The sequence below is a fragment of the Quercus suber genome, unplaced genomic scaffold (genome assembly GCF_002906115.3).
Source record: "Quercus suber isolate HL8 unplaced genomic scaffold, Cork oak 2.0 scaffold_222, whole genome shotgun sequence".
In the NCBI taxonomy this organism is placed as follows: Eukaryota; Viridiplantae; Streptophyta; class Magnoliopsida; order Fagales; family Fagaceae; genus Quercus; species Quercus suber.
In genome coordinates, this window is record NW_027069680.1 from 646,043 (window position 1) to 705,717 (window position 59,675).

A 59,675-nucleotide genomic window follows, 5' to 3' on the forward strand; every position below is an offset into this window, starting at 1 on the left:
AGACAGGTAAATTGCATAAGAAAATAAGTAAAACTTACTTCACAGATAGCATAACATAGCATATGCCAAATGCAATTTTTGCAAATTCTTTTTGCAAACTATTTTATCTCACGCAAAAAGACAAAGAAAAAATGAACACAATGATTTAATTTCTAGAAAAAATGAAAACAATGTCATTTGACAAATTATTGATATTGAAGAAATATTTTTATTTTGGCAAAACAAGGAAAAAAAACATTTTGGTGACCTCAAGGGCCTTTGTGCAATTTTGGAAGTTTTATGGGCCATTTTGTAATTTCATGAAAGTGGAGGGCTCAAAATGTAATTTGATAAAGTTTTGAGGTCACTTTGTAATTAATTAATTAATTTTTTGTGTGTGTGTGCGCGCACACGCCTGTTGGCAGGTCCAAGGTTTGGGCTTATTATAGTCAGAGTGAGTGGGTCTTTGTTTGAATGTGAGTGGGCTGCGTGGAAGGAGTTATTGGGCCAAAGAAATTCAGATTGGGCTTGTTGATTATTGGTGGTGTGGGCTGATCTTGAATTTTCATATTGGGCTTAAGCTAAGTATAAATTGTTAGGGCTTGAGGTTTCGGATGAGGCTATTGGAATCGATGGGCCTGGCTGGGTTTGACCTAGCCCAAGATTTCCTAATAAGCCAACCGGTAGGTCGGCAAACAAATGGCTAGAGCAGAGTATTCTCTCTCTCTCTCAGCCAAGCTTACATGGCTTCACCGCAAGCCACCACCTGACACCACCATGAGATTGTTCTCACTCTCGGTCTCGCTTAAATCTTTCTTTCTCCTAAGCTCGCTCAAACCCAAACCCAAAACACCATGGCCGAGCTCCAAGAGCTCAAACCCCAAGCCCAACCCTATCTCACTCTAAAGGCAAAATCTCAGCCAAGGTCGAGACTTTCGTTGGAACCACCACTGATAGTGCCAATTTACGATGACACCACCACCAACGATAGCTGCCGCTCCTCTCCCCTCTCTCCTCTTTTTGTTTTTGTTTTTGTTTTTTTTTTTTTTTTTCTAGTTTCTGTTTTCTTTTTTTCTTTCTTTTATTTTTATTTTTAGTTTGGGGATTTGGATTTAGGGATTGAGTCTCCTTTTGGTTTGAAAGAAAATGGACTTTTGTTAGGTATGGCCGAAAGTCCATCATCTAGAAACAAGATGTGATTGTTTGGAGAGATGAAAATTAGTTGAAGATCTACTAAAAAATTATTGTGTTGTCAAATTTGTGGCAAACCGTTCACGTGCATTAACTTCTCGTAAGCGCATTTTCCTTAAATCTCAAAGGACCATTGCTCTTGCTCAAGCTATTGAAGCTGAATTAATGGATAGTTCTGGAATTGCACCAAAAGCAACTATAGGTCTAATGGCTAGACGGGTAGGAGGAATTGACAATCTTAGCTTCATTCCTGCGAATTATAACAATTATTTGCATATAAGACAAATAGAAGATATGAAAATTGGAGATACAAGTGGCCTACTTGAATATCTACAAAAAATGCAATCTAAAGCCCTTAATTTTTCTTATGCAATTCAAGTTGACCTTGATGATCTTATAACAAACATTTTTTGGGCAGATGGTAGGATGAAATTGGATTATGAATATTTATTTGCATTGTAATTTTGATTTTTTTTTTTTTGGAATACAATATAAAACCATTAAATAGTTTTGTGTATAAAAGTATCCCTGACAACAAATTTTTTTTTTGGGCCTGGTACATGAAACTAGAAAGCCCTTACCAATAATCTTCCTTCAACTTAATCAAACAACTATCCCTTGAACCCTTGTGTAAATATCTGGTGCACACATAGCAGCCTTGATGTAATCTCATAGCAATAGATCGGCCATATTCATTATCTAGTTTGGGTGAAGTTGTTCTCCTCAAAGTAAATTTAACATATTGATAACCCGGTCTTAGCTTGACATATATCTACAACAAATGTGAAAGAAAGCAAGATTTGATTATTGGGGAAGAAAAAATATTTTATACCAAAAGTTTTCCAACGAAGCATCTTAGTTTCTAAAGGGAAATATACTACGCTAAAACATAGCTAGAAGCAAAGTTTGTAGAGAAGAATGAATGCTTAACATTGAAAAGAAAAGCTTAAAACTTAAGTACCAATGCCGTGTATAACAGATTTGAGAATTGCAGCATAGAAATATATGATCATGACCAGGCAAATAATTAGCAACTTCATCGTTTTTACCTAACCTCATTCAAGAATTTCAACAAACATATAAAACACAATCTAGCAACCACACTAATTGAGCAAAACATAACCACCTGACTTGTTCCTTAGTTAAGTTTTTGTTAAATTCTTTTTAGATTTCATTCTTGTTGCCCACCATATCATAACAACCAAAACAGTGAGTAAATGTTAGTTCTCTATCGTTGTGAAGAACACAACAAGGCAGTGATAATGTAATGAGGGATCATACTTCACACTAAGATAATCGTGATGATTCTTCTCACACACACAAAAAGAAAAGAAAAGAAGAGATGATCGTGATGGTGTTGGACCAATAATAATGAAAACAATTAATAAGAATGAAAACGAAATAAAAGGGAATTGATAAAGACGAGGTTGGTGTCAATGCAAAAAAGAACCAAAAGATTATATAGGATCAGGATAACAACCAACTAAAGCTTTATTAATCATTGTCAGTTTCAAAAATGAAACAAATTAGGATCTGAGTAATAAAATATCATTAAAAAAGAAAAGAAAAGCAGAAGACACAATCTACCTCCAAAAAGATCCAAGCATTGTAAAAAAAATTGTCAACACCCACATGGCCGAACCCCAACGGAGAGGAAGTTATTAATGTGTTACATAAGGCAATCCCCAAAATCTACAAAAGAGAAGAAATTGGGACATTAACCACATCAAATCTTCAAAATCCTGGGAAGACAAAGGATTACCTTTACCCGAGACTTCATTCATCGGGGTACGCACATTAATTAAATCGGAGAGGGCGTCCTTCGTGGTGGAGCAGCGATTGAGAGAAAGAGAGAGACGGAGAGTTCAGAGTTTGTAGAGACGGGTGGAGGAGGGTGCCTCATTTTCAGAATTGTAACCGTGAGGCATTAAAGTAACGCCCCTTTCAAATAAAGATAAATATCAAAAAATTTAGTTGTTGTCACTTTTCAAAACAATGCTAAAAAATAACATTTTAAGTGTTTAAAACTTGAGTTTCAAGATAAAATTTGAGTTTTTAAGTCTCGATTTGTAAGCGGATGAGAAAAAAATCTACGTGAAAATCGAGTTTTAAAAACTCGAGTTCCATAAATTGCAAAAAAACATCGTTATAGGGCTTTAAAACGTCACCATAGGAATTAAAAAGACCACTATAGGGCTCCCTGAAGTATGAGGTGATCATATAATTTTTTTTTAGTAGGAAAATGCCGCTATAGGGTCTTAAAACGTCACTATAGGACTTAAAAACACCACTATAGGAACTTGAGTTTCTAAAACTTGAGATCTATGTGGCATTTTCAGTCCAACTCATCCAGCAAAACACTCGCAAAGTGAGTCTTGGGGACTCGAGTTTTAATATGGATCTCGAGTTTCTAAAACTCAAGATTCTGCTTTCCATTATTCTTTCAAACCTTACCTAACTTACTACATAGTTGCCCCTCACAATGCTAGTCTGCCTATTCCCTCCATTAAAGTTAGTTACGTTTGCCCTATTAGTTGAGAAGAGAAAAAGACAAAGATAAAAACAAAGCAGCTAGGTGTCAATTTTTTATTAGTGGTACAAAGAGTGGTACATGAGTACATCTATCTATGCTATTATTTAAGAGATTTCTCCTATCTGGATTCCTTATTATTATTTTTTTGTTAAAAAATGCCTTTACACCCCTATGTTTAAGTAGAGAAAAAACTAAAGGACAATCTGGTAAAAATACAACTCTAACTTCCACTAAAACATTACCTAAAAAATAGGATCACTCTCCTGTTATTTATCTATTTATTTTTTGAAAGTTCTCCTATTAATTTTCAAAATTGTTTTATTCACTTACAAATTAGATTCTCAAAATAAAAAATATATATATAAAATAAAAACACAAAGTTTTATTTTGTTACAAAATACTAAATAGAACCACTAAAATAAAATAATAAAAAAAAGTCTCATCGCACGCGCGAAGCGTGTGTGATGAGGCTAGTATCATTGTAAAAATATTGTGAAAATGTTGTGGACATATCATTTCTCATTTATTTTAGGGCTCCTTGATGAGGAGAAAATATACAGTCTTTTGGTAGACCACGTCACTTGTCCATCATTCTACTAAAAGATTCCAATTTGTTTAAAATTGCTGAGTCAGTAATCAGTTTCTGTTTAAAAAAATTTTCTAACTCAGCAATTTTAAATAGGTGAGAGTCTTTTAGTGGAATGGTGGACCATGTCATTTGTCCACCATGAGAACTTTATAATTTCTCCATGAGAGATGATTGTTGTTGAATATGAGAAAAATATCTATTTATTTAGGACTCTCTTAGGGTTTTTGGTAACACACTAACACACCACATGAGTGACTTGTGCAAAGGATTAGAACATGGACTGCAATGTGCTTAAAGAACCGTGGACTTTAAAGTTTAAATCAACAATTAATAATTTACATAAAACATTGACATGCTCATTAATTAAAAGTAATTAGTGACTTCTAAGTAAATTACATGTATGACTTGATAAAAATAAAGAGACCAAAAATACAAAGTAATTGGATTTGGATAAAAACAGGACATGTAATTTATAAACCAAATAAATTTCTTAATCAATTTGATACTCAAACCTTAATAGCATGTTGTTGGATAAATACATGTTTGTATTGCATACAAAATATATGCAGCGAAAAATTAACGGATTTACTTCATTTGTAATTGATAACATGTACTATGTAAATTTCAGAATATAAGAATAAGAGAGTGTACCTTGGTGTGGTGAATTTCAAAACAATAATTAGAAGTACTTGGGAACACTTTTCATCTTCACTCCAATTCCACTAATATCCAAGATGTGTGGTCTCTCAATTAGTTATATGAATTTGTTCAAAAGAGAATTAGAGAATGTTCAACACTCACATACAAACCATTTCATGTACTTAAAAAAATTATGTATGTTTTTCTCCTTATAACTGATTATCTAATTGGGCTAACCTTTTGGGCCTTTCCAATTGGGTTTAGTATGTGACTTGGAGTGGGACTAAAAGGGAACAAATAAGGCTTTACCTCCAATGGGCCTTGGGCTTTACTATTAATTCTTGACAAGTTTAAAATTTCCATTAATTATATTTAATAACACTATATAAATATAATTGCACTCTAGGTCTTATTAATAAATTATATTTTAAGGCTTTATTGTATATGCAACTCATTTATAAAATATTTGTAGTAATACAAAATTATTAATGTAGACTGTCACTTTGTGAATTATTACATTTTAATCTTTGAATACCCGGTTTAATCCTTTTAAGTTATTCATCATATATTTATGAAATCCAATTTCATAAATATATACTTTAGTAATTTCTTACTAAAGTGGTTAGGTATAACTCTCTAAATAACCGAACCTATTAAATTTATCTCAAGGGAATATTTTATATTTCCATTAAGAGTTTATGAATTCTATCTTGAGAATATATGTTCTATCAATACTAAATGTGGCTGCCCAACATACTGAAGTTTTGATCGTGTCTTTAGATCTCACTCTTGATATATCAAAGTAATCTACACTTCATGATCAAGTCTATTATCCTCTTAGGATTAAGAGTTCATGTAAATAGAAGTTATGGGATTTATTATTCATTTGACAGTTGTTAGGAGAATAATAAATCTCACAGCGGTCCAGTTCAATATGTCTTAACTCTTAAAACATATCTGATGAGTCCTTGGAAATCAGTGGGCTGAAAAGTCTTCGGGTGTTGATGATCTTGAAGGGTACGTCCTGAAAAACCAAAGAAGATCAGAGAAGACCGGTGGAGGCTGGTCTTGAATCCTCCGATGGTAAAGTTAGTGGATTGAAGTAGAAAAGAAAGTACTTCAAAGACTTCACCAATTTTTCTCAAGAATCAAAAAAAGTGTCCATACCTCTGCGTAGAAGGATCTTTATATAGTGTTAGCCTGACAGTTATTTTTCCTATCGTCGTAGAGTTTGGAGGATTTAGAGGTAACTTCCATAACTGTCATGGAAGCTACCTCATCGAGACTTGTGTTCAACAGTTAACAGAAGGCTTGGTTCGCAACAACGTGACTCTTGGCTTTTGGAAGAGTGCCATGACTCTTGGTAAACCCCGTCCGTCCATCATTAAGGACGAACGAGGTTCGCTGCTAGTACGTCCCCCATTGGATGAGTGAATGAAGGACGAGTGGAAAAGGACGGTAAGAGAGGGACGAGCTTAAGAGCCACTCATTCTCTACTTTGTACCTTGTCATGGACGGCCATATGGATGAGAAATCAGCTAAGCACTTTCCTTACACCATCAGTTGCCCCGTCGTCCATGGGTCGTCTAAGAAAATATAGTAATTTAATTCTCTGGACGGACGAGCTTCTTTCAACAATCAGAGATGCCACGTGTTACAACTTAAATGGTGGTTCATTTCGTTGATTCAATTTTTCAAGACGAAGACCACGTGTCATCATCTGGTTGGTTGCGTCGTTTCATGTGCTTAGGTCAGCCATCTATAAATAGTAGAATGCCTCCACTACCCTCCACACTTCTAAGATTTTCCTTCCCTGACATTCATTGTCTAGAGCCTCGTCTAAGAGTTTTCTCGCGTCCATAGTTTTAGTTCGTCCTAGAGCCAGGTATTCCTGCTCTTCTCGTCTTTTAGGTTTTCAAAATTTTCTTTTCAGAAAATGTCAGAAATAACCATCTCCTCGTCTAGCGATAGTACAGAAAAACCTATAGACGAGTATTACGACGAAAGTAGTGATAACTCTAGTGATACCAGTAGTAGTAGTAGGGGAAACACCACTGACGAGGAGTATGTCTCAAGGGTCCCTGGGCTTCCCTTAGAAGTAGTACAGAAACAACTTAGAAAAACTTTAGGGTCCCAGGTAGGCACCTCGTCTTCCATCCCTCCATCTAGTCCTTTGGATGAGACGGAGATAACTGTATATAGTTGTGCTGTAGATATTCCTTCCAAGACGGACGAGGAAAGATTAAATAACCTTAGGGAATGGTACCAAATTCCAGACAAGTTTAATCCTAGATTACCCGTCTGTGGAGAGTGGTGTTGTAATCCCTATTTTGGGATAGGTGTATATGAAGCCTACCTTCTTGGAGGTCTTAGGTTTCCTTTAAATGCTTTTACCAGAGAGTTATTAGTTAGGTTTGGTTTAGGAGTGTGTCAATTCAACCTAAATGCATGGAGATTAATTATCTCTATGCAAATTTTGTGGAGGGAAGTGTTTGGAGGGGACTGTTCTATTACTGTGGACGAGTTCCTCTACTGCTATAAACCCTCAGAGATTTATCAATCTCCTGGCTTTTATCAATTTACAGGCAGAGGTAAAGATTGTAGATTAGTGAAATCCTTGGCCTCGTCTGACAGAAAATGGAAGACGGAGTTTTTCTTTGTCTTTGGATTTTGGGCTAAAAATCCTGTAGACGTTGGCCAGGATACCTTTGGTCGTTTTACCGAGGACCTAGGGAACCTTCGTCCTGAGGGTAAGTCCCTTAGCTTTCCCCCTCTTCTCTCTCTTTCCTTTTATTTATTATTATCATCATGTAACTTCAATTTATTCCATTACAGCCGTTGGACGACCTGCTTTGAGCAAGTTGCATCGTGACCGCATCCACAGGGCTCATCTACACACAGACAGGGATTTCCATTCCTTGGTCAATCTCAGATGACTAGCCAAGTGGGGGTTAGGCCCTAATCCATCTGACATAGCACTTGCACACGAGATTACTGTAAGAAAAAGTAAGTTTTAAATTTCAACATTCCTTGTATCTTTTATTTTCATTTTCATGTGTGTCGAAGTGAATTCTCTTCGTCTCCTTATAGGAATGGCAACCATGAGAGGCAATAAGGGAAAGGAGGTAAGTGCTGAGGGGACTCGTCTTGAGCCTGATCGTCAAGCTCGTCCTGTAGCTGGAGATAAAAGGAAGACCATACCCAAAAACTTGGATTTGGAAAACTTCCCTAGTAGATGTGGGAAGAAGGTCAAGCATGGCTTTTCTCAAGTAGTCAAGCCTACTCCGTCGTCCCATCAGCCAGCCAAAGTCTTTGATATTGACTCGTCTACTCCTGTTAAGTCCACCCTGTCCAAGACCCCACTGTCCAAAACTGTGTCAACCTCGTCTCAACCATCCCAAAAGGCCCCTTCAAATATTATTGAAAACGAAGACCTGGCCTGGGAACGTTTCAAGAACGCTGTTTCGGATGAGGATATAAACTTCTGTTACGACATGTCCCTCAAGGACTTTGAACACTCTGGTGTCCATGGCCTTTTCTAGGTAACATTTATCTTCGTCTTGACCAAATGTTCATTTCCTTTTTTTTTTTCTTTTACTTTTTTTTTTCTTTTTTTAACTTTTATTTGTTGTTGACTTTTATAGGGCATGTCCAAGTTTATAGCAGCGTCCAGACAAGCCACATGGTTGGACAAGATGAGGATCTTGTTAGAGACGAGGATATAGGAGTTGAAGGAAGAAGCTAAACAATGGGCTGAGGTGGTTGCTAAGATGACGGACGAGGTGAAAGATCTGAAAGCTTTGGTTGATGATTTGAAGGCTAGTGCTGTGGAAAAAGATGCTTGTCTTGAAGACTTGCAGAAAAAGAGCGACGAGCACAGCATTCTCCTTTCCAAGGCTAAGGAAGATGCAGTGGCTGAATTCAAAGCATCTAAACAATATACTGATGCTTTGGATACTAACTATGCAGCAGGGTTTGAAGATTTTAGGATGGATGCTGTTGAAAAGTTTCCTGATGTGGACTTCAGCTCCATTGTACTCAATCTGAATGCTGCCACCATTAGCTCTCTCCTTCACCTCGACTCTGAGGATGCCAATATAGAGGACGATACCACGACCCAACCTCAGGACGACCCCAACATAGATGCCTCAGCTTAAAAAATATCTTGATAACTTAGTTTTTATTTTTTATTTTTTATATGTAATTCAAGTACATTTAGGTCGTCCATGTTTAAGGACGAGTTTTGATAAAATAGTTTAATTTTGTAAGGGTGTTTGGACGTTTCTCGTTCGCCCTTAAAACAATCAAATGAATGCTGTTTCTTTTATATATGCATGGACGAGAGTGTTTATTTTCATATACAGGATTTCTTGGTTTGCTCGTCTACATTTCATATATATATATATATACTTAAACCATTTTTATTGGAATTCCACTTGAGTTTGATTTGTCCATGTGAAATTGTAAGTATAAGCATTACTCATCCTTAGACTTGTCTATGTATTTTTCTCGTCCTTAGACTTGTCTTTGCATTTTGCTCGTCCTTAGACTTGTCTCTGCATTTTGCTTGTCTGTGGACAGTTTTTCAACAGGTGACTTAAACAAGTTCAAAACGCCCATGCTTTTCCTCGTCCATGGTATAGTTAGGTATTATATTTTACCTTGCCCATTTTATGGACGAGCATGCCTTGGACTTGTTTGTAATTTGATCTTAGGCATGGGCTTCATTCCATGTTTTTTATGTAAATAGACAGCCTCCAGACTCGTCCAAAGTTATGTTCATCTAGGCTGGCATTTTTACTGGTAGTACCTCCTCAGGTGCTCAACATTTCAAGGATGCTCCAACTTCCTCCCGTCTAAGACCTCCAAGTAATAGGATCCTTGTCTCTTGCAGTTGACAACTCTGTAGGGGCCTACCCAATTAGGTCCTAACTTTCCATGAGCTGGGTTCTTTGTGGCTAAGGAGACCATTTTCAGGACAAGGTCGCCTATGTCAAACTGCCTTGGTTTTACCATTGCATCATATTGCCTAGCTATAAGGTTTTTGTATCTTGCCATCCTCTGTTCAGCGTCCATCCTCACCTCGTCTATTAGATCGAGGTTCAAATGGAGTTGCTCCTCGTTATCTTTGTCCTGATAGGCTGCCACCCTATGATTGTCCATATGCACTTCTGTAGGTATGACTGCTTCAGTCCCATAGGCTAGCTTGAAAGGAGTTTCTCCTGTAGGAGTTCTCAGTGTCATCCTATATGCCCACAGAACACCTGGTACTTCATCTGGCCATACTATCTTTGCTCCCTTAAGCCGAGTCTTGATTATTTTTAACAAGGATCGGTTTGCAACTTCAGCTTGTCCATTTGCTTGTGGGTGGGCGGGTGAGGTGTAGTGATTCTGAATCCCAAAGTGTATGCAAAAATTTCTGAAAAGTGCATTGTCAAATTGTCATCCGTTATCAGATACCAGCACCCTGGGCACGCCAAACCTGCACACAATGTTCTTCCACACAAAGTTCTTGACATTTTGTTGTGTGATATTAGTTAAAAGTTTTGCTTCTACCCACTTGGTGAAATAATCGATACCAACCACAAGAAACTTCATTTGCCTTACACCTATTGGAAAAGGACCCAGGATGTCTAGTCCCCATTGCGCGAAAGGCCATGGGGCCGTCATTGTGGTTAGGTACTCTGATAGTTGGTTGGGGACGTTACTGAACTATTGGTATTGATCGCAGACCTTGACATAGGCCTTAGCATCAACTTGCATGTTTGGCCAGTAATATCCTACACGGACGACCTTGTGGATGAGTGATCTGGCTCCTGAGTGATTGCCACACGCTCCCTCATGAATTTCTCTGAGTATATAGTTCGCTTCGTCCGGAGCCAGACACCGGAGATAGGGCTAGGAAAAGCCTCTTTTGTACAGAACCTCGTCCATAAGAACGTACCTGGCTGACCTTACCCTTAGCTTTCTTGCTTTGTCTTTTTCTTCTGGAAGTCGTCCCTCTTTCAAGTATGATACAATGGGAGCCATCCAATTTCCTTCGCTCTGCACTTGTTGCACTTCTGGGATGTCTATACTCGGCATGTACTGAATTTCATCAAACTTATCGACGGCTTCACTCGTTGAAGCTTCTTTCGCTAATGTATCTGCTTCCATGTTCTCCTCCCTTGGGATTTGAACGAAGTTAGTTTCCTCAAATTTTTTCATAAATTGCATAACCTTGCTAAGATACTTCCTCATTCGTTCTTCCTTAGCCTCGTACACCCCATTCACCTGGCCTATGATTAGCTGAGAATCTCCCAAGACGAGTATTGACTTATCTTCCACGGATTTGGCCAATTCCAGCCCTTTGAGAAGAGCTTCATACTCAACTTCATTATTGGTTGCTTGGTACTGCAAGCGAACTTTGTGTTTCAGTTTATCCCCTTCTGGAGATTGCAAAACCACACCTATTCCTCCGGCGTGCTGCGTAGACGATCCATCTACATGGACGATCCATTTCTGGTTGCCTTCCATCTTACTTACATTATCATAACTTGGGGTGAACTCTGCAATGAAGTCTGCCAGTGCTTGAGCTTTTATAGAATGTCTGGGTTGGTACTTTATGTCGAATTCACTGAGCTCGACGGCCCATTGAATCAATTGTCCTGCAACCTCCAATTTGTTCATTGCTTTCTTGAGTGGGTGGTCCGTCATGACGTTGATGACATGAGCCTGGAAGTAATGTCTTAGTTTTCTGGAGGCCGTTATTAGTGCGAAAGCCAACTTCTCCATTAGGGGATATCGTCCTTCTGCTCCCCTCAGTGCTCTGCTTGTATAATACACTGGCTTTTGTACTTTCCCTTCCTCTCTTATCAATGCTGAACTCACGACATGCGGGGTTACTGCCAGGTATAAAAATAGTTCTTCTCCTATCACGGACGGACTCAGCAATGGGGCCGTAACAAGGTACATTTTTAAGTCTTGGAAGGCTCTCTGGCACTCGTCCGTCCACTCAAATGCTTTCTTTAGAACCTTGAAAAATGGTAAGCACTTGTCAGTAGCTTTAGAAACAAACCTGTTAAGGGCAGTAACTTGTCCGGTAAGAGACTGGACTTCTTTGATACTCTGTGGAGGCTTCATATCTAGAATTGCTTTTATTTTTTCCGGGTTTGCCTCAATCCCTCTGTGCGAAACCATGAAACCAAGGAATTTTCCTAACGACACTCTAAAAGCGCATTTGCTAGGGTTCAACTTCATATGGTACCGCCTTAGTGTGTCAAACGTCTCCTGTAGGTCATCTAGATGCCTTCCCTCATCTTGAGTTTTCACCAACATGTCATCCACATAAACTTCGACATTCCGCCCGATCTGTGGACGAAACATATGGTTAACTAGTCGTTGGTATGTCGCTTCAGCATTTTTCAAACCGAAGGGCATTACTTCATAACAGAATAATCCTTGACTAGTGACGAAGGATGTCTTCTCTTGGTCGGCCTCATTCATCCTTATTTGGTTGTATCCTGAAAAAGCATCCATAAAGCTGAGTAATTTGTGGCCTGCGGTAGAATCCACCAGTTGGTCAATGTGCGGCAATGGATAACTATCCTTGGGGTAGGCTTTGTTAAGATCAGTAAAATCTACACACATCCTCCATTTGCCATTCGCCTTTTTGACCATTACCACATTGGCCAACCAATCTGGATAGTATACTTCCCTTATAAATTTTGCCGTCATCAACTTCTAAACCACGTCTCTAATAGCATCATCACTTTCCGGGGCAAACACCCTTTTCTTTTGTCGAACTAGCTTTGAGGAAGGACATATGTTTAGACAGTGAGTGATGACACTAGGATCTATACCCAGCATATCCTCATGAGTCCAAGCAAATACATCAGTGTTTTTCCTTAAAAACTGAACGAGGTCCTCCTTAATTTTTCCTTCTAGATTTGCCCCAATTCTGGTGCACCTCTCCGGGTTTGTCTCGTCTAAAGAAACATTTTTAAAAACTTCAGCAGGTTCTGCCACAACTCTCTTTTCTTCAATATTCATGGCTTGGACTTGTTCGTCCATGGCCAACATTGCCAAGTAACACTCTCTTGCTGCTAGTTGGTCTCCATGCACTTGTCCTACTCCTTGCTCTGTTGGAAACTTAATCAACAAGTGATAAGTGGATGTTACAGCCTTCCAATTATAGCATTGTAGGAGGATGAACAATCTACCACAAGGAAGTTCACCTCCTTGGTAACTTGTTGTGGGTATGTCCCCACTGTCACTGGTAATGAAATACTGCCCACAGGTTGTACCTTCATTCCACCAAAACCTACTAGGGGGGAGCTCGCTTGGAGCCGATCTCGTCCTAACCTCATCTGCTGAAAAGCTGGATAATACAAAATATCAGCCGAGCTTCCGTTATCTATCAACACCCTTTTAGTCTTGTAGTCAGCAATAAGGAGGGTGATGACAATGGCATCGTCATGACGGTGATGGATTCTCTCTGCATCCTCGTTCGTGAAGGTGATCGCTTGCTCGTCCGTAGTCTTCTCGCTCGGTGATCATCCAGAGAGTTGAACGTTCTGCACTACTTTCAAGTATGCTTTCTTTGACTTGGACGACTTTCTTGTAGAACTTCCCCCTAGGATGATCCTTATTTCTCCGAGTGGTGGTCGTGATGATTCCTCTACCTTCCCTTTCAATTTCTCGTCCTTGTGGTCTCGTCCAAGGAAATTTCTCAGCTTCCTTTGTCTGATAAGATTCTCAATCTGCTGCTTCAAATCAAAGCATTCGTCCGTATCATGCCCATGATCTCTATGGAAGCGATAATACTTATTCCTATTGCGCTTGTTGGGATCTCCCTTCATCTTCTCTGGCCACTTCAAAGAAGGCTCGTCCTTGATTTGCATAAGGACTTACTCGAGTGGCACGTTCAAAGGGGTGTACTGTTGATTCCGCGTTGAAGGACCTGCTTTCTTCTCTCGATCCTTCTTATCTTTTGTTCATCCCTTCTTAGGACGAAGGCCTTGTTTCGACTGGTTGGCTTTGACTTTCTTAACTCTCTTCCTCTTCTTGGCTATGATAGCATCCTTCGCATTCATAAAGTTTTGGGCTGAATAAACTAGTTCAGCCATGGTTTGAGGCGCCTGTTTATATAACTTGTGGATAAACAAATTAGAATGAACCCCATTATAGAATGCCATCAGAAGGAGCTTATCATCCACCTCGTCCACCGCCAAGGCATCCCTGTTGAACTACGTGATGAAGGATCGCAAACTTTAATTCTCCCCTTGCTTTATGGTTAGCAAGCTAGACGAAGAACGTTTGTGTCTCTGCCCCCCAATAAAATTATTAACGAACAACTTGCTTAACTCTTCAAAGGATGTCACAGTGTTAGGAGGTATTTTGCTGAACCACACTCATGCAGGTCCTTTGAGGGTAGTAGGAAAAGCTCTGCACATTATTTCATCTGGAACTCCTTGAAGGTGCATAGTAGTTTTGAAGGTGGCAATATGGTCAAAAGGATCTCGCGTCCTATCATACGAATCTAACGGAGGCATCTTGAACTTAGGTGGCAAAGGGTGAGCATTGATGGAAGTCACAAAAGGGGAATCAGTCCTGTGAGCTAAGTCTTCTACAGGGTTCGTTTTCCTTATATTCTCCCTCATCTCGTCCATGACTCTTCTCATTTGATCCATTTCCCTTTCCAAATGAGGTACCCTCCGTGAAGCGGTACCCTTTGACTGGTTTTTAGGTTCAACATTCCTTTCCTCTTCTTGATTTTGGGCCCGTTCTTCGGTGTTCCATTCATGACACTGCTTCCTTAACTCAAGTTGTCTGACCAACTCCTGGTTCTGACGAGTTAACTCTGCCATAGCAGCGGCCATGGATTGCATGCGTTGGAATGAAGATGGTTGCATGGTGGGTGCTGATTGACGGTCGCGATGAGGGTTACTGGAAGCGTCCCTACTTTGTTAAGGGCCTGGACTAGTAGCCCTAGATCTTATCCGAACCATTTCAACCCTTTATTGGAGAAAGAAATCACAGAACTTAACAAACTAAGTTCAAAGGGCAACAAATTTCTTACTTCCCACAGACGGTGCCAACTGATGAGTCCTTGGAAATCAGTGGGCTGAAAGGTCTTCGGGTGTTGATGATCTTGAAGGGTGAGTCCTGAAAAACCAAAGAAGATCAGAGAAGACAAGTGAAGGCCGATCTTGAATCCTCTGATGGTAAAGTTAGTGGATTGAAGTAGAAAAGAAAGCACTTCAAAGACTTCACCAATTTTTCTCAAGAATAAAAAAAAGTGTCCATACCTCTGCGTAGAAGGGTCTTTATATAGTGTTAGCCTGACAGTTCTTTTCCTATTGTCGTAGAGTTTGGAGGATTCAGAGGTAACTTCCATAACTGTCATGGAAGTTACCTTATTGGGACTTGTGTTCAACAGTTAACAGAAGGCTTGGTTCGCAACAACGTGACTCTTGGCTTTTGGAAGAGTGCCATGACTCTTGGTAAACCCTGTCCGTCCATCATTAAGGACGGACGAGGTTCGCTGTTAGTATGTCTCCCATTGGATGAGTGAATGAAGGACGAGTGGAAAAGGACGGTAAGAGAGGGACGAGCATAAGAACCACTCATTCTCTACTTTGTACGTTGTCATGGACGGCCATATGGACAAGAAATCAGCTAAGCACTTTCCTTACACCATCAATATCAACTAGAAGTTTCCACTTCCATAATTAAGACAAATCATCTTAGTTGATATGTTATAGTTTTTGCAGACGAAATGTCCAATTTCATCACCGACTACGAACTAGAATTTTGAGTTTACAAAGAACTTGTGATTTATATTTATTGTGACTTTTCACATAAATCACATACTATGTATCTCATGGATTATATGATAATGTCCAAATATTCATGTTACTATCATTTTAGATAATAATAAAACAACTTTATTAATCACAATATTAAGCCACACATAATGTCATACATAATAACGTATATAACATCATACAATAGGATTTAAGTACACTAATCATAACAAATCTCCCACTTGCCCTAAAGACTATTGTGCACTAATCTAACTCTCATTCCTTCCAAATGTGACTCGAAAGTCCTTTATGGCAAAGCTTTGGTAAAGGGATTAGCTAGATTATTTGCACTTTCTATCTTTGCTACTATTACATCTCCACGAGCAACAATGTCTCGAATGATGTGGTACTTTCTCTCAATGTGCTTTCCTTTCTTATGATTCATTAGATCTTTGGATTGTGCAACCGCTCCACTATTATCGCAAAACAATGTGATGGGAACTTGCTCCATCCTCATAACACCAAGATCAGAAAGGAATTTCTTGAGCCAAATAGCTTCCTTTGTCACCTCACAAACAGCAACATATTCAGCTTCCATGGTGGAGTCCGCAATACAAGATTGCTTAACACTCCTCCAACTTATGGCTCCACCTCCTAAGGTAAACACACAACCTGAAGTGGACTTTCTAAAATTAAGATCTGATTGAAAATTTGAATCTATATAGCCAATGGGAATCAAATCCTCACACTGGTAAACAAGCATATAATTTCTCGTTCCTCGTCGATACTTGAGAATGTGCTTTACAGCTTGCCAATGTTTTGGTCTTGGATTTGATTGATATCGGCTAACCATGCCAATTGAATAACAGATATCTGGTCTAGTACAAAGCATGACATACATAAGACTTCCTACTGTAGAAGTATAAGGAACTTGTCTCATCATATTTTCTTCCTCTTGTGTCTTGGGCCTTTGGTCATTAGACAGAGGAACTCCATGTCTGAAAGGAAGTAATCCTTTCTTGGGGTTTTGCATGCTAAACCGCTCTAGAACGTTATCTATATATCTAGCTTATGATAAGCCTAATATCTTATTCTTGCAATCTTGTCAAAGCTTGATCCCTACAATAAAGTTAGCCTCATCCAAGTCCTTCATATCAAATTGGCTTGACAAACAAACCTTTACTGATGACATTACCCTTACATTATTTCCAATGAGTAGAATATCATAACATAAAGAACTAGGAACATTACTACTTTATCTCGATTTAGGAACATTACTACTTTATCTTGATGTCTTTTGTACACACATGGTTCATCAAGATTTTGTTCAAAACCAAATGATTTGATTGCTTGATCAAATCCGATATTCCATGACCTAGATGCTTGCTTAAGTCCATAAATGGACCTTTTCAACTTGCATACCATATGCTCTTGGTTCTTTGCTATTAAACCTTTCGGTTGCATTATATAGATTTCCTTTTCAAGATTGCCATTAAGAAATACAGTCTTGACATCCATTTGTTAAATCTCATAATCATAATAAGCAGCAATGGATAAGAGAATTCTGATAGATTTAAGCATTACTATTGGTGAAAAGGTTTCTTCATAATCAATACCTTCTTTTTGTGTATATCCTTTCGCTATTAGCCTTGCTTTAAAGGTTTCAACCTTTCCATCTATCCATCTCTTCCTCTTGTAAATCCATTTGCAACCAACAAGTTTAATGCCATTAAGCGCCTTTACAAGATCCCAAACATGATTGGAATACATAGAATCTAATTCAGATTTCATAACTTTGACCCAATGATGTGCATCTATATCATTCATTGTCTCTTCATAAGTGTAGGGATCTAATTCATCATCTTCTGAAATAACTTCATAAGTTTCTCCCAAACCTATAAATCTTATAAGAGGCCAAACAATTCTCCCATTATGATGAGGCACCTGTGTACTAGACATCTCATGAGTAGTATTTTGTGGTGTATCCAATACAGCTACATCATCCCTAGTTTCATTTATTGGTTGTTCAACTACAGGTTCATTTATTTCAGCCAAAACAACTTATTTCTAGGATTAAAATTATTCACATAATCATCTTCCAAAAATTTGGCATGTGTGCTAACAAACACTTTATTATCTTTATGATTATAGAATAAATAACCCTTCGTTTCCTTTGAATACCCAAAAAACATGCATACTTCTGTTTTAGCTTCTAACTTATCAAACTTCCCTTTCAACACATGTGCTGGACATCCTTAAATGTGGAGATAAATCATACAGGCTTACGCCCACTCCACAATTCCTTAGGTGTGTTGTGAACAGATTTTGATGGAACTAAATTCAAAATATGCATTGCATTTTTTAGTACATATCCCTAAAAAGAAATTGGTAAAGTTGAGTAACTCATCATGGACGTAACCATTTTCAAAAGAGTCCTATTTCTTCTCTTTGCTACACCATTTTGTTGGGAAGTTTTAGGTGCAGTCAATTGGGATACAATCTCATTTTGAGTAAAGTAGTCCTTGAAATCCCCAAGAAGGTATTCGCTATCATGATTAGATCGAATGGCCTTTATGTGTTTACCTAATTGATTTTCAACTTCAGTCCTAAACTCTTTGAACTTTTCAAAGGCTTCGGACTTCCATCTCATTAGGTAGACATAACCATATCTTAAGTAATTATCAGTAAAAGTGATGAAATACTTATAAGCTCCTTTTGCTCAGGTTGACATAGGACCATATACTTATGTATGGACTAATTCAAGCAATTCTTGGGTTCTTCTACATTTTGCATTAAAAGGTCATTTGATCATTTTGCCCTTCAAACAAGATTCACAAACTGGAAATTCATCAAAATCCATTGGCTCTAAGAGACCATCTTTGATCAGTCTTTGAATTCTGTTTGAATTAATATGACTTAGATGTAAGTGCCAAAGATATGCTTCATTAGTAGAAGAAAACTTTATCTTTAATAATTTTACATGAGAGTTATTATCTAATTCAGAATTATATAATTCATGCTTATCAGAAGTTAAAATATAAAGACCATCAATAATATTGCCAGAACATATAAACATTTAACCATTCTTTATCACAACATTGTCTTTCAAGATAACACAATATTCATGTTTACCTAAATATGTTGTAGAAATTAAATTCTTACGAACATTAGGTACATGCAAACAGTCTTCCAATATTAAAATCCTAGACTCAAAGCATAAATTAAAAACTCCAACAGCTACATCGGAATCCTGCTTACATCAGCCAAAGTAAGAAACAATTCCCCTTTATTAAGCCTTTTGGTCTCCTGGAAGCCTTGCAAAGAATTGCGGATATGATTAGTATAGCCTAAATCCACACACTAGGAATCTATAAGATTTTGTACTAAACATATTTCAAGGAGGAATGAACTTTTCATACCCTTATTATTGGTAGCCTTGAATTTTGGACAATTCCTTTTCCAATGTCCTTTCTCACCACAATGGAAACACTTTCCTTTGATTTTCTTTCCTTTGTCAGTAACCCCTAAGGCAATTTGTTTACCATCTTACTTGGTAAAGTCCTTCTTCTTCTTCTTCTTCTTACCCTTGCCTTTCGACTTAAGTTGAGAAGTAGAAACTTCAATCATATTGGCATCAACACTAGATGTACCAAGAATGCCTTCTGCCACTACCAATTCATTAATTAATTCAGACAATGAATAAATCTTTTTGTTTATATTATAATTAAGTCTGAATTCCTTGAATGACTCTGGTAGTGACTGGGGGATCATATCCACTTAGGATTCTCCATCAATATCGGCATCTAAAACTTCTAGTGTATTCAAATTAGAAATCATTGTAAGACAATGCTCCCTCATTGAAGTGCCTTCACCATTTTGGTATTATAAATTTGCCCCATGGTTTCTTGCCTTGCTGAACGACCTTGCTCACTAAACATCTCCTTCAGACTTAGCATAATGTCTAAAACTAGTTCTACATCCTATATTTGATACTGTAGAACATTTGAGATAGATGCTAGTATATAGCACTTGGCTATTTCATTAGATTTTTGCCAACGATCATATCGTTGTTTTTCCTTAGAAGGAGCATCTAATGAATGAAAGTTAGGACATGGTTGAGTAAGCACATATTTGTGCTAGCTGTAAGAATAATGTCTAAATTTCTTTTCCAGTCAACATAGTTGGATCCAGTTAGTTTGTTTTGATTAAGAATAGTAACAAGTGGACTAAATAATGCCATGTTCAAATCTGAAAATAATAAACATGAATATAATAAGTGAACTGGACATTATCAATTTATCATATAAACATATAATATGTTGTATTACATTTGACCTCTAAATAATAATAGTAAGAACTTAGCATAGAGAATAATATAATATTTAGTCTAGTGTATGCCATTGTCTAGAATCATGTGTAACCACATTTTATTTTCTTAACAGGCGTATTTTGTAGTACCATGATACAAAACACCCTCCTCATAGAATGCAAAGATCGAAGCTAAGACAAGGTGTTTAATCAAACCACTATAAACTAGGAAATTCAATCTTGTAGGACCATGAAATAAATACTCTCCACATGGAATGCTAAGCTCGAAGCAAAGACAAAGTATATATATTTCACACTACTATGAACCGACAATGGAGGCCGTGAGATGCAACTCTTGTATCTTTCTCCCACTAGATGTTTTAAAGGAAAGGTTTTTATTTTGTAAACATGTGTAATCTAATCATACACAACCTTGCAATTTATACATTTGAAAACACTTAAAAGCATTTTCGCGAGAATCTCGCGACTAAGCTCTTCCCGCAAAAATGGGTTAAGACAAAATAGTGAAAACACAAAAATTCAAACAGAAACTTTCGTGACTGTTTCGCGAGTAAAGCTTACCTGCGAAAAATTTTCTACTACAGAGGCATTTTTTGCAAGTAACATCGTGAGAAGATAATCTGCGAAAAATGTGTGTTTTTAGTTTTTAAAGAGTAGATGTAGACAGTTTTCAACGGTTTTCATGAACAAACAACCACCATATGAGCATAATAGATAGAATTTGATATCAAAATTGAATTCCATTAATGTTATAGCCTTAAAGTTCAATTCAACATACTTAAATTCAAATTTAAACAACATCATAACATCAATATCAGTTTTCATCAAACCATAGTTTCAACAACCATGCAGAAAATTAAATATATAATCTTCTAACATCATGAAACTATTATCCCTAATTCCAAAACTCACAAAACATGTTATACATATTCGAAATTGAAGACCACTTTGATACCAATTGTTAGATAAATACATGTTTGTATCATATACAAAATATACTCAACAAAAAATTAACGGATCTACTTCATTCGCAATTGATAACATGTACTATGTAAATTTCAGAATATAAGAATAAGAGAGTGTATCTTGGTGTGGTGAATTTCAAAACAAAGATTAGAAGTACTTGAGAACACTTTTAATTTTTACTCTAATTCCACTAATACCCAAGAAGTGTGGTATTTCAATCAGTTATATGAATTTATTCAAGAGAGAATTAGAGAGTGTCCAACACTAACATACAAATCATTTCATGTACTTACAAAAATTCTGTATGTTTCTCTTCTTATAACTGATTATCTAATTGGGCCAGCCTTTTAAACCTTTCCAATTGAGATTTAGTATGTGACTTGGAGTGGGACCAAAAGGGAACAAATAATACTCTAGCTCAAATGGGCTTTTGGCTTTTCTATCAACTCTTGACAAGTCTAAAGTTATCATTAATTATATTTAATACCACTATATAAATATAATTTCACTCTAGACCTTATTAGTAAATTATATTCCAAGACTTTTGAAAGTTCAAAATGGGTATGAAACACCCTTGAACGTTTAGACCCCAAATAATAAAAATACCAATTCAAGCTTTATATCAAACAATTAATGTGCGGAACATGATAACAAGCTCATAACAGAATTGATAAACAATCTAAGCCAAATATAAACACATCCACAGCAGTAAATATAAGGCAAAGATAAAGGAAAGAGAGATGCAAACACACGGACAACACACGATATGTTATCGAAGAGGAAACCGAAGTCCTCGGCGTAAAACCTCTCCGCCGCCCTCCAAGCGGTCAAATAATCCACTAAAGAATATAGTTGGGATACATGAACAGCAGAAGACCCTCCAAGCCTAATCTACCCAAGTACCTAAGCCCTCCAAGCTTCTTGCTCCAATGAGGTTACGCCGAACCTATTTCTTCTTTAGCTTCCCGGATTCCGCTACTTGATCATAGCATCAACCAATGTATATTGGTTCCTTTCCAAACTGTTTCCCAAAGCACCAAATGGACCTTCTCACAGACGTGGGTGTGGTGAGACAAGGGTTTGGTAAATGACCTCTCAAGGGTATGACAATGGAGAGGAAGAGAGTAGAGAAATTTGTTTAGTCATGAAGATTGGGGATGAATCAATCTTGTATTTCTTTAGGGTTTTCTCTCACAAAATTCTTTCTGGAAGCTCTCTCAATATGATGGGTATAAGGGTGTATATATAGTAGGGTGAGAAGGGAATGCAAAACGTCAGTTTTTGCCAAACAGGGTAAGTTGGCGACTTGATCTCGTGGCTTGGCAAAGTCGTGAAATCAAGTCGCGACGTAACGGCCTGGCCAGACTTGAACTTTTGTCCTGTAGCGTGACAGCTGGCGCGACCCTTTAGCTTCCTAGTGTGCCTCTCACGTGCCTGCCTTTCACGGCTTGCCAGTCGCGAACCACCCGTGAGTCCTAGTCGTGAGACTCTGTTTTTCTTGCACACTCTTGAGCTTTTCTTCACATCTTCTCACACACTACCCTTATAATTTTCCCACCTAAATACAGGGTTACTAAGTGCTAAATTACAAGCAAATTGGTTACGGAATAAAGTCAATTAGATGGTTGATTAAATTCAACCTTACAACTTTATTATATATGCAACTCCTTCATAGAATATTTATAGTAATACAAAGTCATTAATGTAGACTGTCACTTTGTGAATTACTACATTTTAATCATTGAGTACCCGATTTAATTCTTTTAAATTATTCATCATATATTTATGAAATCCAATTTCATAAATATATACTTTAGTAATTTCTTACTAAAGTGGTTATGCCTAACTCTTTGAATAACCGAACCCATTAAATTTATCTTAAAGGAATATATTATATTTCTGTTAAGAGACTATGGATTCTATCTTGAAAATATATGATCCATCAACACTAAATGTGGCTGCCCAACATACTGAGATTTTGATCGTGTCTTTAGATCTTACTCTTGATATATCAAAGTAATTTACACTTCATGATCAGGTCCATTATCCTCTCAGGATTAAGAGTTCATGTAAATAGAAGTCGTGAGATTTATTATTCATTTGATAGTCATTAGGAGAATAATAAATCTCACAGCGGTCTAGTTCAATATGTTTTAACTCTTAAAACATATCAACATATCAACTAGAAGTTTCCACTTCCATGATCAAGACAAATTATGTTATAGTTTTCGCAAATGAAATGCCCAATTTTATCACTGATTATGAACTAAAATTTTGAGTTTACAAAGAACTTGTGATTTATCTCTTCTGTGACTTTTCACATAAATCACATATTATGTATCTCATGGACTATATGATAATGTCCAAATATTCATGTTACCATCATTTTAGATAATAATAAAAAAACTTTATTAATTACAACATTAAGCTACACATAATGTCATACATAATAACGTATATAGCATCATACAATAGGATTTAAGGGTACTAATTCTAACATATGCTTGATTAAAATGTCCTAAAATGGTACCAATTCTCCATGAAAATCGTAGTAAAAAATCTTAGCACATGATTACATATAGTATATTATGTGCTTTTTTCATAGTTAAAAATGCAGACCCAGTAATTTCCTTGATTAAGTAATATCTCATTCGATTCAAACTTGATCTTTGCCCATGAGCAATCAAATTACAGAAACTTTAATTTAGAGCTAAAATCTTTATCAAAATTTAGAACCGGACAAAATACAGTATTAATAGGAGGCATGAAGTGCTGTGTGGGAGCTGGGATCCATAAAGGAAGATTATTGATTGCTAAACCATGAGCAAGTCGTTGCTTTTGTGTGAGAAGACTGGATCGCAATTCACTGAAAGTATTGGGTGAGCTGCGATGCTCAATTGTTGTGACAAAGGGTCCATATTCAGGTCCAAGACCATTCAAAGTATAATGGACCAGATCAATATCTTTGATACGTTCATTTATAGCACCAAGAGAGTCGGATATCGATTTGATCCGATGAAGATAAACGTTAATGGTGTTGATCCCTTTATGAGCACTTTGAAGTTCTTTGAGAATGTATGATTTTCTGGCTGTGGATTGTTGTTGGTAGAGTTGTTCAAGTGTATCCCATGCTTCTTTTTCAGTTTTGAGTCCAAGCAGTTGGGAGGACAGTGACTCAGTTAGTATGGTATTAATACAGACCTCCACAAAGTGATCTGACTTTCTCCATTTGTTGTATTCAGGATTTGGTTGGGTATTATCAGAGAATATAGTTTTTAGAAGGGGTTGATATCGACCCGTCAACAAAGCTGCAGATTAGCTCAGTGCTGATAAGGATGGATTCTAGTTCGTCACGCCATAGTAGATAGTTGTTGCCATCAAATTTGATTGAAGCAAAGTTTGTGATGTTGGCAATGGGAAGTGAGGTGTTCAAATTTAAGGAGGCCATGTCTGGAGAAGAAGCAGTAAGCGTGACAGGATTAAAGGCCCTGATACCCTAAAAGTTTATATGAATCAGCTTGACCCTAGAAAGGGTTCAAGATATTATATTTATAATGATATACATGCTTTACATGGGATTTGCTATACAAAGCAATATTCTGTAATGAATGAGAGGTATTTGAATTTGAAAATTGAGCATTTCTAGCCTAAGTTAAAGGCAACAACTACTATGCTAAAGTTATCCACATCAATTACAAGATATTTGAAAATAGAGTATTCTTAGCCATAGTCTCATAAGCTGATTATAAGGTGCTAATTTAAATCATCACAGTGGGTTCCAATTAACTTGACTGGTAAAATATCTGATCATGGTTGTCAAAATACTGATCTAGATCCTACGATCTTACTATCTTAAGGTACCACCTGCTCAAAATGTTCCTAATCTTTCAAGGATCTTTGGTAGAATCACTACGATCGTTCAGGATTAGTAGGATAATATGATTTTGACGATTCCAAATGATCTTGATTTTTTGTAATTTTCTTCAATTTGACAGAAGGTTTAGTTAGACCCAAATGAAAAATAACATTTCAATAGACTTAGTTTTACTATTCTAAGGTTTATGAGAAGGAAGAGAGACAGATATTTTACAAAATTTAACTAAAACAAATTCACAGCAATGATACCTACATGTTTGCAAGAGCGAGATAGATACATATCAAAAAGTAAAAAATTTTGAAGTAGATCTTTATTCTTCCTATCCTTTGAGGGTTCATAGTTTGTAGCTATAAAGTCTGAGTTGAAATAAAGAAAAAAGTGAATAGCAAAATAGGGAGATAAAAGAAAGTAAAGTAACATAAGAGAAAGAGGAGAGAACAAATGGTGGTGGTAGGTGAGAATGAGAATATGGGTGGAGAGTAGAGTGCCACATTTTGAGATTTTTGGCTTCTTTAAATGATACTTATAAATGGATGTAATGATGTATGATATTATAGTAATTACATCAGATAGAAACAAATTTTTTATTTTTATGAATGAATATATAATTTATGTGATTATTTGATATACCAATATGTTTTTTTTTTCCTCAAATAATGTAAGATCTTACGATTCACGATCTGATCTTACAATCTACAATCCCACCTATCTCTCACATCTTACATAAGATCCTGATTTTGACAACCTTGATAATTGTCATAAAAAAATTTGGTTTGATACTTTGACCCTAGAAATCCTCCCCTCCACACACACCGCCCCCCCCCCCCCCCGGACGGCGGCGGGGGTGTTTTTGTGCAATTTGGTCTTATGCTTGGTTGCATTAGGTTCTTTTACTTTTAAATGTGCAGTTCGTGATATTTTTGAATGAAACCCCACCGAGTTAAAAGTAAATTTTGTTTATTTATCCCGTGTTTCCTCTAAAAATTTGTTCTCTTGTTCTGTGACCTGGCCATCAGTTGTCACACTTTTTAATGGCTTTTTTTTTTTTTTTTGGGAACCACTTTTTAATGGCTTGGTTACATATTTGGATTAAGAAAAACTTATGTAGAGCCTAACTTTGCATTATTGACATATTTGTGAAATCACACTCTTTTCCTACTTTTTATTTTTATTTTTATTTATTGTTTCTCAAAAAAAAAAAAAAAACCTCTGGAAGAATCAGGAGATTCAATAGCACATCAGAGCTAATTGACTACGGATGAAAGCCATAAGAAAATTTTAGTAAATAGAATTAATATTAATAATAATATGACTGAAATGAACAATGAAGGAATATAATTAATAATTCATAAACAGCATGCTAAGAGGAAACTTCACACACATGTATACATAGATTAAACTAGAGTAAAATTTTTGTCTTGTATAAAAAAGAAAAAAAGAAAAAAGAAAAAAGAAACAAAGAATGGAACACATCACATTTTCATTTTACACTAGTATATCATCACTCAGTCACGCCATGTAGCCATTCCTTGATCCGTTGGTAAAACACTCCAATGTTCACCATCTGAGCTTTGCTGGGAAATACTGTAACAAAAATTTTCAATTTAGAAAATAAACGTGATGGTTCTAAACTTTTTTTTTTGGTTTGATTTGAGAAGGAAAGGTTCTAAACTTGTAATTAAGCTTTTATCTATCTCTTATGTGTGGTCCAACTTGTATCTCAATAAACACTTGTAACAAGTGTGATTTTAAGCTTTTTAAATGGGAGATAGAGTGAGAAAAATTTAAGTTATTCAAAAACTTAAGAAATCAGAAAACAAAATTCCTGTATAAAAAAAAAAAAATTGAAAATGAAAATCTTACCTTATCAATGAGAGATAGATAGTATGGCTTGACTTTTTCAACGTCGATCTTCTCTTTGCTCTTACTGTACAGGTCATACTTGCTGTATATGTTACAAAGTACAACATATATGATTAGTCCGGTCTGGTTAAAGCAACAAGATATGGGATGAAGATATGAAGTAATCTGGTGAAAACGAAGAAAAAGCTTACTTGAATACTTTAAGCCACTTTAAATTCTTAGCGTCCTCCTCATTCATTAGGTGCTTATATGTTCCCACTGTATGGAAAGCTGAAATAATATATCAAAGGAAGTAAGATTAATTATTATGATTGACTAGCTAAGAGGATTAACAATTTGCACAATTAGGAAGCTTGGAAGATAATACTTACGATAAAATGAGTGGTATCGGATAATGAATAATGCTGCCGGAGGAAGAGTTGTCCTATTTTCCTTAGCCACCTGTAGTAGTTTACAAATACCAGTTAATCAAATTGTTTTGTTTTGTTTTTGTTGTTTATTTTTTAGCAGTACAAGTTTATTATTCAAAATTAAGTTCTACAAATATGTAAAAAAAGAAAAAGAAAAAGAAAAAGAGAGAGAGGCTAAATTCATACCAAGTACATATAGTCATCGTGCCCCCATGATATCATCACATTGTCTAGGCCGCATCCTTCAGAATAAATTCCATACTTGGTATTATAAGCAGGGTTGTTGTAATCAGGATTTTCCTTGAAATACTGCAATATAAAAGGATTTTTTTTTCTCAGTACTTTGATCAAAAACCTTATCTAGATTGTGCTACTACAGTACTACTACTATTTATAGTTCAGTTTTTTAAAGGACCTTGTGGTGCACGTTTCCTTCATCAAAAGCGCAACCAAGAGGAAATGTGTCTCCTGCAAGATTAAAATTAAAATTAAAATTTTATTTACTCTAAACCCAATGGGAGAAAAGAAAAGAAAATTATATTGACATTTCACTCACCAACAACAGCCCATTGAGGAAGCCCTCCAAAGCTAGGAAGAAGGAGAACTTTTCCAAGATCTGAAACCATACATGATACAACAATAGAGTTAATCTATTCACCTTTCTTTTTGTCATTGTTCTTGATTTTTATACTTAATTTGTTAAGTATCACAAATTATATATTTTGCATTAAGAGCTAAACAAATTAATAATATTTAGATTGGGTGGGACGCACTTCATGGAAAGGTCAAACATATAAACTTTGATAATATCATGTTCCTTGTTTATAATTTCTAGAACAGAACAAAATAACTTTAATGAGGTATATACCATGAATTAGAGCAGTCAAGTGCAACCAGTCTTCATCGGGATAATCTTTTCTGATTGCTTCAGCTGATTGTAGCAAGTGCATGATTTGAGGTTCATCCAAGTCCGGATCACTTTCATCCACAACCTCATTGAGGAGTTCACAACATTCCCATATGCTCATCTCTACTCTATTCAATTTCCCATACTCCTCCCTCATTCTCTTCACCTATAATTGCATCCAAAGATATGTCAGCTAAATGTACATTACATGTGCTACATACACTAGGCCTTTTTCTTTGGCATCTTATACATTTTGTGGTTAATTTAAACATGTATATATAGTTCCTTGGATGTTTTTTGCTTACAAAATCATATGTTTGGTTAATATGTTGCAAGCGGTAGAATTCCTCCACACTCTTTTGCCTCTCACTTTCTGCATCATAATCTCTGTCAAGCATTATCCATAATTCCATGTTAGATTTCATTCAATGAAGACCAACACATTAATAAAAAGAACATTTTTTATGAAGTAAATCTTTGAAAAGAATCGTAATTAAAAAAAAAAAGAAGAAGACCTGAATGACTGGCCAAAAGAATTAATTTCTCGTGCAATGAATTCATTGCTTGAAACAAGTTCTTCTGCTACTAATCCATTGTTTGATACGGTTTTAGGCATCACAAATCCACCATCTAATAGCAATTCATTGGTTTCAGAAGAAAACTTCTGGTCCTCCACTTGTGATTCTGACAAACAAAGGTAACAAAACTCAAAATTAGAATTTAGAACCAGTGCAATGAGACCCAATGATTAAGAAAAGGAATTAAACCCCAAGAAATAATTAATAAAAAAGAAGAAGAAGAAGAAGAAAAGAATGGTACCAAGCTGTGGTTGCTCAATGAGGATGGTCATTGTGCCTCCAAAATTGAAGCAATATAAGTATATAACTCAAAAACAAAAACAAAAAAAGAACCAAAGAAATAGAATCACTGAAAAGGGTATAAATGGCTGTAGTTAAACACGTCTTGAATGTGAGTATTTATAGTCCAATAAAGAAGTCCTTGTCTGCTATATTGAAAACCTTGGAGTCCTTAACTGAAGTCCTGAACTGAAAATCTAGTTCTCTTACAATTCTATCCAATAATTCCGAAAGAAGCGTTCAAAAGAATCCAAAACATGTGTAAATAATGTTAGATGCACCCAAATTTCTGCCTGTGTAAATCACATTCAATCAAATTTCATTGTGATGAGTTAGGGTGTGTTTGGATATCGTTTATTTTGCTGAAATTGAAAAATTATTGTTAAAAGTACTGTAAATAAAAGTAAAAGTTAGTTAAAATAATATAGTAAGGTCTATGAATAATGTCAAAAAGTACAGTAGAGTCTATAAATAGTAGCAATAATAAACTGGACAGTAAAATAGTTTTAATTTTTAATTCTAACACAAACGCACACTTAGAGTCACCTTCATATTATATATCTTTATTTCAAAAGAGAATTATTCAAATCCAATAGTTGACAATTATTCATATATATATTTTTTTATAAGAAAGTAAGTTTTATCTTGTTCTATAATTTTTTTTTTTGAATAATATATACACTAACATGTTTAATACTTCATAAAAACAAAAAAAAAACAAAAAACAAAAAGTATTCAACATATAATGTATGATTCTAACATTACGTGTAAGTAAAATTTGGTATATTAGCAAAAAAAAGTTGTAGAAAGTATAATTTACAGGAAAAAAGGGGTGGAAACCTTTAAATTTAATTTGGGCAGTTTATATAATAGGAAGAAAACGGGTTATTATTATTGTCAAAAACCCAAGTTGAAGGGTATGAGTCAGCTTTACGTGGATATCACATCCCAATTTGAGTTTTATCTTTAATGCAGAAAAACTTGGACCCACTGACGCAGCATCTAGTCATGGCATAATAATATTCTGACTCTTCTTCGCGTTGGTTGCGGTATAAGAACATACCTTTTGCATGGCACCACGTCATCAACCAGATCAATCTGTACGTTTTTTGTTGTCTGAGAGGAAGCCAGCTTTGAGGACTTTATTTTTTATTTAGTAATATATTGAAGCCGGCTATATATTATAATCTCAAGTCAAAGACTCAAAACCGACATTTTATTTTCTTAGAACAAATAAATAGTCTCTCTGACCAAAAATTTAAACGCATGATAATTAAGCGGCGATTGGATTACGTTCTACTATGATTTAACAGTTGTTTATGTGTAAATAATGTAATTAAATCACATATTAACAAATATACAAGTTACATCAAAATTTATACGTGGACAAGTGCGTGCCTATAGATAGAACAATTGGGGCAAATATTGCAAAAGAAATGCCTTGCTTGATAGATATTTTTGGTAATATTGTAAAGGAATATATTCCTGGACCGATATTTTTGGTGTGGGTAAGAGCATTCACATCAGTGTTTGCATAAATGTGTATAAATGTGCAAAATAAAAAAAGTCATCACTTTTACACAACTTGAGCAAAAAAACTACCCACATCAGTGGGTGTATACTTGTTTATATTTATCAGTTGCTACAGTACCCGTGTAAATATACACGGGTACTGTAGCATGGTTATATCATTTTTAATATTTTTTTCTCTCTCATCCTCTCAGCTCCCTCTCTCTCTCTCTCTCTCTCTAAAAAAAAAAAAAAAAAAAAAAAAAAAAAAAAAAAGAGGGAGAGCTTGTGAAAGGAAGGAGTGCCTTTTTCTTTTAAGTCACTTTTGTTTTAACACTTTGTTTATGTTTTGTTTTTGGTCAAGTCCAACGATTTTAAAGTCTAGCAAAAAAGTAGAGTTTAATTATTATGCAAAAAAAAAAAAAAAAGATGTTTTTTTATTGTCAAATTAACCCCTAAACTTTTATAAAATTTGACAATCTAAACATTTTGTCAATATTTATTAGAAACCACAAATCAAGTTACAGAGTATAATCTTCTCAAAAAAGACAAAGTTACAGAGGATAACACCAATAAAGATAAATAGCAAAGAATGAAAACATTTTTTGGTAACCACAAAAAAAATTAGGTTAGTTCCAAGAGAAAAAGGCGTAGTTCTTTCCTTTCCCAATTCTTGAGCCTCTTCGAAGACTTGTTATGTGGTGCAGCTTCGAAATAAATCTGGTAGAACATTGTTTTTCCTAATGGCATGTTTGGATGTTTAAAAAAGGAGGGGGAGTAGAGTAGAGGGAGGGAGAGTAATGCAATTACTTTGTTTGGAAGTTTTTTAAAGAATGAGGGGGAGGGGTTTGGAGGGGTTTGGACTCCCTCTAGCCCCCCAATTTTAATTCCCCCAAATTGGAGAGATTTGAAGGGGGAGTAGAGTACATAAACTATTGACCAAGTAAATTATCTAATTTATCCTTATTATATTAACAAAATTACACAAGGGGAATGGCTAATTACTCCATTCCCCCTTACTAATTTTAAAAACATCCAAATAAGGTGGAGGTGAATCATTCCCCTCTACTCTCCTCCCCACTACTCCTCCTCCCCACTACTCCTCTTCCCTCTACTCCCCTCTACTCTCCTCCCTCTCTAAACTTCCAAACAAGCCATAAAGTTCATATATCTCCCATTTAAGAGAGGGAAATTCAAGTAAAGAATATTTTCTATCATTAATTTTTAACATAGATATGGACGAAGTGTTTAGATTTTCATGACTTATAAAATTTTGAAGTTTAAAATGACAAAACATAGAATGCATCATCCCAAGTTCGCATGGCACACCTATGGAAATGCTCAAGAGCTAGAATGAGAGCGGTTGGATAGAGTGCTAACGACTCTTGAATGGATGAAGCTAAATCATAATTAATAAAGATGAAACACCTAATCTTCTTGGTATCCAATCTCTGTACAATCTTACTAAAACACTCAGAGCATTCACATCAGTGTTTGCATAAATGTGTATAAATGTGCAAAATAAAAAAAGTCATCACTTTTACACAACTTGAGCAAAAAAACTACCCACATCAGTGGGTGTATACTTGTTTATATTTATCAGTTGCTACAGTACCCGTGTAAATATACACGGGTACTGTAGCATGGTTATATCATTTTTAATATTTTTTTCTCTCTCATCCTCTCAGCTCCCTCTCTCTCTCTCTCTCTCTCTCTCTCTCTCTGCGTCCTGCTGAAACTGTTCTTGAGCCTATTCCCGGAGAGGTTTCTGCAAGGCTTTCTTGGCTCCGGCGACTTCCATCTCTGCCAGCCTCTGCAAGTGGTTTTGAGCCCCAACGGCCACCAGTCTTTTCCTGCACTCCTGGCTTCCTCCACCGAGCACTGCCGCCACCACCATCATCGGAAACTTTGTACAAACCAGCTCATTCGATCTGACAGTCAAAAGCGACACCAACGCCTCCGCCGCTGACTCTTGTAGCTCCACCGGCTTCGGTGACTCCATTAGCTTGACTCTTGTAGCCCCATCGCCGCTGATCTCTTTCTTCCTCTGCACAATTTTCTTCCTCTGCACAAATTTCTTCCGCCGTTGACCCTCAGACACCCAAGAACTTTCAATTTCATCCTCCAGTGCCTTGTTTTTTTCTTTCATATTTCGGGCCATTGCCAGGAGGTGGGTTTCAATCTATTTTTTCTGGTTTTTTGTTGATTGTGGGTGTGGGTCAATAGGTTGGGTGGTGATGATGGTGGCTGGGTGCTGATGTGGGTGGTGATGATGGTGGTGATGGTGGCCGTGGGTCTGTTAGAGAGAGAGGGGCAATGAAGGAGTGAGTAATAAAAAAATGTAAAATAATGAATATTTTATTGAATAAATGTGTAGAATAGATAAACTGATGTGTGTGTTTTGTAAAATTAGATGTGTAAAATAGAAAAAGTAGGTTTTTTCGTGTAAAATAGACAGAAAATTTACACGGACTGATGTGAATGCTCTAACTGGCTAGCTGGTCCTGTTTAGAGCAAGGGGAAAGTGGGTGGCTGGCTGCAGTGTATGCACTATCTTCTATGAACAAAACACGTTTTTGGTTTACAGGGTATTAGGTGCATTTAGTTCGTTGCGATGTATATTTGATGTGATGTAATATTAAAATTTTTAGTTTATTTTATTTTTTTTAATATTACTATAATATAAAATTACAAAATATATTAAATCATATTAATCTACAATGATGTGATGTGACATTAAAATTTTTAGTTTTTTTTAATATTACTATAATATAAAATTACAAAATATATTATATCATATTAATCTCATTACTTTTCTAAATAATGTAATGTTGTATTCTTGTATTGAGATTATATTAATGTAAGATTACAATAATGTAATATTACGGTGTAATTTAACAAAATGGTGAACCAAATGCCCCCTTAGATTGGTGAAGGTATCTTATGCGTTAGGCATATGAGACATATCTCTCACTAATAAGTGGGTTCCACATTTTAATGAAAAGATGTCTCATACGCTCGACCCATATGAAAATTTCTCCTTAGCTTGAGGTCTTTCCAAGAATAATCCTAAATTGATTCCACCTAATAAACAAATAAATAAAAGAATAATCTAGGGAAGACAACATGTGCATGAGTTATAGTTAGCTTAATTATTAAAATTTTAAAAAAAAAAAAAAAAAAAACTACATGGAACTCGAGTTCCATGTTATTTTTTTCAAGTAACTCGATTTTTGCTAAATCAAGCTTTTCATTGAAACTCGATTTTTTAAAAGTTGAGTTTCAAAATAGGGGCATTTTCCTAAATAGTTTCAGAACATGGGCATTTTGCTGGAACTTTTGGGCGAAAGGGGTATTTTGCCATTTTTGCCGTTCCAATTTTGTTTTAGGTTTTTGGTTTCAAATTTTTTGAATTAAAAAAGGTTCAATTAATTATCAAAAAATAGTTTTCATAAAAACACACACACACACATAGAGAAGAGAAGCAAATCATATGGTGGTGATGTTTGTAGGGTCATTGTCAAGAGAAGAGAAGCATCGAAGTTTTGGAATCAAGAGAGAAGTGAATCATACAAACTGCAAGTAGTTGAAGTTTTAATTTTTTCGGCCGATTCACCGGTGGTAGGGTTGGCACCGCTTCACATGGTGATGGTGGTGATGTTTGTAGACCCAGTGCACCATTTCAGAAGATGCGTTATTAAAATAAAAAAATGGTATAAAGAACAATCACCCAACGAAACATGCATCACATGCCAATAGACGAGGCAATGCGTTGCTTAACTCTCAGATGAGAACGTATGGCAATTAACAAGAATTGTCAAATGAAATATATATTACTAGCATATTAGTTTTATTTTGAGTATGAAATATATATTAACATATACTAGAATAAGAACAAATTTGACAAATATGTATATATATATATATGAGTTGGGTTCAATTTACACTTAGTATAATTTTAAGCAATGTTACATTAATTAATATTTTTTAATTGGATGCAAATTTTGACAAATTTATCATTATAGTCCATTATCTTCATGTATTCTTAATGTTTGCAAAATTTCAAGGTGATCAAAGATTAATAGTTATGTCATTAATCAATTTTTTAAATTCAAGTTTTTGTAGTTTAAAATAATGCATAAAAGATGAGTTTATGGATCAAATAGTAAATAACATCCAATTGACATAATTGTTAAAAACATATAGAACATGTAATTCAACGGTGAAATTTTCAAAATATAAATTTTATAACAAGTTATTCGGTGGTGTAATATTGCTTAGAGTTACACCAGGTGTAACTTGAACCCAACCATATATATATATATATAGAGAGAGAGAGAGAGAGAGAAATGGATTTAAGTTACACCTGGTGTAACTCTTATAAACTTACACATTTTTTACACCGTAGATTTTTAAGAAATCCAACGGTTAAAAAAAAATCATTAAATGCTATTGTTTTTCATCTCATTACCTAATTAATACTAGCATTTTATCTCTCTTTCTCTCTCTCCTTATTTATTGCTTTCCACCATATAATATTTTCTTCAACACAATCTAACAATATATATATTTATAAAATACTGCTCGGAGAAACAAGAAAAAAACACAGCAAGGAGGAAAAATGCCTTATTCTTTTGGAATTACTTTGAACAAGTCTTTCATGCCCTGATTTAATCGATGATTTTTTATGAAATGGACAAAAGCGTAAAACATAAACATTTAGAACTTATCTAAGCCATGTTCATATAAGGTTGCATCGCCAAGGTTTGAGGCTTCCTTAACTACTTGTTTTATCCACACAATAGAAAATAGACTTTTCTCTCTCTCATCAATGCCAAAAATTCTCCAAAAGTTAGTCTCACTTTCCAAGGAGGAACTTATATTCTCTTGCACAAATTCAACACTTTTTTGACGGTGATGAATCATAGGGAAAAATCAAAGCCATGCACAACCTTAATTAACACTACACAAGTATGCTCTAAAATGGAGTAGTTAATTTTTCATTGAGTTACTTACCAAGGAATTATTTCTACCGCTATTTATATCCAAGAGCCTATATGAAGTTCATAAGCCCAACTACATATCTGGTTATATCTGTTAGATTCCCTTGCCATTATGTACAATAATAATAAATCTATCCTATGTAGCATGCTTTTTGTTGCTTCCAAAGACTCAAATTAAATGGCCTCCTTTTAAATCTTCTTCGTCTCAACTTTCTTCTTCTTCCTCCATAACACAGCATCAAGGGCTGAAATTTGCGAAACAATATTATCTTGCGATGGCTACGCTTCAGATTTTAGGACTAAATTCCCTTTTCAACTAAATACTACTACCTCTAGATCTACACAAGCCAAACGCTGTGGCTATCCAGGATTCAATCTATGATGCAACAACCAAAGGTAAACAATTCTCACTCTCTCTCATTCAGAGGACTTCGCTAGCTGTGGATGATATCGACTACTTTGACCAGTTACTCTATATCAAGGAGCCAGATGGATGCCTTCCAGACGGTTCCTAAACTTCAACTTCACTACTATTGGCTCTCCTTTCTACTACTCATTAGAGACTGAAGAGTATTACAACTTCTACAACTGCTCCAACGTCAGGAAACTCAAGACTGGTGAATTTGGTTTGGTTCCTTTCCTTAGCGGCCATGACTTTAAGGTCTTCATGGTGAATTTGAAAGTCATTTGCCGACTCTTGTTTTGGGTAGTTTTGTGAAATCAATGAAAATGAAATCATTTTTCAATTTTTCTTGTTAGATTGTGTTGAAAAAAATATTATTTGGTGAAAAGCAATAAATAAGGAGAGAGAGAATACTAGTATTAATTAGGTAATAAGGTAGAAAACAATAATATTTAATGGTGTTTTTTTTAACCGTTAGATCTCTTAAAAATCTACGGTGTAAAAAATGTGTAAGTTTATAAGAGTTACATTAAATGTGACTTGAACTCATCTCATATATATATATATTCAAATTTTTAAGGAAACTTTTTTTTTTTTTTTTATAAATTTAAAAAATTTGATAAAAAAAAATTGGGACACAACTAAATTCCCTTTTCAACTAAATACTACTACCTCTAGATCTACACAAGCCAAACGCTGTGGCTATCCAGGATTCAATCTATGATGCAACAACCAAAGGTAAACAATTCTCACTCTCTCTCATTCAGAGGACTTCGCTAGCTGTGGATGATATCGACTACTTTGACCAGTTACTCTATATCAAGGAGCCAGATGGATGCCTTCCAGACGGTTCCTAAACTTCAACTTCACTACTATTGGCTCTCCTTTCTACTACTCATTAGAGACTGAAGAGTATTACAACTTCTACAACTGCTCCAACGTCAGGAAACTCAAGACTGGTGAATTTGGTTTGGTTCCTTTCCTTAGCGGCCATGACTTTAAGGTCTTCATGGTGAATTTGAAAGTCATTTGCCGACTCTTGTTTTGGGTAGTTTTGTGAAATCAATGAAAATGAAATCATTTTTCAATTTTTCTTGTTAGATTGTGTTGAAAAAAATATTATTTGGTGAAAAGCAATAAATAAGGAGAGAGAGAATACTAGTATTAATTAGGTAATAAGGTAGAAAACAATAATATTTAATGGTGTTTTTTTTAACCGTTAGATCTCTTAAAAATCTACGGTGTAAAAAATGTGTAAGTTTATAAGAGTTACATTAAATGTGACTTGAACTCATCTCATATATATATATATTCAAATTTTTAAGGAAACTTTTTTTTTTTTTTTTATAAATTTAAAAAATTTGATAAAAAAAAATTGGGACACTTAGCGGTAAGCCGTTAAGATCTAATAGAAGTTAATTGGGATGCCTTAATTGAATAAACTTGAAACTTAAAGGGCTCAGTTGAACAAAAGTGAATTAGAAGAATTAATTGAATTTTAGTCAAAGTCACATGGTGCAATTTACCATTCAGCCTACTTTTTACCTATCTTGGAAAGAAACTCTCATTGATGTTCGTTATAAATTTGAATTCTTCTTCTCTCACTCTCTCTCTCTCTAAATCATGATTTCATTAAATAGAAATTAAATCAACATCTTTCCTCCACCCTTTCAAAACTAAAGGGCAGAGGGAAAATTTATTACCACAAAGTCACAAACAAAGGATGTATAGCATAAGCAAACTTTTGGCAAAAACATGGACAATATTGTTTGCATCTCTACTAATCTAACTAAAGGAATAGTAACCAATATAAAGGCTAAGGAAGGCCTTCCTGTCAGGAGCCTTATAACTCATTTAGGACTTCTTAATTTTCAACGGAGATGCCCATGCCTCACATCACCCCTCCTTCATAATAACTACCGAAATATAAAAGAAAATAAAATAAGAAGAAGAAAGTTTTTATCCTTACTACTATGGAAGAAGGTCCCCATAATTTAGTCTTATAAATTATATTTCACACCCATCAAATTTTTTTTTTTTTAAAAAAAAGTGGTCCATGTTTAACTAATAGTAATCTCTCTTTCTCTCTCTCTCTCTCTCTCTCTCTCTTAAAAACTAGATTTAGCATATAATTTCCCTCTATCTCTAAAGGCACCTCTTAGGCTTTTATCAATTAGGCAACATCAAACCACTCTTTTTCTCTCTTACACTTGTGCTCTATTTGGTTGGGATGATGACAAAGTGAGGTTGGTAAAAGTGCAAGGATAGAATATATTTTAGTTTTTCTTCATGTGTGTTTGGTACAAATGATGGAAAAGTAGAAGGAAAAAAAATGACAAATTACTATTATGCACTTAATGTAATTTGAAACAAAGGGATAATAAGGGTAATTTTACAATTTCATGTTTATCGCCATTTTGTCATTTTCTTCTTACTTTGGAGAGAAAAAGAATGATGGGCCTAGGTGGAACCCCACCTCACTATTTCCCTCCCTCCCTACTTTCTCTCCAACAAAATGGGAGGAAATTCCCTTTTCCTCTTTACCATCCTTCCCCTTATCACCCCAACCAAGCACAACATTAAACATAGTCTCACTAGTCACATTTAAGATAAATTTGTTGTGTTTTAGGATTTATGTAAAAAAAAATTATTAATTTGATTATAAGTGATTTTTTATTTATTTATTTAATTTGTGAATATCAAGGCTATAAGATGATTCACTTGTAATTTTTTTTTATTAGCAACTATACACGCAAGTGTGGGCGCAAGTGCTCGTAACAAGTGATTTACTCGTGGGAAGTACACCTTGGCCTAGGGTGGACTGGGCAGAGGGTGTAAATGGAGTCGTCACCTAGATTATGTCTAGGAATCATATATATAGTACCATTGTGGAAAGACTGATCTTTACCAGAGCATGTGTATGAAGTTTAGTTATGAGGATGGGAAGGTGTTAGACACCTAACCCCACTAGACCCGTGGGTCAACCTCCACTCATTGTGTTCCAAGTCCTAATCCCATCAAAGGATCTTCTAACATGTTATTCTATACTCACACACACTGTAACATGCATCTAGCATACAACATGGCATATCATCCCGCATACATCATGGCCTAAGACCTTAACATCCACCTAACATGGCATGACATTCACATTTATCCAAGGGTAGCAAGTACATCACGAGGCAACAACATCCACAAGATAATAACATCACAATCATGACATTAATCAAGCATGTTCAATCACTCAAGCATTTGCATCATTGCACCAATTAAGCATATTCATCATGTTTATCAATCAAATCATATGCATGTTCATGCAATTATGCATGATTTACATCACTTACCTTACTGCATCATAATACCTATGAATCAATGTATGTTTATGTTCTATGCATATTCATGTTGTTCTCACTGCATCACAACACCTATATACTCGTAAGTGCACGAATTGTGCTGAAGTATAGTTTGACAAGAATGAGGTTGAACTCCCAGGGACTTTATGAAAATGAAAGATTTCCTCAAGCTCATTTTGTTGGGTATACATGTGTGGGTGGAAGTCTCACATGGAGATAAGGAAAAGAAGTTGAATTAATATAACATAATTGGGTTCAAACCCATAAGCTTAACTTTTGAATTAAGTGGTGTACCTATATGTTATATTAATGTCTCGATTGGCATAAAAAAATATACCGGTTATATGACAGTTTGACGTGAGCATAAAACTCACTGATTTTTGAAAGGTGTTTTTCAAATCTAATCTCTAGGGCCACCAAATTAACAAGTATGAAATATTAAGCATGCAAATGGCAATATATGGAGGTGATGGTGAAGCACCACACCAAATAGAGATGCATCAACTGGTACAAGAAGATTCGGCAGACGACCTGTTATTACTACCAGTATCATTAGGTACCAAAACTCCAAGCTGCAAATCAATTAACAGAACAAGCTCAGTATTAACCAATGTAGTATGACTCATTAAGTATAAAGGAGGAGAGTAGCATACCATAACATTACAGCAGAAGCCCATGAAAACTTCACAAAGCCCAACAAGTCTGCAAATGCTAACCACGAGAATCCAGCCCAAGCACCATCGGACTTAATTAATTAAGCATTAATAAAATTAATCCTAATCTAGTTTAATAAAAATTGGTTGTTTTGAAATTAAATAAATTAAGCAAATAATTAAACAAAGCAAAGATGTGATATAAAGCAGTAAAAAGATGTAAACAATCAAGAAAAAGGAATTAAGGTTTTGGAATCCATCATGTAAATCATATCAGCATATATTTATAATCATTAATTTTTCCCAACTACTGCATGATAATCTAGAAATCAATCTTGTTATCATGGAAAATATTCTCATTAAAATGCATGATCTTCTTCGCTTCCTAGGTATAAAATCAAATCATCAATTGTATCCATTGATAAACAAATTACAAGAGATGTCCAATTCTAAAAATCAAATCATCAATTGTATAATTTGACAAACAAATCACAAGAGATATCCAATTTTAAAATCAAAAAATAATAAACTAAGTATTCAATTAATTGAGATAAATCCTAAATCATAAGAAAAACATGATTGAACTCATATCTATAATCCTATCTCAGTCAATTAAGATGAAGCAAGAACAATTTAAATTATTAAAGAACAACTGTTGTGGAAAAAATCAAACAACATAAATATTATTGATAATCCTTAACAAGATTTCATCCTCAACCTTAGTTGAAAATTTAGTTACTCATAATAATTGAAAGAAAACACGAAAATGAAATACTAAGCATTAACCTAGACAAATAAAAATAGAGAAAGAAATAGTCACAATGTTGCCATTGAAAAAAGCTACAGAGAAGTCACATGTAGCTGCCTTATATGCTACACGTTTAGCTCTAGCCTCTATTTTCTCTATATTATTTCACAAACTGATGTAGAGGCTTTTATACAAGAGAAGCCACTCCCAATACAAGTCGAATTAGCCTCTTTTCTATTGCTTTGTTTTGCTCCTTTATAATCCATCACATGCGGCTGACCTAAAGCTTTATTATTAAAATCCCAACGTGGCCCAAAAGTAAGAACGCTTAGGTATGTGTTTCGGTGAAGAAATAATGAGGCCCACGTCAAACATGCAATCAAGCCCATTGTACATGTCTTACTAAAGCAAACTTATATATATATATATATTCTTTCTTTTGCCCTCCCACGCCTCCCAGGCTCCTTCCTGTCTCTTTTATTCTTCTCTTTCTTTTCTTTGCTTTTCTTTTTCCTTTTACTTCATGCCTTCTAGGTTTTTTCAAGTTGGCTTAGTAATTGACATAGCCCTACTTTGCATATAAAGCCCTTATTAGCTATGACACAGATAATATATAATCAATCACAAAATAGCATAAAAGTAAAGCTAAATATGTAGATATGAGAAATTGTTTATATTTCATGCATATCAAATACCCCCAAACCTACATTTTGCCAGTCCTTGAGCAAAACAGATAGAGTAAAACAAAACAAAGAAATTAAAACAAAGAAAAAGGAAATCCTAACTAATCCACTTTTGTTGAAAATTTCGATTGCATTTAGCATATGCAACAAGCCTTTAAACCTTTAGTTTACACTAGTGGACGAATTATAGTCTCATAAGGGTTTGTAGTGAATATATCCACAAAATTCCCCGCAAAATTCTTAGAATGAATACTAAAACAAGAAAAACAAAGAAAAAAAAAAACAAAAACTTTTATTTTATTTTAGTTTATGTGCCTTTTGCAAAGAGGATTAGTTCAAGTTCAAAAACACTACAAATGCCAAAGAAATTTCACATGCCATCAAAACTCAATGTGAGTGAAAAGTGGTAGCCAACCCAAACACAATCTTAGTTTTAGAATAAACTTGACTCATATCTCTATTTGAAAGTTTGCTTCAACTCAAATCTTTCCGGTGTTATCACTCAACAAATAAAATCACTATGAAATGGTAACACTTTCAACAGTATATGTGAGCGGAATAATGTAAGCAAAATCAAGCACCTCACATATAAATCACATGAAAAACACTTAATCAAGAAAGAACAAGTAGTCTCATGAAATGATGGCAAAAATATTTATACCATACTTTTTTTTTTCCAGTCATATCAATATCTGAACTACACAATCTTCAAGATCAAATAAGGACTTTATTAGGATGTAATGTCGGGTAAAAACAAAAGGAGTGAAATAAAAATAGGTGAAGGTAAATATAAGAAGTGTTTTCAAGATTAGTTGGAATCTCAATTCCTTTTAGTATTTCCATTTAACATCCTTTTTCCAACCCTTCTTCTTTAAAGCAGTACTCCTTCCTTACATTGCACTTCCCAGAATTTGATGACAATTTTTTTGGGACATTTTTCGTTCTTCTTCTTCTTCTTCTTCTTCTTCTTCTTCTTCTTTTTTCTTTCTTATTTGAATTCTTGCACATCCACAAAATTGAAACAAATTAATCAAATTTCTCCTTGAAACACTATGGATAAGGGTTTTAAGAAAGAAAGGCTATTAAAAGGCTCAATGAGTTGACTAGTGATAATGTATCAAGAAAGAAAAAGAAAAACACATATGGCTCAAAGCAAACAAAATGGCCTAATCTCATCTCTCAAAGACTAGTCTAGTTCATTCAACATCAATGACTTCAAAATATTTAAGTGTGGATAAAAATAAATTTTTTTCTTCTTGGCCAAAAGAAAGAACAATGAGACTATAACAAGGGAAATTTGTTACACACTTTCAAATGAACTTTAAGATTAGAAAAATTAAATAACCCTCCAAAAACAAATTATAGGCTCAAACTTCATAGGGGTTACAGTCTCCACATTATTATCTTCAAGATTTTCTAATCACTTTTATCCTTCAACAAAAAGTTGTGTCTAAGTGGCTAGATGCACGTACAATGAATTGAGCATGATGGCTGATGGGATTGACGAACTCAACTTCTCTTGATGACCTCATCCAAACCAACAAGGAAGTATTGACAAAAGGACTAACCAGGTGCCTCTAGCGTTATAAGCCACATTACTGATGAAGGAAATGAAGCCATTCAATGCGGTCAAATAAATACCTTGGATGGTTACAGGGACAGCTATTGCGACATTGGAAGCTCATCAAAACTCACATCATTGACCATGAGGCGTTACCAAAAGAAACATTAAACCACCATAAACAGCCACAACGGCTAGGGGCTATGGAATGTATATATACAACTCTCCCAGCACCAACATGAGGTACAGAAACACCTAGAAATACTTATTGTTATACTACTGTATTATTTTATTCTTTTAAGAGCTTCTTTATACTGACTTTCGCATCGGAGACACTGTGGCAGGCACCACACCGGTGACCATTTTGAGGGAGCAATCTCACTCTTTCTAAAGTTAGAGTTACAAGTGTTTGGCTCCATCTGGACAAACTTACTTCGACTGACGAAATTGCACTTCTTCAGTTTGGCATTGTCTGTGGGGACAACATTTTCGTCCTCAGATTCGAAAACGTAGTTTCTATCAACTTTTATATTCAAATGGAGTCCAACCAAAATTCAGCAGCCTTAGCTCAGCAAGTACAGGCTCTTGCAGTCATCGTGGAAGAGCTCACCAGGCAGAATCAGGAAATGAGACTGCGACTTCAATAGGAGGAAAATCGGTCTAGAGCCAACTAGGAGGATGAGGGAAATAACCATAGAAGAAGTGATCGCTGAGGGCATACTACTCTAGATGAACAGAACTCAGATCTTCTTTGAGAGATGAGGAAGGAGATGGACGAGTTAAGGAATGCCATTAATGAGAAAATGGACCGAAGTTTGGATAGAATGGTTAGGGCAACAGACTCTCCCTTTATTATGGTGGTCCTAGAATGCCCAGTGCTATCGAAATTTTGTTGCCTCAGCTTGAGTCGTTTAATAGACTTAAGGACCCCCAGGACCACCTCAACACCTTCAAGATGGCATTAACATCCTCCTGACAAAATACTGTGTCGTTCCTTCCCTACCACTCTTAAAGGAGTTGCAAGGGAGTGGTTCACAAAGTTGCCAACTTCGTCCATTGACAGCTTCGAGTAGTTGAGTAATGCCTTTTTGCATCACTTCGTCGAAGGACAATGTCCTAAGAGGCCAGCGGACCATTTACTCACTATTAGACAAAGGGAGAAGGAAACCCTAAGGTCTTACATGAAACTCTTTACTTGAGAGACCCTGGAGGTAGATGACTTTGACGACAAAGTACAGTTGACAACCTTTAAGGCGTGGTTGAAGTCCAGAGAGTTCATGGTTTTACTCACAAAGAATCCTCCTAAGATGATGGCAGAGATGCTCTTGAAGGCACAAAAGTACATGAATGCTGAAGATGCGTTAGCAGCCATAAGGGATGTAGAAAAGCCGGGAGACAAGGGGAGGAGGAAGACAATCGTAGAGGACAAAAAAAGAAGTGGCCAGATCGCCAGACCAATGATAGAGGTAAAAGGAAAGATGAAAAAACTTCTCGAACTGTAAAATTCACCCTTCTGGTTATGCTCGTTGACAAAATTTTGACACAGATTAAGGATAAACACTACCTCAAGTAGACAAGCCCATTACATTCATCCACTAACGTCTATGAAAAGAAGAATTACTGTCGATTTCACAAGGATCATGGCCACTACACAGAAGATTGTCAGGACCTAAAGGAGCAAATAGAGGAGTTGATACAGAAAGGAAAACTACAAAAGTATATGAAGATAGGGGAGTTTAGTAGGTTCAGGGACGGTGACAAAAACCAGTGCAAGTCCTCGCCCAAAGATGAAGATAACATGTCCCAGCCTCTGCAAAATGTGATTGGGGAGATAAAGACGATCGTAGGAGGGCCATTCACAGGTGGGTCATTTAGATCCCTTAGGAAAGCATGTCAGAGGTAGGTGAACATCGTCCACATGATACCCCCGTATAAGCAAAGACGGACGGATCAGGATATGTCTTTCAACAAAGAAGATGCTAGAAGAGTGAAGTAGCCACATAATGATCCTTTAGTCATAATGCTCATGACAGAAGGATTCAACACAAAAAAGAATCCTTGTGGAAAATAGTAGCTCTGTAGACATCATCTACCTTCCCGCATTTCAGCAGCTGAAGCCAGATCCAAGGAGATTGCACCTATTTGATTCCCCCTTCGTCAGTTTCAGTGGAGATAGAGTATATCCTAAGGGCATAGTGACATTGACAGTAACAGTGGGGACCTACCTAAGACAATTGACTCGTCAGTTGGACTTCTTGGTGGTAGACTGCCTCTTATCTTACAATGTGATTATTGGGAGGCCCACACTTAACCGATGGAAGTCAGCCACATCCACTTATTGCCTAAAGGTAAAATTCCCAACAAAGAATGGTGTTAGCGAGGTAAAAGGAGATCAAGTCCTAGCTAGAGACTGCTACCAAGCTATCTTGGCTGCAAAGGAGAACTATACATGGATAATCATGGAGAAGGAGGAAGATAAAGTGGAAGCCCTGGAGACAGTGGAACTAGTTGAAGGAGAGGCAACCAAGACGACAAGAATAAGGATGACACTAAGTCCCGAGATGAGAATAAGGCTCGTTAAGTTCCTTAAGGGAAACATGGATGTCTTCACATGGAGTCATGAGGACATGCCGGGTATATCTCCAGAAGTCATTCAACACAACTTGAATGTGAACTCGGAGAGAAAGCCCATCTAGCAAAGACGAAGGGTCTTCGCCCCTGAACGGAACCAAGCAATTACAGACGAGGTTAACAAATTGTTGTCGGTAGGCTTTATCCGAGAGGTTTACTATCCTGATTGGCTCACAAACGTTGTCCTAGTGAAGAAAGCAAATGGAAAATGGAGAATGTGTGTGGAATTCACGGACTTGAACAAATCATGCCCAAAAGATAGTTTCCTTCTACCAAGAATAGACCAGCTGGTGGATTCTATAGCTGGGCATAAGTTATTGACGTTCATGGATATTTTCTTAGGATACAACCAGATAAAAATGGCTGAAAAGGATCAGGAGAAAACTACTTTCATCACAAGTCAAGGGCTCTATTGCTATAAGGTAATGCCCTTTGGACTAAAGAATACAGGAGCAACTTATTAGAGGTTAGTAAACAAAATGTTCAGCAAGCAGATTGGCAGGAACATGGAGGTATACGTGTATGACATGTTCGTCAAGAGTAGAGAAGAGCTTGCCCATCTGGACGACCTGGAAGAGACGTTTGCCACCCTCAGACAATACTAGATGATGTTGAATCCTAGTAAGTATGCCTTTGGTGTAGCCTTGGGGAAGTTCTTGGGATTCTTGGTGTCCTGAAGGGGAATAGAAGCAAACTCGGAGAAGGTGCAAGCCATACTCGATATGGCATCACCCAAGACCGTTAAAGAAGTCCAAAAGCTCACAGGAAGGATAACAGCACTCAACAGATTCATCTCTAAAGCAGACAAATGTCTGCCCTTCTTCAAAACACTGAAGCAAGCTTTCGCCTAGACCGACGAATGTGAGGCAGCGTTTCAAGAACTTAAGCGCTACCTAAGCAATCTGCCCCTCCTAAGTCCTTCCAAGGAAGGAGAAAATCTATATCTGTATCTGGTGGTATTAACCACAGTCATGAGTGTAGCCCTGATTAGGGAAGAGGACAAGAAACAACTCCCAGTTTACTACATTAGTCAAGCTATCCAAGGAGTAGAATCCAGGTTCCCTAGGATCAAGAAGATTCAATTTGCGCTAATAGTAGCTTCGCGCAAGCTGCGACTGTATTTTTAGACAAACCTTATCCTAGTAATGACAGACCAACCCATCAGGAAGTCCATGAACAAACCCGAGGCAGCCAGGAGAATGGCCCAATGGGAAATTGAACTTAGCCAGTTTAACATTAAGTACCACCCCAGGACAGCCATAAAAACACAAGCTTTGGTGGACTTCATCGTTGAGTTCACTCTCTCAGATGAGGACAGCCTCACCAATGAGACAGAACAGTGGACAGTACAGACCGATGGTTCGTCAACCCAAAAGAGGGGAGGGAGTAGGGGTCATCATAACAGCCCCTGACAGAGAAGTGCTAAAATATGGAGTTCAATTGAAATTCCTGGCCACCAATAACAAAGCTGAGTATGAAGGAATATTGACGAGACTCAAACCCGGGAAGGTGCTCGGAGCTAAGAACCTGCTAGTCCAGAGTGATTCAAAGCTGGTGATAGGGCAGATTAAAGAATAATATGAAGCAAAGGAGTAGAGAATGCAGAAATACCTCAGGTTGATGAAGCATCTAACTTAGGAATTTGATAAAGTGGAATTTGTGCAGATCCTTAGAAGCCAGAATATGGTAGCAGATGAAGTCGCGAAGCTAGCATTGTCGGAAGAAGGAGTAGCAAGTATGGGCTTGGTGATGGAAGTCCAGAAACACCCCAGCATTGAGGAAATCTCCACATTCGCAATCTAGAGCACAGGTAGCTAGATGACACCAATCATATCCTTTCTCCAGATGGGCACCTCCCTTAAGACATCGAGGTAGCTAGGAAGGTTAGGAAGAGAGCAGCTAGGTTCACAATCCTGAACGACACACTATACAAGAGAGGCTTTTCTATGCCTTACTTGAAGTGTGTGGACGAAGAAGAAGCCAAATATATCATAGAAGAGATCCATGAAGGAGTTTACGGAGACCATGCAGGCCCCAGATCACTGGTAAGTAAAGTTATTAGAACAGGTTATTTTTGTCCTGCAATGCAGGTAGATGTAAGGGAGCTCGTCAAAAAGTGCGACAAGTAGCAAAGGTTTGGGAATGTCTAACGCCATCCAGCAGAGAGACTGATGATGATATCGTCCCCCTGGCCCTTTACACAATGGGGAATCAACATCGTCGGCCTGTTGCCTCAAGGTAAAAGACAGGTAAAATTCCTACTAGTCGCCATTGATTACTTCACAAAGTGGGTTGAAACAGCGACACTGGCAACCATCACTGAAGCTAGAATCCATAACTTCCTGTGGAAGAATATAATTTGTAGGTTCAGGATTCCATGGACGATCATATCAGATAATGGACGGTAATTCGACAGCTAAAGCTTTTGGGACTTCTATTCAAGCCTAGGGATTAAGAACCAGTTCTCATCCCCGAGACATCTACAGGCAAATGGACAGACGGAGGTGATGAATCGGGCACTACCAAAGATTATCAAGGCCAAATTAGATGATGCAAAGGGTGCCTGGCCGGAAGAATTACCCAAGTCTTGTGGGCCTACAAGACCAAGGCAAGAACCCCAACAGGAGAAACCTCTTTCAAACTCACCTATGGCACCGAGGCAATAATCCCGGTCGAGGTGGGAATAACCAGTATTAGGCGAGGGATGTTCTACAAGGAGAATAATGACAACTAGCTATGAGTCAACCTGGATTGTCTAGACGAAGTGAGAGAGAAAGCCTCTGATAAGATGACGAAGTACCAACAAAAGATGGCCGAGTACTACAACAAGAGAGTGAAGCTTAGACGACTTGACATAGGAGATCTCGTCCTGCGCAAGGTCACCCCAGCAACCAAAGACTCTACCCAAGGAAAGCTCGGCCCCACATGGGAAGGACCCTACCGGGTCGTCCATTACTCTAGATAAGGCAGCTATTACCTGGAGACCCTAGACGAGCAGAGACTCCCACGACCATGGAACATTAAGCACTTGAAGAAATATCATCAATAGATGTAACTGACAATTGTACTCATTCTCGAAAGCAATAAAAAGAACTATTTGGCTAATGTCTTAATGAGAGCAGGTCTTGTAATGTGAAAGTCGCCCAAAAATAGCTAAGTAACAAGATTCCACTTAGTCGGATGTAAGTTACTGACGAGGCTAAAAGAATGACAAAATCCCTAAAAGGGTGTAAGTCACAAAAAGAAAAGAAAAAATGGCTAAATAATAAGATTCCGCCTAGACGGGTGTAAGTTATTGATGAAGCCAAAAAATTGACAAAATCCCTAAAAGGGTGTAAGTCACCAAAAAAAAAAAGAAAAAATGACTAAGTAACAAGATTCCGCTTAGACAGATGTAAGTTACTGACGAAGCCAAAAGATTGACAAGATCCGTAAAAGGGTGTAAGTCATAACAAGAAAAAAAAAAGGGCTAAGTAACAAGATTCCGCCTAGACGGATGTAAGTTACTGACGAAACCCTTGACAAGAACCCTTGAGAAGGTATGAGTTGTAGGAAGTCAACTAAGTAACGGAACCTCCATAGACATGAATAAATTGTTGACAAAGAAAAGGAAAGGTCACAACTAAACACTTCTCGCTAAGTACAAAGCATTGATGCGGAAAAGAAAAATACAAGAACAGAAATCACAATCAAGTAAGTATACAACTGCCAATTTAATTTAAGCCTAAAAACTGCGGGCAGTTACCATTGTTTTTACATCAAAATGAAAGGCCCACAAACACTGGGCTAAAATCATTGCTCTCAAAGTAAATTAAAACTGTTTTGAAATTAGACTTACAAAAAACCCAAAACATCACAGGCGCCCAAAAAATAAAAACTTTTTACAAGTAACAGGGTCAGGTGTTGGCAACTGCATCATCATCGGTTGGAGGAGGAAGAGCACCCTTGGGGGCATCACCATCAGGTGTAGTAGAGTTAGAAGCCTCGTCAGTGGCCTTCTCCTTGTTTACTTCCTCAAGGTCCAAGTTCTCTAGATCTACTCTAGTAGGGTGCTTGATGAAATATCTCCTCAAAAGGTTGAACCCTTTGAAGTACCAGCTGAAGAGCACAGTATTGTACTCGTCAGTTTGCTGGAAACCTTCGACGACCTTAACAGCAATAGTTTTGATCTTCTCCTTGGTAGCTAGGAGTTGCTCGTCCTTTTCCACAGTCAACTGCCGTTCAGCCCTAAGGTCGTCACTTAGAGTCTTGGCCTTTTCCTTGGCGAGGTTAGCTTTGCCCATAGCAGTTATCAACTCTTTCTTCAGCTTTGAGTTTTCCGCCTCCCTCCAAGGCTGTCACCCGGGACATTGTAGACTCAACCTTAGCCTCATGAGTAAGGTACTCCAAGGAAAGATGGAGGCTCTCCCCCAACACCTTAAAAAAAAAAAAAAAGGAAAAAAAAAGGAAAAAAAAGAAAAAAAGAAGGGAAAACGGAGTTTGCACGAGTGCATTACCTGGACGAGCTTATGGAGATGACAACCCACAAGCTTATTGGGAGACAAGCCTGAGAACACCTTCATCTTGTCAGTGGTGAAAATTTCTTGCGCCCTAGCCATCGCAACCCCAGCATTGCCCCAAACATTGGACTAGCGAGAGTCTGCCTTCTCCTTCTCCTTGTCACCAACCCGTTGCTTCTTCCTTTGAGGAGTAATTTCTTCAACCAAGGTGGTTGGGGAGCTTGTCCTCGCTGTCTTAATGCTAGAAGTGATCGGGGTCGCAGGTGTGACGGAGGCACCCTTGTCCATCACCTTTACATTTTTCACCCCAAGATTGGCCAAGGGCTCGTTCTTTTTTACCCTTATTCTGGTGTACATACTTTGATTAAACTTCATCGTCATTTCAAAAAAAAAAAAAAAAAACTCATGAGCAAAGGAATATATACAAGAGTCAACAATGATGAGATTGACACTTACTCTTTTTCTCCTCAATATTAATGTTTTGCAGGATGTAGGCAGATGGTTCTAGGCCTAGGCAATAAAAGGCGAGAGTTCGTGGGTCGATAAGATCATCCCAGTCGTTAATCGTCTTTGCGTGCTCTATCGCATTCTCAACACGTCCCTTGTACTTGCTTTTAAGCTTGGGCCATCTCTAAACTGCAGGAGACAACGGGCTAGAGAGTTAGTGACAACCCAAAAAAAAAAAAACACAACAAAAATTAATGACGAGGAGAATAATGACGCACCTAAATTCGGGGTACTCCACCGATGGAGTAGCCTTAGGAGATCCCCCCAAATTTCATTAGAAGGTGTCTCCCAATCATCCTTGAACACAAAGAAGAACCGGGACTTCCAGTATCTGAAGGACGAAGGCAGATCCTAAACGATCCTAGTCCTCTTCTCCCATGACACCAGCTCATAGTACCTATGCTCCTTAGGCGCCTTTAAACGATACAGGTAGACGAGCTCGTCCACTTTAATCATATCACCGTCCGTAGCAGCCAACCATATCCCTATTAGGCTGACCACTATTCTCCACGGATTGGGCATAAGTTGCCTAGGAGCAATGCCAAAGTGGCTTAACAGCTCCATGACAAATGGGTGGACGGGGAGCCTAAGACCACATAGGAAGGCAGCCTTGTAGAAGCATACCTCCCCATGGAAGAATTGGCATGTCCTTTCCTCTTCACTGGGTAGACGAACCCTAACCCTATCCGAAAATTGGAACCTATCCTTAAACCTAGAGAGTGTGTTGGCGTCTAAGCCACACACCTCGTCAAAGGCATAAAAAGCCCTAACCTCCCGGGGAGCAGAAATAGTAGTATCGCCCCCAGCCTCCACTAGACCATCATTAGAGGACAACCCAGTCTCTAATTCGCTCGACCTGACCTCAGACATGGTCCCTTGCTCTCTCACCAAACCCTCGAACCAATCAATTGATTGACGAAGCAAAGGCAGCAAATCAGCCAATGCAACACTCAGACTATTCCCCTTAAAAACAAAGTTCTCAAGATATGGGAAAATCCCTAAAGACCCCCATAAACGCGGAAAAAGGAAGGAAATTGAGGGACAAGCTATCCTAACCTTAGAGCCACTAACCATGGAAAAACTAGAAAACAAAGGGAAAAAGATAAATCCTAAAAACCCCGAAACCCAAAAACAAACACAAAAGAAAAGGGAGAGAAAATTATAAATTTACCATAGTGTATGTCTATGCCGAAAAGAGAAAAGAAATAGAAAGTGAGAAGAGAGACATACCTCAAAAGAAAATGTAGAAAGTTCTGCCATGCACCAGCTTGGAGAAGAATCATAGAGAAAGATCGGAGAAGAAAACACTCAGAGCAATGATTGGAAGTTTGAAAAAGGTGAAAGGGAGAAATGAGAAGTGGAGAAGTTTAAAAATCAAGGCTCAAAAAACTGAAATTCAGTGGGAAACCCAAGGGTCATACAATTGGAGCACTAATTCCACTAGTCAGGATGTGCCACGTGGCCATGACGTGTGTGGTGCCGCCACTATGCAGTTAATGTGGAGCGAAATCCCAAGACTCATATACAGCCCATACACCTTTCATCTTCTTTGATCGTTATGACATGCCATGACAACCACAGAATTTAGGGGTAGCTGATGGGATTTACGTACTCAACTTCTCTTGATGACCTCATCCAAACCAACAAGGAAGTATTGATAGACAGACTAACTAGGTGCCTCTAGCGTTACAAGCCATATTACTGACGAAGGAAAAAAAGCCATTCAATGCGGTCAAATAAATACCTTAGACGGTTACAGGGATAGCTATGCCAACCGTTGGAAGCTCATCAAAGCTCACATTATTGACCATGAGGCATTACCAAAAGAAACATTAAACCACCATAAACAGCCACAACGGCCAGGGGCTACGAGAATGTATATATACAACCCTCCCAGCACCAACATGAGATACAGAAACACCTAGAAATACTTATTGTTATACTACTGTATTATTTTATTCTTTTAAGCATTGTTATGAATACCGTTTCGGTTTGTTAATTGGAATGAAATATTTTGGTACTGGACTATTTCGGTATACTATTTCAGAGTTACCGCAAATAAATAAATAAATAAATAAATATATATATAATAAAAAATTCAATATATTAGTTTTTTTTTCAACTCTTAGAAAAAGCAAGCATATCTACATATAGTTATTTTTATTAAAAAGAAAATTATTTATGGCATTTTTGTAAATAAAGCCAACATTTTGAGTAATTAAAAACACGGAACCTTCTTGAAATTCACTTTCCCATTTCGCAAACCCACCCACGTGAACCACTCTTTCCCACCTTTCCAATATATTTCAATTATCTCTCACTTCTCAATATTCTTTTCAAAATTTCAGATGGCTGGACAGTGGACACTATCACACCAGTGCATTCTCTATTTCTCAATCTCTCATCTTGTTCTTCTTTTTTTTCTTTCTCAGTTTTTCTTGTTGGCACTATATTGTTTTGTATTTTTTTTTCTTTGATGTTTTAAACTGAGACAAAGATAGTCACAGTGGATAAAAAAAAAAATTTCTTTCTGGAAATGCTGTGGTTCAGTTCAGACATCAGATTTAGGGAAGAAAAAGGTTCAAAACACATACCGGCCGAATCTTCAATTGCGGCCGGTATTGATTGAAACATACTGAACTGACTGGAATGGTCCGAAATGGGCCGGAATTCTACCCGAGGTGGAATAGGGGGGCTCACCGTTCCAGTTTGCATATCGGTATAAGATATTCAGGCCATTCCGGCCGGAACGGAACAAAATTCATAACAATGCTTTTAAGAGCTTCCTTATACTGACTTTGGCATCGGAGACGCTGTGGCAGGCACCACACTGGTGATCGTTTTGAGAGAGCTATCTCACCCTTTCTATAGTTAGAGGTATGAGGGTTTGGCTCCATCTGAACGAACTTACTTCGACTGATGAAATTGCACTTCATTAATGGCAATGAAATTCTTTATGCAAAAGTAGTATAATGAACTTTAAACATAAACCTCAAGCTAGGCAAAATAAATTTTTTTTTTTCAACACAACTAAACAAAAAAAAAGAAAATAGAAATCCATTTACATCCCACCAAACCTAAACCAAACATTGTCCTCAATGTTAAAAATGATATTGTCAAATATATGCCTTGAATGAAAGGAGAGCGAAATATTGATATGCAACATGAGAATCAAGTAGAAACAAGTAAGGTAAAGAGAAGGAGGAGATGTACCTGCTCAAGCTTATTGTTATAATTTTAATTTCTATCAAATATCAACTAGAACAAAAGAGAATTAAACTAGACAAGAAAATAAACACAAAGATTAATCTAGAAGCAGAAAATAAATAAGAAAAATATGATTTTTTTTTTTTGAAAAAAATATCTAACACAACTGGAGGTCAATCATGATAAACAAGATCATCCAAACCTTAACAACACCATGGAGATAAGCTTTGCAAACTATGAATTGACTAGTCCATTGAGACTGTAACTTACCTAGGTCAAAAACATGTTTGGAAGCTTTAGTAGTCTCTTCCAGTTGAATTCTTTGCATAACCACAGAGAGACTAATACCTTTAACATCAGCAATCATCCAACCTATAACTTCCTTATGCTCTTGAAGTACACTTACCAATTGGTGTTGCCAAAAGTCATCCAACTCTGAAGTTATAATGATAGGTAAGGTCTCTAAAGAACCTAAAAACACATACTTGAGAGTGTTAGATAATGGTTTCAAAACCAAATTTGGTGGTCCTATAATAAATGGGAGTGGGGATGAAGAAAGTGGAAGAGGGACCACTTTTGGTTTTCAGCTATCAATACTTAAGAAAGGAACAGAATCCAAAAATGCATTAACCTGCTCAATTTATTTTTCAATATCCAAATTGTAACAAAGAAGGGCTAAACAAGCCTTTAGGGGATCCTCACAACTTGATTTTCTGAAAGTATCATGGTCTAGACTCTCAATCATGTTAATCTCACATATATTCTCATTGTCTAGTACTTGTTTACTTACATGAAAGATATTAAGATCAACAGACATGTTCCCAAAAGAAATCTTCGTTACACCACTCTGATAATTGATCAAAGCATTGGATGCGGCTAAGAAAGGGAGACCCAAAGATGACATGGATTTGTATACTGGCATTTAGAGCAAACTCAGTGTCTAACACAATAAAATCAACAGGAAAATGGAATGCATCCACCTTAATCAACACATCCTCAACAATACCTTTGGGGATTTTCACAAACCTATCAGCTAACTATAGTATCATGGTTGTGGGTTTCAACTCCCCCAAACCTAGCTGTAAATAAACTGAATAGGGCATTAGGTCACACTTCCCCCTAAATCTAGCAAAGCTCGCTCAAATTGACGATCCCCAATCTTGCATGAAATTGTAGGAGATCTTGGGTCTTTACATTTCATTGGATATTCATTCTAAATGATTGAATTGACTTGCTCTATCAAAAATGCATTTTTAAGGACATTTGTCTTTCTCTTCATTGTCACAAGATCTTTTAGAAAATTGGCATAAGCAGGAATCTATTGTAGTGCATCAAGGAATGCAATGTTTATTTGCACTTGCTTAAAAACCTATAAAATATCTCCAGATTGTGCACTTTTTTGAGGACTGATTAACCTTTGAGGAAATGAAGCTTTGGGAACAAACTTCTTATCAAGAGGGGAAGAACTAAAATCTCGAATTTGGAATTGAGGTTGCGTTTTCCTTCTTCTGTCTATGTTCATCCTGTGAATTGTGAACTTCTTTTTCCTTTAACACATTGTTTTCATTATCCTCCACCTTTGGCATTTTTACTTGATTGTCAACCTGGCTTCTAGACCTAAGGGTAGTAATAGACTAAATAGATTCATGTGCATGAGAAGAACTAGAAGAACCATTGATGGCATACTGCCCTTTTTGGTTAGGAATAGGCTGATTGGGAAATTTTCCTTTTTCCTTCTCTCCAACTTGGGTTGCTAACTAACCAACTTGATTTTCCAACTTTGAAACAGCTTGAGTATTCAAATGAGTAGAACTTTTCATCACTTGAATGGCTTGGCCAGTTGATTGCATGAAAGTTTTGAGGGACTCCTTCAAAGATGATTGTTGTCTTGGTGGTGATAAACTGAGGAGTTGATTAAGAAATGAGAGGATATGCTTGGGTTGGTGGATGAAATTAACTTTGTTGATGCACTTGTTGTCCATCGACATTTGTGGGAGGATGGTTCTGCCTCCAAGAGAAATTAGGATGACTTTTCCAATTTGGATTATATATCTCTGAAAATGGGCAAGTGACCTTCCAAAATTATTTAGTGCACTTGCTTGCTTAGTATAGTATTTAGGGTAACTAGTTGTGGAAGGACACATTTATGTTGTACGCATAGAACTCATACAAATAAAGCATGTTCCACACTTTGAGCTTGATTGACAGAATTCACCCCTTTACTTAAAGCTAAAACTTCAACCTTACGAGTGAGATTGTCTAATCTAGCTTTTATGTTTAAATCTTCACTGATTTCATACAATCCTCCTCTCTTAACTACAAATGCAAAACTCTTTCAACGATTGGAAAAACTCCATTGTTGTGAGCTTTCTGATAAATTCTCAAGAAATTTGTATGCCTCATCATCTATAAGACTAAAAAATCCACCACCATTCATGGACTCAATCATGTTACAGTTTTTCTGAGTTAAACCATTATAAAAATATTGTACTAGTCTCCATGTTTCAAACCATGGTGAGGACACTTTAAGATCAAGTCCTTAGATCTCTCCCAACTCTCATAAAATTTCTTTTGTTCATCCCGATAAAAATATGCAATTTCTTTCCTCAAAGCATTGGTTTTGGCCATTGGGAAAAATTTAGAGATGAATTTAGTTACCAAAAATTCCTATGAGGTGATAGATCCAGGTGACAGAGAGTTAAGCCATGCTTGTGCATTATCCTTCAAGGAAAAAGAGAATAAATTATGGAACTTACAAGTAGCACAAATCTCAAGAAATTCCTTTACATGCATGTAAGGGTCTTCTCTATCTAACCTATGAAAAGTAGGAAGGAGGTGGATTATCTGTGGCTTCAACTCAAAATGTGTAGCAGTGGATGGAAACAAGACTCTAATAAAAAAAAATTATTATTATTTCTTTGTGCATGGTGCATTAGAACTTGGATGCATGATAAATACAAACGTCTTGTTAGTAGTGATTATTCATCCACAATGGGAGAAACAGGAGATGATTCAAAAAGTAGGAGAGTAAATAGCAAATAGATAGCAAAACAAAACAAGACTCTAGAGTTGGGTTAAAATGAATTGACCCCTTATTAATTAATTAATAACCCAAGTTAATTAATTAAGTTCAATTACATGCAATAGCGTGGTAGCACAAACAAATCACTAACTAAACTAAATACAGCGGAAATTAAATTAACAAGATGATTTGTTTACAAATGGGGAAAACCTCTAAGGCAAAAACCCCGCAATGTGATTTTTAGGTCACCACTCCCAAGAATCCACTATTATCAATCACAAGCGATTACAAGTATAAAGAATCTTACCAAACCCTTTGGCTTATCTTGAAACACCAACCTACAGTTGAACCCTTACCCCAATATCCAATTGGACTTATATTGTAGTGGCAATTTTCCAGTTCAATGCACGAATCCCAATACATGACTAACCAATGATGCATGGATCCAAGTATGTGATTAACACTAGCAAGTTGAAGAAGATGTTGGTTGCAAAGTTTTTCAGTTCATCAACGATAAAGATCAAGAAGCTCATTGGTTACAAAATCCTATGGCGCAATGCAATTGCTTCTTTTTGAGAGAACAAGGCACTAGGTCACTTTCTGCATGTGTAACGGCCTTTAAAATAAGCTTTATATATGTTTAGGGTTGTGAGAAAATAAACCCTATACAAATATACAAGCATGGGCCGAAAATCAGATTTTGAATTTCTGATTTCGTAAGTCTCGATAGAAACAGCTTGTGTCAAGCTTGTGTCGAGCTTCGACTTTAAATCTCGATAGAAATCTTTCTGTCAAGATTGTTGTCGAGCTTTAATGAACTCTTCTTCACTTATTTCTTGGTCAGATCTTCATGGCTTTAACACTTGACTTGAACAACATGTTTCTTGAAGTCTTAAACACTCTACCCAATTACAAGTAAAGTGCATTTTGTCAAAAAATTAGCCAATTACAAAAACTGTGTCCCTAACATCTAACAACCTGTCATGCTTATAGTATGAAAACTAAACAACCTAAACTAACAACAGATATATGTAGACACCTCATTTTATACCCTTAATTGGATCCCGATCCTAATTATGAGCTTGACATGTGTCTACCAAAGGTAATTAAAGAGTTCACAATAGTTTGGAAGTAATCACAACTCAAAGTGCTTAAATTGCTTTGAAAACGATGTTGAAAAATGATCATTGCTTATTGTTTTGGCCATAACTTTTGATTCACAAAGAATATTTGAGTGAAGTTCATTTCATTTGAAATTAGACATCTCGGGATTTAATTTGAATATAAATTTTGCATGATTGGGATTTATATTGAGTGAGTTATGGCCATTTGAAGTTGGGTTATTAGAGTTGTCAAGAATATGGGTTTGGGAAGCATGTGCATGCATGGGATTAAGGATACGTATGCACCCTAGGCCCTACATGCACACATTCATTCCTAAACCTCTAGTACTTCAGTTGTAGGGGTCCAAAACTTCAGTTTCAAAAACAATGTTTAAGTATGCGTATGCACCCCAAACCCAAATTAAGGTAAAATCTTGTTTTTGTTTAATTTAGTTATTTTTCAGATGTTATTTGATTATGTTTGGCTCTGTTTAGGTTAATTATTTGTGTTTAATTGTTTTCCATGTTTATTTTAGTATTTTTGCCATGTTTGGTTTATTTGATATTCTTTCCTTGTGTGTTTTAATTAATTGTTATCTTTTTCTTTTTAATATAATCTGTTTGGTTGAGTTTTATTTGTTTCCTTTTATATTGTTATGTGATCTTTAACACATTGTGTGTATCCTTTTAATAACTTCTTTATTTAAATATGGCCTAGTAACACATAATGGAGGCTGGCCCACAAGTCAAGTGGTCTTGGGTTCCTAACACCTTCCCAAGCCGTACCCAAACTCCATACCCATAATTTGGTATGCATACCTATGCATGTAAGTAAGCGGCCCAAAATTCCCAATTTGGTTCCTGGACCTAAACCAGGTGGCGACTCCATTTTCATCCTCTACTCGGTCCACTCCAAGCTGAGGCATACTTGTTGGGATTGGTGCCCTTAAATCCTATTGTATGATGCTATGTATGATATTATGTATGACATTATGTATGACTTAATATTGTAATTAATAAAGTTGTTTTATTATTACCTAAAATAATGGTAACGTAAATATTCAGACATTATCATTTAGTCCATGAGATGCATATTATGTAATTTATGTAATTTAGTCACAGAAGATATAAGTCATAAGTTCTTTGTAAACTAAGAATTTTAGTTCATAGTCGGTGATGAAATTCGGTATTTCATCTATGAAGACTATAACATATCAATTAAGATGATTTGTCTTGATCATAGAAGTGGAGCCTTCTAGTTGATGTGTTAATATGTTTTTAGAGTTAAGACATATTGAACTGGACCGCTGTGAGATTTATTATTCTCCTAACGACTGTCAATTGAATAATAAATCTCACAACTTATATTTGCATAAACTCTTAATCCTGAGAGAATAATGGACTTAATCATGAAGTGTAGGTTGCTTTGATATATCAAGAGTGAGATCTAAAGTAATGGTTAAAACCTCAGTATGTTGAGCAGCCATATTTAGTGTTGATGGAACATGTATTCTCAAGATGGAATTCACAGTCTCTTAACGGAGATATAAAATATTCCCTTGAGATAAGTTTAATGGGTTTAGTTATTCAGAGAGTTAGGCTTAACTACTTTGGTAAGAAATTACTAAAGTATATATTTATGAAATTGGATTTCATAAATATATAATGAATAACTTAAAAGGATTAAACCGGGTACTCAAGGATTAAGATGTAGTAATTTACAAAGTGACAGTCTATATTCATGACTTTGTATTATTACGAATATTTTATGAAGGGGTTGCATGTATAATAAAGTCTTGGGATATAATTAATTAATAAGGCCTAGAGTGCAATTATATTTATATAGTGGTATTAAATATAATTAAT

General features: G+C 36.4%; 1 protein-coding gene and 1 long non-coding RNA gene across 2 annotated transcripts; both read right to left on the bottom strand.

Annotated features, from left to right (window-relative positions):
- Positions 1 to 1,763: 1,763 nt before the first annotated feature.
- LOC112010396 (uncharacterized) lies at positions 1,764 to 3,141 on the bottom strand. The gene is made up of 2 exons (XR_010631560.1): positions 2,758 to 3,141; positions 1,764 to 1,942 (listed from the first exon to the last, which is right to left on the bottom strand). It is a non-coding gene; the product is annotated as an uncharacterized LOC112010396 (long non-coding RNA).
- Positions 3,142 to 26,203: 23,062 nt separating this feature from the next.
- Positions 26,204 to 29,049, bottom strand: LOC112010414 (inositol oxygenase 4). The gene is made up of 11 exons (XM_024042755.2): positions 28,890 to 29,049; positions 28,586 to 28,754; positions 28,376 to 28,457; positions 28,032 to 28,236; positions 27,720 to 27,779; positions 27,579 to 27,631; positions 27,350 to 27,472; positions 27,125 to 27,194; positions 26,945 to 27,023; positions 26,754 to 26,835; positions 26,204 to 26,474 (listed from the first exon to the last, which is right to left on the bottom strand). Exons 1-11 carry the CDS (start codon positions 28,918 to 28,920, stop codon positions 26,448 to 26,450), a joined length of 981 nt encoding a protein of 326 aa, XP_023898523.1. The 5' UTR covers positions 28,921 to 29,049; the 3' UTR covers positions 26,204 to 26,447.
- Positions 29,050 to 59,675: the final 30,626 nt, after the last annotated feature.

Coding starts and splice junctions, on each gene's coding strand:
- LOC112010414 (XM_024042755.2), bottom strand. CDS start 28,920: ATGACCATCCTCATTGAGCAACCACAGCTTG. Junction 28,458..28,585: donor TCTTTTGGCCAGTCATTCAG/GTCTTCTTCTTT, acceptor AATGCTTGACAG/AGATTATGATGCAGAAAGTG. Junction 27,780..28,031: donor CTTGACTGCTCTAATTCATG/GTATATACCTCA, acceptor GTATGGTTTCAG/ATCTTGGAAAAGTTCTCCTT.